Source organism: Tenrec ecaudatus, chromosome 8, assembly GCF_050624435.1.
Source record: "Tenrec ecaudatus isolate mTenEca1 chromosome 8, mTenEca1.hap1, whole genome shotgun sequence".
Taxonomy (NCBI): domain Eukaryota; kingdom Metazoa; phylum Chordata; class Mammalia; order Afrosoricida; family Tenrecidae; genus Tenrec; species Tenrec ecaudatus.
The window spans coordinates 79,254,489-79,325,913 of record NC_134537.1 but is presented as its reverse complement, the minus strand read 5'-3'; the positions used below and the strand labels follow the sequence as shown (position 1 = coordinate 79,325,913).

The 71,425-nt window shown below is 49.7% G+C and overlaps 1 protein-coding gene across 1 annotated transcript; it reads left to right on the top strand.

Moving 5' to 3' along the window:
- The first annotated feature begins 29,259 nt into the window (after window positions 1-29,259).
- Window positions 29,260-52,661, top strand: BLK (BLK proto-oncogene, Src family tyrosine kinase). The gene is made up of 12 exons (XM_075555694.1): window positions 29,260-29,364; window positions 32,653-32,704; window positions 34,225-34,318; window positions 35,669-35,767; window positions 36,752-36,855; window positions 41,508-41,654; window positions 42,066-42,218; window positions 44,901-45,080; window positions 46,411-46,487; window positions 49,771-49,921; window positions 51,218-51,349; window positions 52,456-52,661. Exons 1-12 carry the CDS (start codon window positions 29,260-29,262, stop codon window positions 52,659-52,661), a joined length of 1,500 nt encoding a protein of 499 aa, XP_075411809.1.
- Window positions 52,662-71,425: the final 18,764 nt, after the last annotated feature.

The following is a 71,425-nucleotide window of genomic DNA, read 5'->3' as shown; positions in this document are numbered from 1 at the left end:
TCTTCAATTTTCCTTATTCAATATCCACCATTACTATGAGAAGACAATCAGTATTAACAACACAGGGAGAATTCTCAACAATGTGCATATTCTCTCATAATAATCTTATAAAGAGAATATGTTTTCAAAAACATTGGGTGAGCAGATAATATACTTGACAAGAATGTTTACCACAGAGTTACTTGTAAGCATCAAAGGATGACATAACTGATTTAACTAATAATAATTAATTACCTTCATGTAAATCTACACAGTAATGACTGTGCACTTAATAATAATATTGGTTACATGGAGTGATACTGGACTAGTCACTGAAATAACCAAGTTATTACACATTATAAGCAGCTTGGCCTCATCTTTTTAAAGAGTATGCACGAATGCATATAAAAACTCTGGAAACGCATAAAGAGAAATCATCTGAGAGACTCACCATGTGTGCTTGGATTGGGAGTGATATGAATGTTCTGCTTTTCTACATGCCTATGGGTTAATGAAAAAATAGATTAAAAAGTAAAAGGAGACTCCTTATACACTTATTTCGAGAAGATGGAAATGCACACGAAGCTCTGTTAGAGAACAGAAGGGCAATCTGTGCAGACACAGCTGCACGGGGCAGTGGTGGACGGAGCCCTCCTCTTCTGCACAAGCACATGAGTCAGTTCTGGCACCAGCGTCACTCACCAGACAGTGGAGGCTCACCGTGTACCACGGTGCAAACTTTCACGACTAAGTCAGATGAGGAAGAAAGATCTGGTGATCTACTTCCAAACAATCAGCCAATGAAAATCTGATGGCTCAAAATGGTCCCCTCCACGGCCCAGCCATGGGATTTCACCGGACAAGGCAGGGTTACATTCAGTGGTGCCTGAGGTCACCACCACGAGTCAGGGATGTCTTGATGGCAGCTGGCCACAGCAAACCGCTGTGTGGGATTTCTGGGAACACATATCAGAAGCCTTAAAAACGTTAGGCTCTTCGTAGCGCACCGAGGAAATTCTCTACATCCTGCTTTGGTGAGTCTTAAAAACCTGTGAGTGGCCATCTCAGGGGCAGCTGTTATCATGATAGAAGGTCCTAGATTGAGAGGGAGGGAAAAATGGATCAAATCTCAAAAAGGTAGACCGTGGAATCCCAGAAACGATGGCTCTTTCTCATCCTTCAGGTCTGGGATTGAATCCCTTCCCTGACTCGACTCTCAGCCAAGCAGGAGACCGGCCTGGAAGGTGAGCAATAACCTAAGAAAAAGTGCGCACTTCTCGGAACAATTGAGTTAGGGACCGGAAGGCCCCCTGCCGCCCTAGGACAAAGTTCAGAGGCAGAAAGGGTTAGGAGAGAATTAGCAATGGAACAGGAAACAGGGAGGGATCAGGAAGAATGTGACAACACTCGGATTGCAATGAATGACGTGAAACAAATGCCATGTGGACTGTTGGCTAGAACATGGATCTGTTCTGCAAACGCTCATCCACTTCCCAATAAAAGGTTCTTTGTTAGAGATTTATTAGAGGGCAGTTCTACTCTGGGTGGAAAAAAGCATGTTCTTCTTATTCAACCTCAACAAAAATTAATGGGAGGTATCGCCTTAAATGAACAACAAGCATCTTTGGGATATTTTTGTTTAATGTTATTTTTAAAGACTAGAAATAACTTTGAAGTGTAAAAAAATAAATAGGCAAACTAAGTATGATACAATCTTAGGATTGGAGGCTCTGCAGTTTTAACCATACTGCTGCAGACAAAAGGAGCAATGAAAGAAAAACACAAGCATGGTACACGATTTTAAAAACAGATCACAAACAGGATGTAGATAATGATCCCATTTTTGCTTTAAAAAATATAGTAGTGGAAAGATACATACCAGAATGTTAACAGTAGTTATCTCTGGATCATGGTGATGTAGATAACTTTTCTCTTCCTCTCCATTTTCTAAATTTCCCAATAAAATCAAATTGTGTATGCTTAAAGGAAAATCTATTTAATGCATTTGGAAGGGGAGGCTCAACCCTGAGCCTCTACTGAGTCTTCCTGGGTTAGGGTCCTGGCACCAAGTCCATCCTGTACGTCGGCCTGTCTTTAAAGTTGCTGGAGACAGATAGCCATGATTTTTTTTTTTAGCTCATTGCTTAGTTTTCTTTTTTTTTCAACTTCACATTTTTAAAAGGTATTCAAGTAATATAAACTTCATGTTTTTGCTTCAGTCAAACGCAACGGAAGTAGGTAATGCAAAAATGTGAAGTCCCCCAAATCCTTTGCTTTGCTTTCCTCTCCAGAAGGCTGGTGCTGTTTGGATCTGATTTCCATCAGAGGCTTCTAGACATTTTCCTTTCACATGCAAATATACCGTCCCCCCATTTACATAATCAGGATCACATGATTAAAAGCTTTGTGCGTTTTCTGTTTCACTTTACAATACTGTGTCATGGAAATAAGTTCATTAATTTGCTTGGTTAGATTGCCTGATTACAAAAAGTAGCCGCGAATATTGTTTTTTAGGACTGAACAGTCCAGAGGGCGTGCACTGAAAACTTACAGCCTGGCTCTCCACCCCTGAGAAGCAACGGGGCATCGTGCTTTTCGGTTTTGGGTTTTCGTTTGTAAAATCTCCGTTTGGTTACCTTTACAACTTCAATCAGTACCTATCGCACTTTAAATACGTGTCTTTTGGCTAATGATCTTGTTTTCCACTGCAAATACACTACATACACTGCACTAAGCTACCTCCCAGAACCACTTACACGTGTGTTCATAGTCACTTTATTCATGGTAGCCTGAAACTAAAACAAGCAAAATGTCCACGCGCTGATGAACAAGTGAACAAATCATGGTCGGTAGCAGAATTCCTCCAATCGCATGGATCTCAAAAAGCATTAAGCTAAGGAAAGACGCGTATATGCTTTTGATTACATTTAGCTTTCCTCCCCCGTCTTCTCCTCTTACTAGAGGTTTTTACCCTTCTTAGGATTGCATCCATGACATAAAATAGTAGATTTTTTAATCTTTATGTCTTGACTTACCCGCGTTAGATTGTGTCTGTTGACACGCACTCCCTCCGCTCTCATGGCTGCCGGTTAGGCCTGCTACAGCATTGGTGTCTGTGACCTACACAAACCCGCCTGTGCTCTGGCAGTAGGTTCATCTCAAATGTTTAATCATTAAAAAGCAAGCATTTGGTAATATGATGTCATCCCCCCAGTGGAATACAGAGAATAGAAAATACAGATTGTGTCATTGAGGTTTGCCTTTTGGGGAGAATTTCACAGGCATCAAGGCGAAAGCCTTTCAGCGCCCTAACTTAATTGGGGTGACTTTCAATCAGCACTTTTTCTTATCCTACAGGCTATCATCTTTGGGAGATGCTTTATTTTCATTTTCCCCCGCTGTGTGTTTTTCTTGGACATGTAGCAAAGAGGAGTTTCATTGGCGTTAAGGTTTAGTTTACGATATCCAGACAGAAATTCATCTTTCAGCCACATCACAAACCTCAACTTCCTCAACAATATGCGAACTCCAATCGCCTTCACTGATTCCCAACCACTCTTTTATTTTTAAATCAGCTTTAGTGAGGGATAAATAATATTCAGTAAAATTCACACACGCTAAGCACCGTTGTGAGGTTTCACAAAGGTACATGTACCTGCAACTCATTTGTTAAGGAAGCCCTTGTGCATGTTTAGTCCCGAGAGATGGATGTTTTCTTGGAATGTGTTTCTGATTGTGGTGGTCAGGGTGGTGTTGGACTTACAAAATGATGGGAAGTGTTCCCATTGGTTTTCAGTGAGGATAGAATTGGTGTTATTTCTCCTCAATGAGGTAATAGATTTCACCAGGGCACCCATCTGGGCCTCAACTCATCTTTGTGGGAAGATTTTAAACTATGAATTCAGCTTCCTTCTTAGAAACAGGACTCCCGGGTTATTTATTTCTTCCTTAGAGCTCTTTGCTAGTCTTTATTTTTCAAGGAAGTTTTCCTTTTAATCTGTTGCCATCAAACTATAGTATTTCCTCGTGGTTGTTTCAGTGTTTCAGTGTCTTCCTCGGGTTCATTGCCCCTGAGGGTCATCTGTGTTCACTCTCATCATTTCAGCGGGCGATTTTCCAATTCTACAGATGCTTTCCGGAGCCCTGGTAGCGTAGTTGTTTCTGCATTGACTGCTAACCGCAAGGTCAGCAGTTTGAACCCACCAGCCGTTCTGCAGGAAAAAGATGAGAATGTCCACATCCCCCCCCTAGTCACCGTCTCAGAAATCCTAGGGGGCAGCTCTACTCTGTCCTGTGGGGTTGCTATGAGTCAGAAGGGACCCAAGGGCAGTGGACTGGGGGAGATCTTTTTCACCAAAGGCCTCTGTGGCCCTTTTATTCACATCACATCACATCACATCACAATGGCAGCTTGAGCATCCTTAAGGGGCTTAGATGGTGCTCTTTTGGAATGTTCTTTGCATTTGAGGAGCAAAAACAAACTTGAAAAGGCAAAATTCTGGATGGTAGTGTGGATGCAGTAAGGAGCCACCCCCCCCAAACCCCATACACCAGTCCCTGACACCCTCAGAGACAGGCGATCATTCTCTCATGTCGTGATGTCGGAAAAAATTCTCTGGAGCCACTTTCCTGGCCTGATCCTCATCAGTGCAGTGTGCGATTTCCATAGAGTGACTTCACAATGAGCCCCCCTGCCGGCCCTGTGTCTTTCCAGAAAGTCTATCCTCAAACCACTCCCTTAACCTGACCTGACCTCTGTGCCTTGAATGTAATTGTCCCAGAAGATTCCCTGGGAAAGCACTGTTTTGACTTGACTTTTTTTTTAAGTATCTTCATGAAACTAATGTGAGTGTGTTTGTGAGGGAACTCGCCTGCAGTCACCCCGTGAGTGCACAGACATGTTTAAACCAGTTTGTTTGGATTAAACCTGTGCATCTATGAACAGGATCAACGATAGCAATACTTTTTAACTTACGTTCATGTGAGGTGCGTTTCATGTAGACACGGTCTTAGCCAATTGTATAATCTCTGCCTTTAATTGCAGCATTTAGCATAAATGCTAATGTTCAACAGATACAGATTCCCGTGAAGGAAACTCTTTTTTATATTTTAATCATTTTATTGGGGGCTCATACAACTCTTACCAAAATCCATGCATACATCCATTGTGTCAAGCACATTTGTACATTTGTTGTCATCATCATTCTCAAAACTTTTGCTTTCGGAAACTCATTTTTCTATTAAGAAACTAAAAGGATTTTCTATTTAGTCTTGGACTTACATCAAGTGTGTCTTTTAAAAAATCTCTTCTGCTATCAGAGAACATTTTAAAATGTTATGACCTATTTTTAATTCTTACAAATTTCTTTTATTATTTGTGTTCTTAGTTCCTTTTATCTATGTTTTTTGTTTGTTTGTTTTCTGAACTTTTTATAGAATTGATTATAGAATTACAAGGATACTTTCCCTGTTTCTTAATTTCGCTTATATGCGCTACTCAAAGATTCACCTTCTTACACCATTTATCAGATTTAAAAAAATGTATAATCCAGATCACAAAACTTCAGCCCTATCCATCTTATTATTTCTCAGCCAAACTTATAATTCACTCAAATTCCATTTTTTCTGATTATTTCTTTTTTACACAATCGTACTCCCAATATCTTCTACATCATCTCTGCAGAAACTGATTTGAGGTTTTTGAAAAGTTATTTTCTGCACACTCTCAGATATAAGGAGCCCTGGTGGCATCGTGGTTTTGCATTGGGCTACAATCAGCAAGGTCAGCGGTTCAAAACCACAAGCCAGTTCTGTGGGAGAAAGACATGCCTTTCGAATCCTATCATGCATCACCGTCTTGGAAACTCACAGGGGTGGTTCTGCCCTGTCCGGTCAGATTGCTATGAGTCGAAGTTGACTCCGTGGCAGTGAGTTGGTTTGGGGGGTTCTATTTTTAATCTCTCAGAGATAGAGTGTAGAAAATTACCTTCTGTTCTAAATGATAGACATGGTCTAGCTTCTCCTTCGCTCATGCTGGCCCAGCAATTTCCTGTCCATTTTCTTCTACTCTCTTGGCGCCGCTGGGCTGCACACTTCTGGGGCCAGGGTGCTTTCTTTGCACTGTGTTTGATGTAGGTTTCCTGTCGGACTCTTTCCCCATAGGGCTCGTCCCTGAATGGACATTTGGTGTAAGATTCGTGGGCTCTTTGGCAGGTGTGAGAACAGGTCGGACTTTGAGAAGAACATGAGACACAGTAGGTCATACTGAGTAGTGCCCGGCATCAGTAATCACATGTGCTTCTATGACTGTCGCTAACAGCATCATGATACATGAAGTTCCCAAAGACCTCTTTCAGCTGGGACCAGCAGTGATCCATGATCAGGGGGAGCAGCAGTAAGAAATCAAATGCTGTATTGTGCTGAGCATATCTGTTGTAAAAGATCTCTTTAAGTTAAAAAAAAAAAAGGTAGTAATGTCACTTGGATGCGGCAGTGGAAAGCCATGGTGATTTCAAACGCTTCCTGCCCACGTGAGAGCAGGAGTGTGAAAAACGAAGACAAAGGGGGACTGACGCGTTCACGCTCTTGGTCAAGAAAATTCAATATACCATGGACTTGCAGGATTCGGACTCACAGTGAGCCTCGAGGGCAGAGGGAACCTGTCCCGGAGAGCTCCAAGGCTGTCAATCTGTGAGGAAGCCGACTACCAGCATCTCTGCCCCACAGAATGCTTGATAGATTGAGCCACCAACTTTTTGGTTAGCAGTCAAGTGCTGAACCTCTGCACACCTCCACAATTCTCTCCCTGCCGCCAAGCCGATGCCTCCGGATAGCAGCCCTTTAAGACAGGGCAGCACTGCCCTGTGGGTTTCTGAGATGACAGTAAGAAGCCGCATCTTTTTCTCGCAGACAGGCGGTGGCTTCAAACTGCTGACCTTGTATCAAACGTGTCTTTTGAAAAGTCTTTCCTGTTATCAGAGAACATTTAAAAATGTTATGACTTATTTTTAATTCTTACAAATTTCTTTTATTGTGTAATTTTCCTTTATCTAGTGTTTTATCTATCTATCTATCTATCTATCTATCTATCTATCTATCTATCTATCTATCATCCATCTATCTGTCTATCTATCTATGTAACCACTATGCCACCAGGGCCGTTCAAACCCAGACCAAACTTACTGCCATCAAGTCGATGGTAACTCACAGTGACCCCATAGGACAAGGTCGAACTCTCCCTGTGGGTTTCAGAGACTGAAACTCTTTACTCTTTCTCTCAACAGGGCCACTAAGGCTCCTAAATGAGTCTTAGAAGAAATAAAACCAAAATGCCCCTTAGGGGCATGGGTGGAGAGACTTCGCCTTGTTTACTCTGAACACATTTTTAGGAACGACCAGTCTCTTGACTGGTGACTATCATGTCAGGGGAGACCAAGGCTTGTGAGAGCAAGAAAACCCGTCAATGAAATGGATTGACACAACGGACTCAAACATATGAGATGGTCCAGACCCAGGAAACCTCTTGTTCTGTTACACAGTGAGCCAAGTCAGCAACAGACAACGACAGAGTTGTGCTCAGAACAGTGGCTCCCAGAATGGTGCACTATGACCTCTCTGCACGCCTGAGAAATTTTCAGACTTGCAACCAAAAAAAAAAAAAAAATCAAACCAAACTCATTACCGTTGAGTTGATTCCTATTCGTAGGACAGGGAAGAACTTCCCCCTGTGAGTTTCCAGGATGGTAGCTCCTTAAGGGAGTAGGAAGCCCAGTCTGTCTCCCTCAGACTTGCAAAGCACCCCCCATCTGACAATACCATGCAGAGCTTCCTCCTTAGAGCAGTTATGCAAAGTAGGCATCCTGGTGCCAAGAAATCACAGCTTGGAGTGAATACCCCACATGAGCCTTGCCAAACAGCTATCAAGAGGCAAAGCAAGGATTCTCGTCAGTTCCATGAGATTCGGGAAGGAAGGCCTGCTCTCTCCACTGCGGCCACTGTGCTGTCCTCCAGAGACTGCTCTTGTGTCCAGCCTCTCTCCAGTGCGCCTCCCTGGTTGAGTTTTGGGTCTAAATCGCATGCTTTTCCACCCTTAATTTAACTCATCTTCCTAGTTTCAAGCAAGACTTCCAAGTTGAGGAATATTTTAAAATTCTGGCTCTGTGAGATTTTTCCTCCCACTTAATATCTTCTTAAAAATTAATGCGCAAGATTTTTATGCCTGTATACAAATTGCTGTTGAAGAATGGCCAAGAAAGGCTAAAGACAGCAGAAGAGCACAGACCTGCCTCCAGGTAAAATCAATCTGTCATTCAATACCCTTCTGCAAGGCTGCTCACTCGGATAAGGTTGCCAGCCAGGACCATTGAGACTGGTCCTCAACAAGAGGATGGCAGCCCCAATACATACCTGCCTCCCTGGAGAGACCCCAAGACCCGTATCCTGTTAGAAAACCCTGCTAGTCTGACGTCCTCTTAAAACGTCGATGTAATTGTCACCGAGCAATCCGTTGCTGATGGAAAAAAGAAAAGGAGAAAAACCCAGCTGGTTGAAAGCCACCAGCTGCCCCACAGGAGGAAGACGGGGCTGTCTGCTCTCACGAAGGTTTGGCTTTGGAACCCCTAAGCAGCAGTTCTGTTCTGTCTTATATATCATGCCTGTGCATTGGAATTGACTCGGTGGCAGTGGCTTTAGGTAATCTGGGAGTTATTCTTGGCAGATGTTAACACACGTGCTGTTTTCATCACCTCACGTATTTGGGGAGAGACTCCCAGGCAGACTTCAGACTCCCAGGCAGACTTCAGACTCCCAGGCAGACTTCAGGGCTGGTTGAGTGGATTTTTTAGGCCATCAACTCTGTGACTGACTGTGTGGCCCCAAGCAAGTGAACACAGGGCCTCACCTTGAGTAGGAAGGAGTGCCAGGCCCTCCGATGAATGGATCCTACAGGAAAGAGTTGTGTGAGTCGATTCTAAACCTCTGTGTCCTTCTGGCTATGCCCCTGTAGATCCATCCAGGACTCTCAGCTAATCTAGACATGCCACAGATGGAGGATCTTTTTTGTTTGTTTCCTTTGAAGCCACCAGCCGCTCCATAGGACAAAGATGATGCTGTCTACTCCTCTAAAGATTCACAGTCTTAGACACCCACAGGGACCGCTCCACTCTGTCCTGCAGGGTGGCGATGGGTCCAATGGACTCGATGGCAGTGAGGTTTAGAGCCTTTGGGGGTTCGTTTTCTCTCTTCAGCCTTCTCAAATCCCGTGTGAACAAAAGCATAAAGTAGAGCCAGCTTTTTCTTTTTTTTATATATCGTTTTAATAGGGGCTCATACAACTCTTATCACAATCCATACATACATCAATTGTGCAAAGCACTTTTGTACATTGATTGCCCTCATTATTCTCAAAATATTTGCCCTCCACTTAAACCCCTGACATCAGGTCCTCATTTTTCCCCTCTCTCCCCCTCCTCCCTCCCTCATGAACCCTTGATAATTTATAAATTATTATTTTATCATATCTTGCCCTGTCCAACGTCTCCCTTCACCCATTTTTCTGTTGTCCATCCCCCAGGGAGGAGGTCACATGTAGATCCTTGTAATCGGGTCCCCCTTTCCATCCCACCCTCCCAGTATCGCCACTCACACTACTGGTCCTGAAGGGATCATCTGCCCTGGATTCCCTGTGTTTCTGGTTCCTATCTGTACCAGTGTCCATCCTCTGGTCTAGCCAGACTTGCAAGGTAGAATTGGGATCATGATAGTGGGGGTGCGGGGTGGGAGGAAGCATTTAGGAACCAGAGGAAAGTTGTATTTTTCATTGTTGCTACATCGCATCCTGTGAGCCGGCTTTTTCAACCCAAACGTTCTCCCAGGTCCTCTAAACCTGGTAAGGCTGCTGCTTTGCACACGCCTCCATATGGCTTTTTTTCCCCTCTCCTGTCTGGTTTGTATGTGTAATTAGCATTGGGAGAGGCAGCTCAGAAAGATTGAAGATGGATAAATGCTAACCAAATTCACTGCCATTGAGTCAATTCCAACTCATAGCCACGCTATCGGACAAGGTAGAACTGCCCCTGGGGCTTTCTGAGGCGGTAGCGCTTTCCTGGAGTAGAAAGCCCTGTCTTTCTCCCAAGAGTCACTGGTGGTTTTGGATGACTGATCTTAGGGTCAATAGCTCCACTCATAATCCACGACACCGCCAGGCAGGGACCCCCTGTACCTTTTTAAAGAGATCCATGTCATGAAAACGAATAGTTGTATATCTGGGCTAGGATAACTGGAGAGCCTCGGGGAAAAGGGAAAAGGCTTTAACATCAGAGATGTGACTGCAATACTAGCTCCACGCTTCTAAATCTCCTCACTTCTTTCTTTGGTCCCTTCTGTGATGATGGTGGTGATAATGATGATAGTGATGATGATGATTATGATGATGATGATGATGGTGGTGGTGGTGGTGGTGGTGATGATGATGATAGTGGTGATGGTGATGGTGGTGGTGATAGTGGTGATGGTGATGATGGTGATGCTAGTGGTGATGATGATGATGATGGTGGTGATGGTGATGGTGGTGGTGATAGTGGTGATGGTGATGATGGTGATGATGATAGTGGTGGTGATGATGATGGTGGTGGTGATGATGGTGGTGGTGGTGGTGACAATGATTCTGTGCACCTCACAGGGTTGATTTGAGGCTCTGGAGAAATCATGTGTGAACATGCTGTGTGAAAAGGCCAGTACTGTAGAGTTAGTTGCCAGTTGCCACTCAAGAACACTAAGGTATTTTCTTGAATGAGAAAGCTACGGATGCATCATGCATCATTCCGTAAGGAATGTTTGTATCGAGGGCAAGAGCAAATTCACTTCATTTCGAGACAGGAGGGCCTTTGGCAGGAAAAGCTACCAGCCTTCTTTGTGAGGGGCTCACAGGAAGAAAGGTTCTCTGTCTCCTCAGGACTAGCTTCTGGTCCTTTTTCATGAACCACACCCCAGGAATGCTAGCACACAGAAGAAAGGGGCTTGGAGAAGTGGGCTCATGACTGCCTGCAGCAGCATCACCGGGACATTTGTTCAAAATTGCCGATTCCGGAGCCCCATCCTGGACCATCCTGGAGTAACTGGGGATGGGCCTCAGGTGGCCGTAACCCCTTGGCTAGAACTGGTGACAGAGTGGGGCAAGCGAAGGGTTGCTGACCGTGAGGTCAGCATTCCAAACCCACCAGCTGCAGTTCCTTGGGAGTGAGCAAAGACTGTCTGCTCCCATGGAGAGTTCATCTTGGAAACCCAACGGAATCGTTGGAAGCATTTCTTCCCTGCCCTAGGGCCACCACGAGACAGAATTGGCTCATGGCTGTCAGTCGGTTGGTTCATTAGGGTTTGAGACGGCGTCCCTGGGTGGTAAACAGGAAGTTTGGCTAGAGGTTTGAGTTCTTCCAGAAGTGTCTCTGAAGAAAAGTCTAGAAATCTGCTTCTGAAAAACCAGCTGCCTCTGAAAAAAACGAGCACAACTCTATGGTGGTACGCTTGTGCTCAGTGTGCGTCAGCACAGGCTCACTGGCAACTGTTCACAGAGTGAGAACTAGAGTGCTTAGGGACCCCAGAAGCTCCCCTGGGAAGCAGTGAATGGGAAAGGTTACTCTTTCCATGGAACTATTAAAAATGAAAACAATACCCAAAATTCAAAAATATAAAATTAGATTAAGGGCCGCCATTGTCTCATCAAGCAAAAATACTTTAGTTATCACTACTCTGAGGGTTTTAAATATGTGTGTGTGTGTGTGTGTGTACATTTATGAGGTTTCTTGGAGGAAAAAAGAGTATGCTTAATCTCAAGCTAGTGATTCTCAAAGAATTTAACTTAGAACATCCTGTCACCTGTCTCCATTATTATCTCACCAACATCAAGCTTATCTCTGCCAGCACCATCCAGTGCAGGTGACTCGGCAAACTCAGACCTGGGTTTAACTTAACAAACTTCGCAAGAACGACATTTTCCTTCCTGAGATTTCACCCAGCACACTTGAACATTTTACCACCTGAAAGTCTTTTTCTCCCTCTCTCTGTTAACATAGGGGTAAATTTCCATTTACTTGCACAAAGTCAAATAGCCATATGTGTGTCTGTACCTGAGTTAGCAGCCACATCAAGCCAGGACCTCCAAAAATCACAAAGGTCTCTAGCAGCTCACCCCAGAACAGAGCCCACCCAATGCTCAGTGCATTCAGTCAGGGGCTGAGTAGCAGCAACACATAGCAGGCTCCTTGCCAGCTTCTGGGCCAACACTCTCCCAGCACTTAAAATGATTGTACAAGGAATTGAAGGCGGCTTGTTGAAGCTATCAGAAACTCTGCAATCCAGTCAATGAATGAAACTACTCTTGGTTTCCTAAGCGTGATTCCTATCTCTGTCTTTGGGAGAGAGTACCTATTTCTCTGTATCCAAACCTTACCCAAACCTGGGTGGGTGGATAATTGTGTATGGCTTTTTTTCCCCCTGATGTTTGCTCTCCCTCATCCTTTACTCTGTAAGCCTCCCAACTAAGGAATGATGATTTGAGACTCTCAGTTTTATTGTGAAACCCTTAATGCATCTGGGTGGTCAAAATGATGAACACACTCCGCTGCTAGCTGAAAAGTTCATGGCCGGAGGGAGGCCACTCAGAGGTGCCTCAGAAGAAGGGCCTCGGGAAAACCAGTCACCAGAGGGAGGATCTGTGGTGCACAGCTCCCCTCAGACACACCGCAGCCACCGGTCATTGGAACGAGCTCCATAGCAACTGTTTGTTTTCTTCATAAAGCCATCTGCTGAAAGGATAGCAAGGGACTTTGCAATGGAGGAGTCAGACTGGCACCACCTGGACCCCGATCTGTTTTAGGATCACGCAAATGGTGCAGCCAGGCAATGGTGCTGAAGAAATGCAAGCTCAAAATAAATAAATAAATAAATAAATAAAAATTAAAAAAAAGAAATGCAAGCTCCACTCACGGCATCAGCCCAAAACAAGGCTCCGGCGATGGGTGCAATACCCACTGATATGCTTCAACAAGCTGAGGAAGCACCGGAAGCGCCCACTAGTCTGTGCCAGGAAATTCGGAGGACAGCTGCTTAGCCAACTGAGTGGAAGAGATCCACATGTGTGCCCATTCCAAAGAAAAGTGACCCAACAGGGTGCTCATACTATAGAACATTATCCTTGATATCGCACCCAAGTAAAATTTTGCTGAAGATCATCCAACAACGGTTGCAGCAGTATATTACACAGGCCTGCCAGAGCTTCAGGATGCCAAGGATGTGGAACCAGGGATCCCGTTGCTGATGTCAGATGGATCTTGTCTCAAAGCAAAGAATCCCAGGAAGTTGTTTCCCAGTCTTTTATTGACTATGCAAAGGCAGAGACTGTGCAGACCTTCATAAACTATGGATAACTTTGAGAAGAATGGGAATTCCAGAACCCGTCATTGTGCTCCCTTGGAACTTGTACTTGCAAAAGCAAGACAAGAAAATACCACATGGCTTAAAGTCAGGAAAGGTGTACGTCAGGTTATGTCCTCTCACCCTACTTGCTCAGTCTGCCTGCCAATCAGAGAAGTTAGATGATCTGCAGGAGAACGTGGCATCCGGATTGGAGGGAGGCTTGTTAACCACCCACCTTATGCGGGTGACGCAACCTTGCCTGCTGGAAGTGAGGAGGACTTGAAGCCCTTGCTAATAAATATCAAAGATTACCTTCACTATGAATTATGACTCAATGTAAAGAAGACAAAAATCCTTTCTATTGGACCAATAGGTAACATCATGATAAATGGAGAAAAGATTGAAGTTGTCAAGGACTTTGTCTTGCTTGGATCCACAATCAATAATCACGGAAGCAGCAGTCAAGAGATCAAAAGACACATTGCATTGGGTAAATCTGCCGCACAATACCTCTTAGAGCAGCGGTTCTCAACCTGTGGGTCGAGACCCCTTTGAGGGTCAAACGACCTTTTCACAGGGGTCGTCCAATTCCTAAGAGTAGCAAAATTACAGTTATGAAGTAGCAACAAAAATGATTTTGTGGTTTGGGGGGGGGTCACCACAACATAAGGAACTGTATGAAAGTCACAGCATTAGGAAGGTTGAGAACCACTGTCTTAGAGTATTGTAAAGCAAGGATGCTGCTTTGAGGACTAAGGTGTGCCTGACCCAAGTCATGGTATTGTCCATTGCCTCATATGCATGTGGAAATTTGGACATTGAATAAGAATCGATGCATTTGAATTGTGGTGCTAGAGATGAATATTGAAAGTACCTCGGACTGCTAAAAGACCAACTGATCTGTCTTGGAAGATGTGCGTCCAGAATGCTCCTTAGAGGCAAGGACGGTGAGACTTCATCCTACATACTTTGGACACGTTGTCAGGAGAGACCAGTCCTTTGAGAAGGACAGCATGCTGGGTAAAGTGGACGAGGGCCCTCAATTGTGGATTGACTCCATGGCTGCAACGATGGCCTTAGGCATAGCCTCAGTTGTGCGGCTGGTGCAACACGGGGCCGGGGTTCATTCCGGTGCACACAGGGTTGGGTCACTGTGAGCTGGAACAGATTCAATGGCACCTAGCAACAACCATTACAAGACCTTATAAACGACAATAGGAGGCAGCGTAGAGTGCACCTCACCTGTTCCCAAGCACACCTGCCAAAACATACCTGAAAAGGTAAGGCAGCTTCAGCCAAATTAATAACAATCACAAAGAAATATGAGTTTTCATTCAAGTTCTTGGCTTCTTCTTTGCTTCAGTCATAGACCAATCCCTACATTGTTCACATCTAAGAAGAAAGTATAGCATGAATGCCAGGCTCATGGCAATACCCTCCACACGTCATTCCATTGGTGGGAAGCTGGCACTAAGGTGCCTCTGATGAGCTTGGAAGATAGGCTCACCTTCTCTATTCGGCTCTGAGATATGTCATTAGGCCAAATTTGTCTATACCCTTGTGTCTGGCAGGTCGAGCCAGAAAGGTAAACACTTCAGCTAGTAATATGGCAGCGTCTCCCAGTCACAGGCATGGGCATCAGACAGAACACGATTTGAGGCCAGCTCTCTAGTTTACTAGCTACATGACCTCGGGCCAATGGCTTAATCTCTTCCAGCCCTGCGAAACTGGAGGAAGGAGGGGGTGGTGATGCCTGTCTCATTGAGGCACTGAAGGCATGCATGTGCATGATATACTATTAAAGTGTTTGGATGAGTGGAACAATAGTAAACTATTAAACACCCTAAGCCAGACACTGTTCTAACATATACTATTAGCATGTAAGAGCATATAATAAAAAAATTATTGCCTTCCAGTCAACTCCAATTCTCAGCAGCTCTGTGAGACAGAGCAGGATAGCCCATCTCCCCCGCCTGGGGTCAGCTGGGGGGTTCAAACTGCTGAGCTTTCGATGAACAGTAGAGCAGTCTAACCACAGTCCCCTCAAGGCTCCAGCGAGGCTGTTGTAGCTAACTCAGTCTTAACAGTGCTCTAAGGCAGGGCAGTTATCCCTGGACTCAGAGTTCAGTAAGGTGCCCGAAGGTAGAAACCAGCAAAGCCAAGATTCAAGGCACTCCTGTCCTCTGGGCTCCCTGGAAACCAGACAGTCTGTAGGGCATCTAGTTAGGTCCACACACAGGAAATAGTTAACACATGACTTTAAAAACCAATTCTTAATTCTTACTTAAGAGTACCCCTAGAGGTCAGAGTGGACTGCTCCCTGGGATTTCTGAGCTTGTGAATCTTGGTAGGAGCAGAAAGTCTCGTCTTTGTCCTCAAGAGCAGCAGGTGAGTTTGAACGTTTGACGTTGCAGTGAGCAGCCCAACACTGCTAACTATACCCCACCGACCGCAGGAAAAAAAGAGAGAAAGGAAAGCATACTCACTGCCACTGAGTTCATGCCAACTCAGGGCAGGGTAGAGCGCCCCCTGTGAGTTGGCAATGTAACTCTTTAGGGAGTCGAAAGACTTACCCACAAAGAGGTACATTCTCAGAACCCACAGGGGTAGTTCTGCCCTGTCCAATAGGGTGGCTAACAGTTGGAATCCACTCTATGGCAGGGAGTGTTTGTTTGTTTGTTGACTCCCAGTTAGCAGCCCAGAGGCTGCCCGAGCTCCAACCTGCTGCTGTGAAAAAGGAAACAGTAACACTGATCTTTCTGTCATGAAGCCATATGACTCCAGGGTTGGTTTCATGTATGAGACATTTTTCCAACTGAAGAATGGCCTTGCCTCCATAAAGCCATGCCTCCATAATGGCCTTGCCTCCATAAAGCCATGGTTTCTGGAGTCACAGTGCAGCTGGTGAGACTCAGAAAGTGAGACAGCCCTCCGGCTCATCCGAGAACATCCCAGGCTGGTGTTTACCCCCACCCTCAGTCTCACCGCCACACACACACATACACACACACACACACACACACACACACACACACACACTCCAACTACCAGGTTCTCAGCCCCAGGGAGATCCCAAGGGATCCCAGGACCACCCTCGGGCATCAGGAAGCTCTGGGGAGGCAAAGGTCCAGCCCCGGTTCCACCCCCATCCTTTGTCAAGCTCACTGCCATCGAATCAATGCTGGCTCACCGAACCCTATAGAGCAGTGTGGAACTCCCCTGTGGTTCTGAGACGGTAACTCTTTAGAGGAGTAGAAACCCCCATCTTTCCCCCACAGAGCAGCTGGCGGTTTTGAACTGTTGACCTTGCTGTGAACAACCCAATGGGTAAACACTAAGCCACCAGGGCTCCTCGTGCTATTCTTTAGGAGATACTGATTTGGCGCCTTCTATTTTTATTCATCTTTATCACTCTCATCTTGTTTAATTTATATTCATTGATTTTTATGAAAGCTAGATATTTAAACAAAGTCCCTGGTGTTACGAGCAGCTCAGTGCTTGATTACTAATCAAAAAGCTGATGCATAGAGACAATAACTGAAGTAATCAGTTTATCGTGGATTCTGGGGAGGTTGAGGGGACATGGAGAGCAATAATGAATATGGGAGGGGGCTGGGTACATAAGAACTGATTGTGATGATGTATCTACAACTCTTTTTAAAGGCGACAACTGTGGAAGCGTATGTCAATTTCAGATCCATAAAACTATTGGGGAGAGAAACGTTGGCAATTCAAGTCCACCCTGCAGTCACTCAGAAGAAAGACCTGGAAATCTGCTTCTGAGAGTACAGCCATTACAAAGCCAACTGAATACCACTCTAGCCTCGGTGGTGTGGTGGTGACACCTGGGCCTGAAAACCACGTTAGCTGTTTGGAACCCCCAGCTGCTCCGGGAGAGAAAGGCCAGGCTGTTGACCCCCATAAAGACTTACAGTCTCAGAAACCCACTCGGACAGTTGTACCTTGTCCTGTGGGGTCACTGAGTCAGCCTCCCCTCAAAGGCAGTGAGCTTGGTTTGGGTTGATGAGTCAGAATTGCCTTGACAGCAACTGGCTTTGTTTTGAATCTGTCTGTACATTACATGTCAGCATCCCCAAACAGTCTCCATCTGCTTCAGCACAATCAGCTGGCAAATCACATTCCCAGTCATTCCGGGGTGAAGCCGCACGTCTGCCGGCAGCTCTGTCCTGAAAGCCGGCACAGCCGTGTTTACACAATTGTTTGAATAGTTTCATTCACTTACCCTTTATTTTCTGCAAATAGGCAGATAGTCATGGGAATTTAGCCCATGGTAATGAGAAAATGCATGATTAAAATACATCTGTGAAAGGCTGAAAATATATTGTGAGGAGTTGCCAGAGAGGCAAGGTGCGATTGAAGATGGGTGACTTGCCTGGTTCTGCAGCAGCAGAGCCCTCGTCCTGTCAACCCCACGCACATGGGTCTGTCGTTTGACTTTTGACCTTTACCCTTGAGTATGCTTTGTCAGAAATGCTTTATGTGTGCCCTGAGCTTACAGACAAGGAGCTGGAAATTCAGAGGGGTTCCGTGTATTGCCCAAGATTGCTTCAGGAATTGACTTTGAACTCAGATCCAGGAACCTCCCACTGCACCCACTGGAAGAAGCTTGCTAAGTCCCAGGACCACAGTAGCTTCCAGATCTCCCAGCCGGCCTCCAGATGCAAGGACTACCGGGGCGGGTACGAGGCGTGGAGCAGGACCCTGCCCCAGCCCCAGGAAGAGAGGGCCTCAAGCTGAACCTGACCTGTGAGCTGAGGAGTATGCCCCTGCCTGGAGCAGATTGGTGGCCCACAGCCCCTTCTGCTCCAATTATAGACAACCATGCCTCTGGCTTCAGGATTCTTGAGTTCTCGCAGGCTCTGTCACGGAGCCCTGATGGGGTCCAGGGTTAAGGACTGAGCTGCTACCTGCCAGCCAGCAGTTCAAAGCAGCGCTCTGCAAGTGAGAGATGAGGCCGTCTACTCCCAGGACCTTTACAGTCCCAGTAAAGTGCTACGGAGCGCTTCGACTTTGCGCTAAAGGGTCACTGTGTGTTGTGCTAGACTCTGTGACAGTGGACTTAGAAGGCTCTGCCACCTCCAGGGTGGCCTCAGCAAGCCACCTAATGTCCTGTTCTTCAGTGGGGAATTAGGATCGTTGTACGCAGCCTGCAGATGTTATCCTGACTGCCAACGGGATCGTGCATGCCATGTTCCCTTCCACTTGTGAAGGCTAGACAGCTTCAATAAAGGGATTCAAGTTTCTCTATCTGTAAATGCTGTCTCCACCCCCACCCCCCGAGTTTTAGGCTTTGAACATGTGTCCCCCGGCCAAACATCGACCTACCTGTCTCAGGTAAAGGTCAGCGTAGGGGTTTGAACCCACTTCCAACAAACGAAGAGAGCGCCCTCCCCGCCTGCCTGCCATGCTGAAGGAGCACCGCCATTGAAGGGGTCCTGAAGGCACAACTGTGAAGCACCCCACTGCCAACCACAGGGCAGTGCCTCGGGGATCTGGCGACCTGATCCTGTGAGGATGCCAACCTAGGAAACCCCCTGGGGAAGTTCTCCTCTGTCACACGAGGTTGTTATGAGTCAACATCGACTCAGCAGCACCTAACAGCAAGAGCTCCCCTACCACACACACACACACACACACACAAAATCACATACACACAATCTCATGCACACATGCATGAGCGTACACACGCGTTCTCTCTCACATGTACACAAACACGCTTATGCTCGTTCTTTCGCCACAGGGCAGGAGGCCAAGTCAGCTCAGCATGGCCGGCGAGGGGGAGTCGCCCCGGCCTGGCCCCAGTCGAACATGCTTTCACATGGCCTTCTGTACTTTCCGACTCCACCCACCCTGAACCTGCTGAAAGATCACAGAGGGGTGGCAGGCGGAGCCCCAGTGACAGCCGGCTTCAGCTGTCACACAGCCCCCTCAGTACCTCTGGTCTCCAGACAGAACCACTAGGAAGAGGGATCCTTAGAGATTAAGTACTGCTGCCACCCACGGAAGTCGTCCGAGTAATACACTGTGAAGAGTCCAAGGGCAAGGAGTGTAAGCGGTGGGGCATGTCAATTCAGAGATTTTGCTTTCCGTAAAGAGACTTAAATGATGATGTTTTTCAAGTGGGCATGAGGATTTGGGCAGGAAGTTTCAAAATGGAGGCAATGTGGCTGACCAGATTGAGGAAGGTGAGAGGGCTGGCCATCCAGACGGGAGCAGGGACGGAAAGCCCTACAGCTGACCCACAGACCCTTCCTGGAGCCAGGGAAGCTGGGAGAGGCCTGCAGAGCCTGTGCTGGCCCTCTCTGGCCGGCATCCTCCCGTGCCGGGCCAGGGGCCTGGTTTCACGCCTAATGGCCCCTGGGCTGCAGGGCAAGGCCCTCCTGTCCTGTCTTATTTTGCTCATTGTACCAGCAATGGTACGCTTACTATTGGAAACGTCAAGAGATAGACAAAAATGCAAGGAAGGAAGTTGAAGTCACCTGGTAAGACAGCCTTTCACCCACAGGATAAATAATAGGAACATGGCAGGAGTTTACCTATTCTGAGCATTGCTTTGCAAACACACAGAACTCCGTTCTTTCTGCTTGCTTTTTGTCTTTGCTGGCCATGCCCACTACCTCGCGCCCTCTTCCCTGCCTCTTCTGCCCCAACCAATAACCCACGTCAACAACTCCTCTCAGCCTCACTGCTAACGATCCAGCGTATTCTTTTTGATAGTTGTATAATATTTTAGACATTTACAGTGTCCATTTGGTCAACCATTTATTCGATTGGTGGGCATTTACACGGTTTTCTGGGATTGTTATTATTATTTTTTTTAATTTTAACAATTTATTGGGGCTCATACAATTCTTATCACAGTTCATACATATACATACATCAATTGTATAAAGCACATCTGTACGGTCTTTGCCCTAATCATTTTTTTCTCCTCTTTTCTTCTTTTACATTTTATTAGGGACTCATACAACTCTTATCACCCTCCATACATATACATACATCAATTGTATAAAGCACATCCATACATTCCCTGCCCCAATCATTCTCAAGGCATTTGCTCTCCACTTAAGCCCTTTGCATCAGGTCCTCTTTTTTTTTTCCCCCTCCCTCCCCTTTCCCCCCTCCCTCATGTGCCCTTGGTAATTTATACCTCGTTATTTTGTCATATCTTGCCCTGTCCAGAGTCTCCCTTCCCCCCTTCTCTGCTGTCCCTCTCCCAGGGAAGAGGTCACATGTGGATCCTTGTAATCAGTTCCCCCTTTCCAACCCACTCACCCTTCACTCTCCCAGCATCGTCCCTCACACCCTTGGGGATTGTTATTATTATCGCTACTACAAAAAATTACTGTCAGCAACATGCTTATATTTCACATTTGCTCTTAAAGCAGTGGTTCTCAACCTGTGGGTCGCGACCCCTTTGGTGGTCGAACAACCCTTTCACAGGGGTGGCCCTATTCATAACAGTAGCGAAATGACAGTGATGAAGTAGCCACGAAAATAATTTCATGGTTGGGGGGGCGGTCACCACAACATGAGGAACTATATTAAAGGGTCGTGGCATTAAGAAGGTTGAGAACCACTATCTTAGAGTTTTCAGAAGTGAGATTGTAAATTAAAGGATACCTTTACTTTTTAATATATTTTTTACTTTTTAATGCAATTTCAAATTCCAAACTTTCCAAGAGCACTGTAGTATTTCACATTTTTCTTTATCTAATAAATATGTCTTTAAAACTTACTCTGTTCCAGGCACTAGTTTAGGAATTGGGATCCAATTATGGAAAAAGAAAGAAAGAAAAAAGTTCACGGTGATTACAGAGGTTACAGTCTAGACGTAGAAAAAAAATAACAGTAAATACAATTTTCTATGAGAAATGTGGGAAAGTACGCTGTTCTTTCGCTTTACCGTCAGCAACTGGGATCATCATTCTTTCTTATTCTCCTCACTCACACACTGGTGTATTCATGACCCTGTAGGACAGGGTTTTCAAGGCTGTAAATCCTGACAGAGCTGACTGCCACAGCTTTCTTCCTTGCAGCAGGATACTTGAAACACTCACTCTCACATCCACGGACTCGATTCCAACGCACAGAAACCTGAAGAACAGGGTGGGACGGCCCCGTGCGTTTCTGAGACGGTAACTCCTAACGGGAGCAGACAGCTTTGTTTCTCTCCTGCAGAGAGGCTGGTGTTTTGGAATTGTTGACCAACGTATGGCTTTGAGTGTATCCCAGGTGGATTTAGAGACCATCTCAAGAACAGGTTTGACACAGTGAAAATTAATGACTGTGGATCAGGCCGGTTGGGCGCCGGCATCCAGGATTACATGTGTGAAGAAAGAAACCATTCTGCTATAAATCAGAGGCATGTTGTTGTTGTTTTTTAATCGGAATCATTTTTCTGCGTATATACCTTTCAAGTATTTCTAGTTTAAAAAAATCCAGTGATAGGCTTTTTAAAAAAATAAGTCATTTTATTGGGGGATCTTACAGCTCTTATAACAAACCATACATCAATTGTATCAAACGCATTTGTACATTTGTTGCCATCGTCGTTTTCAAAACATGTTCTTTCTGCTTGAGCCCTTGGTATCAACTCCTCTTCCCCCACCCAACCCCCCACCTTGTGAACCCTTGGTAAATTATAAATTATTACTATTTTCATATCTCACATCATCTGCTGTCTCCCTTCACTCACATTTCTGTTATTCATCCCCCTTGGGGAGTGGGTTAATATGTCAATCCTTGCAATCGGTTCCCACTTTCTACCCCTTCTCCCCCCACCTTCCCTGTACCTTCATAGTAGCTCTACTCCCAGTATTGTTCCTAAGAGCCTATCTGTCCTGGATTCCATGTGTTGAGAGTGCTCCTCTGCACCAGTGTACATGCTCCAGTCTCACCAGATGTGTAAGGTAGAACTGAGGTCATAATAATGGGAGTGGGCTGGGGGGGCATTGAAGAAACTAGAGGAATGTTGTGTTTCATCAGTGCTCTCACACTGGTCCCTTCCAATGGGATGTCCGTTTGTCTACAGATGGGCTTTGGGTTTCCACTCTGACCCCCCTCTTTCGCATCACAATGGTTGTTTGTTTTGGGTCTTCTGATGCCTCTGATAACTGATCCCATGGACATCTCCTGATCGCACAGGTGGGTGTGCTTCTTCCACGTGTGCTTTGTTGTTTCCCTACTAGATGGTCACTTGTTTAACTTCAAGCTTTTAAGACCCCAGATGCAATATTTTGTAATAGCCAGGCACCATCAACTTTCTTCACCACATTTGTTTATGCACCTGTTTTGTCTGCAGTGATCATGTCAGGAAGGTGAGCATCACAGAATGCTAGGTTACTAAAACAAAGTTTTCTTGCATTGAGGGAGGACGTGAGAAGAACATCTGCTACCTTTAATACTTAACATAAATATATGTACATAGACTTATATCCCAATCATTACATTTTACATATTCACATGCTTATATTTATACCTCTATAAATTTCTTTTGCCTCTTAATTCTTTCCTTTATTTCCTTTTATTTTTCTCCTGTCCCACTATCATGTTCAACCTTCTTTCAGATTTCAGTAATTCCTCTCAGCTACATTGTAGTTGATCAACCCCCACCAGGTATTCTATGCCCGCCTCGCCATCGATTTTGGATCTCTTATTGTTCCCTTATCCCTGGATTTTTTAGCTTTCTTCTCCGTTTCCCCCAACCTCCTCCTCTCCCATGTCCCCCTGAAACCATTGGTCCTGCTGTTTTCTCCTCGAGATTATAAACAATCCTGCCTATCTTATATAGATAGATGGAGGGGCGGGGGTGGGGGGACCTTTAAATAGCTCCAGGTCTCTCTGCTGACCATTATGAATGTTTTCTGATCTGGTCTGATGAGATGCCAAGCCCTGCTTCCTGAGTCGGAAGTCTATTTTCAGAATTCCTTGAGGACTTCATTGCTTTGCTCCCCTTGCTATGTGTTTCACCCTGGTGGTGGGGGTGGGGTGGGAGGCTCAGACCAGGCATAATTCCCACACTCTCTCCAGTGTTGTCCCCCATAGCACTGTGGGTCCGTGAGGGAACGTCATGTCTCATGGCGAGACTGGCCCTATGGTCCTCTCTGTACATTGGCTACTCTGAGCAGGACAATGAGAGCCTCTTAAAACCAAAGAACAAGATCCAGCTAATAAAAATAAGAGAATAAGAATGTAAATTGGAAACTTTTATTGACAGATATCATGCTACTTGATTACTATGTGTGACAACAATAGTTTGTGTAGCTCCCTTCTCTCAGATATATTTCTCTCTAATGTATTTTAACTACCTTATATGAAAGTTTTAAAAACCACACTAACTTTTACAGAATAAATTTATTCCTTTACCAAAATCATATTGCCTTCAGTAAAGTAACAATATAAGAAGGGATGTCATTTTATGAAGGCATTTCTTATATATTTGATTAGTATTATACACATTTGGGCAAACAATGTTTTAATGGAATAGCAAATGATCTTGTATATATTACTAGTTAGTGTTCTTCAGGTTATCGATGCATTAAAAATAATTAAACCGTAGAGCTAATAAATGTTAAAATTAAAAGGCCAAAAGGAAAAAAGATCAAAGTGGATGTAGAAGAGACTTGGACACTTAACTTTTGTGCATAGAGTAAAGCAAATGAAGGAAATGCTGAAGGAACTGAACAGAAAATTCCCAAGGGCCCTTTGAGAAGACAACGTCAAACTTAGAATGAAATGCACCAAGACCTGGAGTTAGAAACCCAAAGGAAAGAGCAAGCTCAGCATCTCTCCAGCTGAAAGAACGGAGGGGAGAAAGGAAGCCTGGAGTTGCCATCCTGGAGGATTCTGCCCTGGTGGCAGAGTGGGTTTCCTGCTGGGCTGTGAGCCACAGGGGGAGCAGTTTGCACCCGACAACAGCTTCCCAGGGGAAAGGTGAGGCTGGCTCCTCCCATAAGACTTGCAGCCTTGAAATTCTGTCCTATAGGGTCGCTGTGAGTCAGAACGGCCTCAATGGCATGGAAATAGAAGAACACACAGAGCCCCTGTACCAAAAGACCCGGTCCACGTTCAGCCATTTACGGAGGAGGCATGGAATCAAGCACTGATGGTATTAAAGGAAGAGATCCAGCTGCACTGAAGACACTGATTCCAAACAAGGTTCCAGAGATTCCTATTGAAATGTTTCAGCAAGCAAATGCCACATGGGAGCACTCATTCATGTATGCCAAGAAACTTGGAAGATAGCTACGTGGCAAACGGACTGGAAAAGATCCATATCCGTGCCCATTTTTAAGAAAGATGATTCAATATAATGTGTGAATCAAGATCACGCAAGTAAGGTTTTGCTGAAGATAATTCAAAAATCATTGGAGCAATACGTCAACCGGTAACTGCCAAAAGCTCAAGTGGGATTCAAAGAGCACTTGGAATGAGGGCTGTCACTGCGGTCATCGGCTAGATCCTGGGGAAAGGAGAGAAACAGAACAGGTATTACCTGTGCTGGGTTGACAAGGCAAAGGCATTCATCTGTGTGGGTCACAACAAACTATGGGCAACACTGTGAAGAATGGGAATTCCAATACACTCCATTGTGTTCACATGGGACTTGTATACGGATCGAGGCATGTATGGACATAGGGGATACTTCATGGTTTAAAATCAAGAAATGTTTGAGTCAGGGTTGGGTCCTCTCACCATCTTTATTCAATCTGCATGCTGAGCAAATCATCAGAGAAGTGGATTCTATGAAGAGGAAAGTGGTATCAGGATTGGTGGAAGGCTTATTAAGAACCTATGATACGCAGGTGGCACAACTTGCTTACTCAACACGAGAACTCAGAGCTCTTGCAAATCAAAGATGGAAGCCGTCAGTATAGAGTGCAATTCAATGCAAAAAAAAATCTTTATGACTGCACCAATTGGCAACATCATGATAAACAGAGATTTGAAGTTGTCAAGAATTTCACTTTGCTTGGATCCTTAATTAATGCCTGGAAGTAGCAGACAAGAAATCAAATTATGGGGAGAGCTACTGCAAAAGGCCTCTTTAAAGTATTCAAAAACATAGCTAGCACTTTGAGGACCAAGGTGCGCCTGACCCGCGCAATGGTGCTTTCAATCACATCCTCTGCATGTGAAAGCTGGGCCACGAATACAGAAGACTGAAGAATGTGTAACTCTGCATTATTATGCTGGAAGAAGATGGACGCTACCATGACCGGCCAGAGGAGGTCCCGCCAAAGTGGAAACAAGGATGGTGAGACTTCATCTCATGTACCTTGGATGTGTTCTCAAGGAGGACCAAGTCGCTGGAGCAGGCCATGTGGCTTGATAAAGCAGAAGGTCCATGAAGAGAGGAAGGCAAGGAGGTGGGTTGCTATTGTAGCTGCCACAGGCTTGAGCACAACATGCAATCAGGCAGTGTGTCCTTCTCTTGGGCACAGGGTTGCTATGATAGGAATTGACTCAATGGGACTTAATAGCATCTAGGGTCCTAAAGGCTTGAAGGTAAACAAGCGGCCATCTAGCTCAGAAGCAACAAAGCCCACATAGAAGAAGCACACCAGCCTGTGTGATCACGAGGTATTGAAGGGATCGGGCATCAGACATCAAAGAACAAAAAATCAAATCATTTTGAATGAGGGGGAGTGTTGAGTGGGGACCCAAAGCCCATCTGTAGGCAACTGGACATCCCCTTACAGAAGGATCACAGAGAGGAGACGAGCCAGTCAGCATTCAGTGTAGAAGCGATGAAACATACAACTTTCCTCTAGATCTTTAATGCTTCCGCCTCCCCCTGCCCCCACTATCATGATCCCAATTCTACCTTACAAATCTGGCTAGACTAGAGGATGTACACTGGTGCAGATAGGAACTGGAAGCACAGGGAATCCAGGACAGATGATCCCTTTAGGACCAGTGCTGAGAGTGGGGATACCAGGAGGGAGGGGTGGAAAGGGGGAACCAATTACAAGGGTCTACATATAACCTCCTCCCTGGGGGATGGACAACAGAAAAGTGGGTGAAGGGAGATAACAATAATTTATAAATTATCAAGGTTTCATGAGGGAGGGGGACGGGGAGAGGGAAAATGAGGAGCTGATACCAAGGGCTCAAGCAGAAAGAAAACGTCTTGAGAATGATGATGGCAACAAATGTACAAATGTGGTTGATACAATAGGTAGATGTATGGATTGTGATAAGAGTTGTATGAGCTCCCAATGAAATGATTTTTAAAATACTAATTTTAATCTAATTGAAATTTTTATATGCGATACAGTGTGTAAAGTACTCTACAAAGGGTAAGCATTTCCGAAAGCGTAGCTCTAAGAATGCTGATGGCTTTGGTAGTCATGGTGACGGTGGTCCCAAGGGCCTGTCCCACACCTGCTGTCAAAGATTCCACACCCACGAGGACGAGGCGCCTCCAAACTGCTGACGGGAAACCCACTCTCCTCTTCCTTATGGGGTTTCTTCACTTTCAGCAGTTTTATTGACAAATAATTTGCATACTACACAATTCAGTACTTGGAGTCAATCAGAATTGAGCACAATCATCATCACAATCAGGTTTAGAACATTGTCTTTATTCTTTTGCTTTTTTAAAATCATTTTATTAGGGGCCTGTACAACTCTTATCACAATCCATACATACATTCATTGTGTCAAGCACATTTGTACATTTGTTGCCATCATCATTCTCAGAACATTTTCTTTGTATTTGAGCCCTTGGTATCAGTTCCTCATTTTTCCCCTCCTCCCCCTCCCCCCTCCCTCATGAACCCTTGGTAATATATAAATTATGATTATTTTGTCATGTCTTACAGTGTCTGACATCTCCCTTAACCTACTTTTCTGTTGTCTGTCCCCCAGGGAGGGGGTTATATGTAGATCCTTGTGATCTGTTCCTCCCTTTCTCCCCCACCTTCCCCTTACCTTCCTGGTATTGCTACTCTCGTGATTGGTCCTGACGGGTTTATCTGTCCTGGATTCCCTGTGTTTCCAGTTCCTATCTGTACCAGTGTACATCCTCTGGTCTAGCCAGATTTGTAAGGTGGAACTGGAATAATGATAGTTGGGGTGGGGGGGAGGAGTTGGGAGAGGAAGCATTAAAGAACTAGAGGAAAGTTGTATGTTTCGTCTTTGCTACACTGCACCCTGACTGGCTCGTCTCTTCCCCGCGACCCTTCTGTAAGGGATGGCCAGTTGCCTACAGATGGGCTTTGGGTCTCCACTCCACATTCCCCTCATTCACAATGATACGATTCTTTATTTTGGGTCTTTGATGCCTGGTATCTGATCCTATCAACACCTTGTGATCACACAGGCTGTTGTGCTTCTTCCGTGTGGCCTTTGTTGCTTCCCAGCCAGATGGCTGCTTGTTTATTTTCAAGCCTTGAAGATTTCAGATACTATCTCTTTTGATAGCCGGGAACCATCAGCTTTCTTCACCACATTTGCTTATGCACCCACTTTGTCTTCAGCAATCATGTTGGGAAGGTGAGCACCGTGGAATACCAGGTTAATAGAACAAAGTGTTCTTGCATTGAGGGAGTACTTGAGTAGAGGCGTAATGTCTACCTGCTACCTTAATACTAAACCTATAAATATATGCACATAGATCTATTTCCCCATCATATATAAATATAGTTACATATGCACATGCCTGTATTTAGACCTCTATACATGTCCTTTGCCTCCTAGTTCTTTCCTCTATTTCCTTTTACTTTCCTCTTGTCCCACTATCATGTTCAGCCTTCATTTGGGTTTAAGATATTCTTCTCGGGTTAGTTTGCCCTTGATCAAGCCCAACCAGCCTCCTACACCCTCCTCGCCATTGATTTTGGATCCCTTGCTGTTCCCTTGTCCCTGGATTTGTTAGCATCCACTTCCTCCACCCCCTCATGCCCCAGCCTACCCACCCCACCCCCACCAACCATCAGTCCCTTATTTATCCCACCTAGCTTATCTAGATAGACCTGTGGAGATAATAATATACACACACAAAAACAAGACAGAACAAAACAAAGCAACAAAGAAAAGCCTGTAAATAGTTCAAGGTCTGTTTGTTGACCTTTAGGAGTGTTTTCGGGTCAAGTCTGGTGGGGTGCCAAGCCCTGGCCCCAAAGTCTACTTTGGGTGTCCCCTGGGGACTTGGTTGCTCTGTCGTCATTCTTTGTCTGAGGACCACCTGCTCGCCGAGGGTGCTACCGGAACTCTCGCCCTTCTCTTTGAGCGCCGCTTTCCTACAAACTTTTTCAAGCCCCCTCGTGCTGCTCTCCCCTCTAAAGAAGAGTTTATGATGTTACTGAGAAGCCACAAGGCCTCTGATGCCTGTGTTGGTCTAGCCTGAATTTACAGCCTCTGACTTGAACATTCTGGAAAGAACTTGAGATGCCTTGCCTTTTAGGAAGAAGCGCACATGGGCCCAAAGAGGAAGTGTGACTCTGGGGACACTGCCACCAGAAAAATTATGACTAAAATCCAAATCACCAGATACACTCTCGGTTCTTTCAGGAACACCGCATGACCCTCCTGCTCAGGCTTCTGTCCCCAGAGGGCCCGGGCTCTGCCAGCCATTTTGAGCAGTTGCCTTGGGTCAAATGTTCTCGGTGTCCCAAACCCTGGCCTGTCTCCTCACCGGGGTACTTCACTCCACTCTGGGAGGAAGAGATGCAAAGCTGGATCAGCCAGCCACTTTTATATCCATGCTTTGACTTTGACGCCCTCGGACGCCCACCCCTCCTAATTGCCGCCCCTGAAGAGGGATGGGGGAATGCTTCACTACAGCAATGTGGAAGGGCTATTTGTCTCGTTTCATTGACCTGCTATGAACTTTTGCACAGGATGGGAGTGGTGAGCAGCAAAAGGCAGGTCAAGGAGAAGCCTGGGAGCCGATGGAGCCCCGTGAAGCTCCTCCCGAGCAAGGACCCTCCACCGCTGCCCCCCGTGGTAAGTGATCTGTCCGCTCCCTGCCCAAGAGGAGAAGGAAGGAGAGCCCGAACACGTTGTTCCTGGGGGGCTGCTGCAGGTCCCCACCCTCCCCTAGGGCTCTCTCTAGATAGTTCTGATAAATCAGCCCCTCCTGGTCCCATCCCGCCCCTCTCCTGAGACAGAAGGTTCAGCAGCATGAGCTCTGGAGCCAGAGGGGCTGACTTCTCACCTCTTAGCTGTGTGGTTTGAAGTACGTCACTTAACTTCCTTTGCCTCTGTTTCGGCATAAAGTGGGCATGATAAAAATGCCTCCCTGATAGGAATGTTTCCTGCATGCGATGAGACGGTATGTTGCTTTCGGCACAGAACCAGGCACACGGTTAAAACCGAAACTTACTGCCCTTCATGGTGTTGTTATATCCCGTCAAGTCAGCCGCGAATCATAGCAACCCTGAGTGCAAGAGAAGGAAACCCCACGCAGTGCTGCGCCATCCTTACAGCTGCTGGTACAGTTGAGCCCATTTGTGCAGCCATTGTGTCACCCCATCTTGTCGGGGGTCTTCCTTGATTATACTGCCCCTCGACTTTACTGAGCATGGTGTCCTTGTCCAGAGAAGGGTCTCTCTTTATTCCACGGCCAAAGTACATGAAACAAAGGTTCTCAGGAGCATGCCGGCTGTACTTCTCCCAAGATAGATTTGTTTGTTCTTTTGGCAGCCTATGGTACTTTCCATTTAGACTTCAAAAGCATTCGTGCTTCCTTGGTCTTCCTAGTCCACAGCCAGCTCTGGCATGCATTTGAAGCAGCTGAAAGCCCCATGGCCTGGGTCAGGTGCACCTGAGTCCTCAAAGAAGCAGTCTTGCTTTTCAACTCTGTAAAAAGATCTTGAGCAACACCTTTAACCCAAGGCAAAGTGTCCTTTGATCTCTTGACTGCGGCTTCCATGAGCATTGGTTATGGATCCAAGCAAAATGAAATCCTTGACAACTTCAATCTTTACTCTGTTTATCATGTTGCCTATTGCTAAATATCAGTAATGCATTTGTAGCAACAACACAGAGTTTATGAGACTATAAATCTTAAAGGGAGTAGACAGCCTCATCTTTCTCATGCAAAGCAACTGATGGGTTTGAACTGACTACCTTGAAATTCCCCACAGCATGACCAGGACTCCTTAGTCACATGGCTAGCCCTCAATCATTCTTCCTCGTTTTCATTTCTTAAAAGAGACCTTGATGGGGGTGGGGGTGGGAGCAGAATCAAAATGGTCCATTGAGAAGGTGTTGTGGAGAAAGGTCTGGACATTCAGCAACATTTTTGGCCACCCCATCCCCCACCCAGAACCTCCAGGATACCACTGTCCCCTGAGTGGCTTCCTCTCTGGAGGGGGAAGCATCTGGATTAGAAGGTGTTTCTCTTCGCCCTCGTGCCCAGAGCCCTCCCTCGGGCTTTCTGGAGCCCACAGTGATTTTCAAGGCAGGAAACTTTTCAGAGAAAGAAAAAAAGTGAAATTTCAAATTAAAAAAATAAAGTTTTATCATTAGAGGATCCATTTTTTCTCCTATGTACAAATCAGTGAGCGCCTGTGCTGACTGCTAAGGTTCTTTCCAAAGATGTGCTTTCAGATGATGGGTCGTGTCCTCCACAGGCCCTACTACCACCGACCCACTTGCCTTTGGCTTTGGAGGAGTTGTGTCACGCCTGGCTCCCCACTCCTGCTCACTCCACCTCCGAGTGGACACCCCAAGCCATCACTTTATCCCCACAGCGGGTGGTGCTGGTGCTGGTTCGCTTATGTCACGCGTGAGCCCAGGCCCCTCGTCCACCTCCTTCCGAAGTTAGCGCCGGGTTTGGCACGCAACACTGCATGTTCTTTGAGGCCATGAGGCCACTCCAAGTGACGGCAGCCCCGTGGCTGCAAAGCAGGGCTCTCGAGGCTGGGTGGCCTTCCAGAAGCAGCTCGTCAGGCCTGACTTCAGAGCCACCTCCACGTGGGTTTGAACTGCCAGCCTTTTGGCCCACCCAGGGATTCCTGTGTAACAACTTAATGTAGGCTGTTGACGGAATGGTCAACGGAGCAAACTCAGACTCGCACAGATTAATTCCCCCAAAGTCACAAACGGAAGTAAGATAGCCTGGATTTTTTTTCAACATAGAAAACGGACCACACCTATAAGAATTAAGGAAAACTTAAGTTAAAAATTAAGGAAAAATTACTCATTATCCCCCTCCTTAGAGATCACCACGTGATCAGTACTTCAGATTTCCTGCCTCCCGGCCCCTTCTCCGGGCATCATTCAGATGATGTGTTTGTGTGTTGAATGGAATCAGACCGAAGATACCATGTTGCAAAACGCAACTTTAAAATTCTGTTCCATGCAACCTGGGTGGAAGAACACAAACATCTGTCATCAAGCTGAACTTGTGGGAAGGAGAGGGGTTCGTTCTTCAAAAGGTGCCTTTCTCTGCCCGCCACCCACTTCACCCCCAGGCCCCACCCGCAGCACAAATGTGTTTATCATTCCTTAGCTTGGCTTTCTAAATGTTTATTGTGTGCGTGCATATTCCTAAACAGCATTTCGTATAATTTTGCAGGATGTCCACTTTATATGCTCAAGCGGCATGTGTTCTTCTGGGGCTCACTCTGGCTCACCGTTGCATTTCTGAGCTTCGCTCGGTGGTGCCTGTTTCATGGTGTGCCTCTGCCCCTTTGTCCTCTGTCCTGGCGCTGTTCATAAGGATCATTGCCGTGTTTTTGTCTTTTGTGTGTTATTAGAATGAAAGCGCTCTTATAGTCTTGTATAATAGCCCCTGTTGCATATATGCAGCTGTCTCTACAGGCTCTGTACCTAGGAAGAGGTTGGTTGGTTTTCGATGAAAAAAAAAATTGGTTTTTTCTTCAAAGATTTTTCCATGCCCACAGACCCCCTTTTGCAAAGTTCATTTTGGCGGTAGCTCCACGTTTTCACATGTGGGCTCGGGCTTTTCTCCCCAGCCATGGCTGTCTTTATGAAGCCGTGTCAGGGCACGCTAACAAGCTGCACGTGTTATCCCCCAATCACGCCTAGGATCCGGTTGGAGGTGGTGGGAGGTCCAGGAAGGGACCCTGGGACCCTGAGGAGTTGCGGAAGTCCATGTGGACTGTCCCTGTGCAGTCTCTAAACCTGCCTGCCCTTGTTGGACAGAGCAGATTCCTAGAGCTAACGGGGATTCTAGCCGGCATGCACCAGGTTCATCTTGTCCTTGCTCAGTATGTAGCGTGTTTGAACTCACAAAGTGTGTGTGTGTGCGTGTTTCTATTCCAGGTCGTCTTTAATCATCTTTCTTCCCCACCTCTGGATGAGGACCCGGATCAAGGTAGGAAATTGGCAAGCTCAGGCTCCCTGTGCCTTCTCCCCGGGCAGCCCTTTGGGGAGTCCCAACAAGGGGGCTTTGGGAGCAGTCTGCCCTGACTAACAAGGCATGGGTGGGAGAAGGCTGGGAGAGTAAACAGCTAGACACATGGCTCAGCTCTGTTTCTGAAGCCACTTGCCCCGTGGGGTCCTCCTGCAACCAGACACAATATCTTTTATTGTGACTGGGCTTTGACAGGATTTTTCTTAAAGACCTGTCTACTTTAAAAGAGAGGGAAAAGGGGGAAAGCTATAGGAAATATAAACATCATCATCAAACCCAAGCTTTAAAGGCTTCTAACTCCCTACCTCAAGGGGCTAGGTCTCCTTAGCGCCCAGCCTCAGATTTGCTCCATGTGGAAGATGCCATCTTGCTTCCACACCCTGTCCCAGCCCGCCTTCAAATGGTCACCTGCCAACCTTCTAACCACCTGCCCTAGCCTTGCATCTGCCCATCTCCCCATGCCTGTCAACTCAATGAATGACCTTGCTTTTTCTGAGGCCAAATGAGACCCAGACCACTCAGAGGCCACTCCCATCCCATTCTCGGAGCTTTGTCCAGCATTGTTCACCATTGTTCAGCATTGACTTTCTGAAAGGCAGAATTCCATCCATTGACTCCCCCAGCGTCCTAATAGCCTCACTTACACACAGCAACAGGAAGGCTCTGTCTCAGAGGGCCAGACAGGGTCAGGGGTGTTGTCAGCCACAGGCACTCAGAGGGGCGCTCTGGGTACCATCTGTAAGAGAAGGGTTGGGCTGATGCTGGCGGAGCACAAGATGATGCCCCTTCGGGATGGAGGTAGATGGGGGCCAATAAAACTCCAACTGCTCTGCCATAGGGTCAGTTCTGACTCACCATTCCCCGATGAGGCAAAACAGAACTGCCTCTTTGGGTTTCCAAGGTTACAGATACATCTTTACAGCAGCAGAAAGCCTCCTCTTTCTCCTGCCGAGTGACTGATGGGCTTGAGTTTCTGACCTTGTGGTTAGCAGCTCAACGCATAATCCACGAGGCCCCAGGGCACTCTCCTGGGACCTCCAGGCCCCACTTGCACCGGGAGGTTAGGACTAAAGCTGCCTGGTTACCAGGACACTGCCCCTTCGAAAATGGGGCAGAAGAAGAGAGGCTCACTGGCCCCAGAGGCAGGGTGAAGGGAAAGGACCAGACACTGTGTCCTTCCCTGGAGTCTGTAGCCATCGGAGGCTTAGCCACGCCGGAGGGGTGCAGCTAGTCCACAGATCTTCTGGCTCTCTGTCCGGCCCAGGGCTCAGGGGTTCTAAGTGGGACTCAGAGCACCGTCAGAGTGGGCTCTGAAGAGCAGATGTCAGCCGGCCTCTTGAGCACCTGTGGCTGCCACTCTGTTCCTGCTCATCCCCAACTCTCCCGGGAGCCCAAAGGGGTCTCGCGACATGAACTTAGCCCTCTCCTTGCCCTCGTGCCAGCCGGCCCCAGAGGTAGCCACCTTTCCCTTGTGCCTCTAGAGAACCATTTTGTGGTGGCTCTGTATGATTACGACGGGGTGAACGACCGGGACCTGCAGATGCGGAAGGGAGAGAAGCTGCAGATCCTGAAGGAGTAAGTTCCAGAACATTACCCTTGGTCAGTCCTCACGGCCGCCAGTCACAGCAGGACTCCCACCTGGCCATCCTTATACCACCGACTCCATCCCATCCCACCCCTCCCCGGCTGACTCCAGGACTTCCTTGTTCTGCTCCTCAGCCCGGTCAGCCAGCACTTTCTTAAACATGACCTAGCTGTCTTCCTTCCAAACTCTTCTGGTGAGGTGATTTGCACCCACTACCTCCCACTCTGCTGTTCACCTACCATTCCTTCTCCAAAACCCCCTTGGGTTGTCACTGCCTCCACGCAGACCTCCGGGCTACCTCAGCAGAGCCTTGTTGGTGTTGGGTGCCACTGGTCTGGTTCCACCTCTGAGCAGAATGAAACACTGTCCAATGCCGTGCCCATCCTCACAACCGTATTTATGTCCCAGCCTCCTGTGGCAGCCACTGTGTCCATCCCTCTGGTGGAGCGCCTTCCTCTTGTTCAGGGACCCTCTACTTCACCGAGCAGGATGCCCTTTCCGGGGACTGGTCCCTCCTCATAAATGTCCGAAGTATGGAGACGCAGTCTGGCCATCCCTGCTTTCTGAGGAGCATTGGTGGCTGCACTTTCATCCCAAGACAGATTTGTTTGGTCTTCAGGCAGTCCGTGATTAAAAAGCCTCCATTCTTCTCCCAGGCAGTGGGAGCTTCTCCCACATCGGTTCGCATGGCACAACTGGGTCCCCGCGTGTGTCGCTTTCACAGGGCAGAACTATCACAAAGGATCCTGCGGGTGTGATTAGCTTATTCCCAGTGTTCTTTCTCAGGAGCTCCACTGGCGTCTGATCGAGTTCAGACTTTGTTGGTCTTGTCCTTGGCACGTGGAGGCGCAATTTTACTTTGAAGCCCTGCAGTAGCCTGGAGCCAAACGCATGAAAAAACCTGCCCTTTGACCATACTGCCCGGGTCCTCCTGACTTTGTCCTTCCCAAGCCAGTCCCAATACACTCCCTGAATTCTAAATAGTATGTCCAAATCTCATCCCATTTATCAAGAGGAGGCTTGCACACTAGAAGACGGGGGGTGGGGGGGTGGGGGTGGTCTTGGGTTTGTCAGACTGTGGATAAGCTCTTCCCTCAGAAGATGGCATCATCCCCTCCTGACCCAGACTAGGGGTGCCTTCAGCCCAGGGATGCTCAGTAACGTGGAAGGAGCCCAGAGGGTCAGCTGCTGCACCGAGAGCAGCTTGCACAAGGCGACTTTGCCGCCGCCAGACCTTTTCATGACTGCACCCCAGAGATGAGCTCCCACGGTGAAGGGCCATGAGCGACACCAGGAAAGGCCCTTCATCTTGTTCCTGTGTCCTGTTTCCTCCCCTTTAGAAGTGGAGATTGGTGGTTGGCCAGATCACTCATCACTGGAAGAGAAGGCTATGTGCCCAGCAACTTCGTTGTCCGCGTCGAGACCCTGGAGGTGGAAAAGTAGGTGGATAAGCTTGAGGCTCCCTCGAAGCAGAGACCGCTGCCTCCACAGTGGCTCTTGCTCTGGGGTAGCTCCTAGGGGTGGGATCCAAAGTGGGCCCCAAAGTCAACCTCGTGAGCCCCGTGGGGAGGGAGCAGCGAAGAGGCAGAGGAGAAACTGCTGGGAAAGACATGGGTTAGAATCACTTGGCAACAGGACAGAGTCTCTTCCTGCGCTCCACCTCCCTCTTCCCCTCTGTCACTGGAGAGCCCTGCTGGTCCCCGTGTAACCGGCTACTGTTGAACTGAGTCTGACTCACGGTGACCCCACGTGTGCTCCACGGTTTCCAATGGCAGAGCCATCAGAAGTAGATCACCAGGACTTTATTTGGAGGTGCTTCTGGGTGGACATAAACCTACAACCTTCCAGTTGACGTGCAGGGACTCTTCCCAGGCACTTTGGAAAGTCGATCGTCGATGGTGGGCAGTGCGATCAGCAAACGCTGTTCCAGGCCCCCAGCAATGGCTACTGTGGGAGGGGTCCTTGTCCACTGGCTCCCAGCCCAGGTCCCAGCCCTTCCCCCAGGCGGCATGTGGGACAGCTGGCACTGCCACCCTGAGGAGTCTCCTGCCACCTGGGTGCCCTGCACGAGCACTGGTCCCTGCTCTGACGGTCTCTCTGGCAGTTCCATCCATTTCAGTGGCTCAACCCCCAGGAGGGAACCCTGAGTGCTTTGTGGGGAAGATGGCCGGGGGCCCTGTTCTGGAGCAAGGGTCTCCTTTTCTTTAAAGCAAGCAGTAGATCCACTGACACCGGCAGGGGAGGGAAGAGGGTAGTGGGACCAGGCATGCACCTATCTTACTTAGATGTGGGGCGTCATCGCTCAGAAACAAGAGCGTTGTCTTGCTCGGGGCAGAGGTGCCGCTCAGGAGCGAGGTCTGGCCAAGAACGCTTCAGGGAGCACGGCTGCTAATGGAGGCCTGTCTGCCTTTCCCCTTTGCTAGGTGGTTCTTCAGATCAATCATCAGGAAAGATGCTGAGAGGCAGCTTCTGGCGCCAATCAATAAGGCCGGCTCCTTCCTTATAAGAGAGAGTGAAACAGATACGGGTAAGTGTGCGTGGCCTGTCTCCTTCCGCTGTGTCCCCAGGAAGCCTGGTTTTGGGGTTGGGAGGGAAGGCCAGTCCAGGGAAGCTGGCCGATTCTGGCCCTGTCTCCTTGACAACGGAGGCCTGACCAGACAGCCCGGTGACGCCCTCTAGTGGACTTGGTTTTTCCAGGAACATGGTTCTCCCAGTCATCCAGCCAAGGCATTTCACTGGGCAGGGGACGTGGTGACCTCACCGCTTCCACGTGGGGCCAGACTAAATGCCCACACCCACACCCCTCCGTATGGCAGTGGCAGGCGTGGTCACTGATACCCAGTGACCCTCAGTCACCAGCCTCATTTTCAAGTCAGAAGATTTCAGGACTGAAAGAATCCTTACAAGTTATCACAGCCAGAGCCTGCGGCCTCAGAGGCTTGAGGGAGCCTTAGAGTAGACATCAGTTTGGGGCAGGCCCTGCCTTTGGGTTTGTTTTGTTTGTTTTTTTTTAAGTGGAAGGTGGCCCTTGTGGAGACCAGACATTCTCTGGGAGAACGAGGGGGCAGCGTGCCTCTGGCAGTCCTATGGGGCAGTTCTGTGTCCTATCAGGCCCTTCCCACACAGAATCAGCACCACAGCCATGGGCTGAGCTGAGCAGTTGTGGAGAGTGGGCGATTTATACACCCAGGCTCAGAGCGCACATCAATTCAAATCCACTGACTTAGCAAACCTACATGTTTGTATTTCCAACCCACATGTTTTTATTTTCTCTCTCTCGATTCCTTTCTTTCTAAATGTCCTTTTGGCTGCGAGTTATAGAAATGATAGAAAGTAGAAGTGAGTGCCTCGCTTCAAGGGGAAGTATAAAGGAGTGAGAAGCGAGCCCCGTGCCGCCGCAGCCGGTCAGAGCGCTGGATCGCGCCCGCCCTCCTCGCCCTTTTCCGACTCCACTGGTCCCTCTTGTTTTCTTGCTGCTCTTTGGGCCTTAGGCAGCTGGAGTCGAACTCCCCTTGTTCTGTGTGTGTATCTCGGCCGCGCGCACTGAGTATGTTGCCAGCCCGTCTACATCCCTTGCTATGTAGAATCCACACAGGAAGGTCCCACCAGTTGCTGCGTCCATGCTGCTGGTGACGGGCTTTGGAAGACGCCCCTGGCAGAGCAAGTCAAGGAGGCCGTGCCACACCGTATGACATACGCCTCCCGGTGCACATTTGCCCCTCGGCATAGACCTCGGAGGTGCTAGGTCGGCATCCCCAAGTGAAAGATGAGGAATCGGAGACCCACAAAGAGGAATGGGTCACCCAAAGCCCACCGTGAGCTAGCATCCGAGTCCCACGTGTCAGTGGGACACTCATCCAGCAGGCCCAGAATCCTCACCAGCTCTAAATAGAGCAAGCCTGCCCATCCTGGGACAGCTTAGGAGAAGCTCTTGAGCAGGATGGGGAAGCTTATCATCCTTAGGGAGCCCCACAGTGGGTCCTGCTACATCCTCATCCGTGGCCCATGTTGAACTTGAAAGGAGTAAGGAATGGGTGGCCATGACATTGGAGGAGTCGGGGAGCTAGATCGTGAGTTGGGGGCAATTTGGACGAGTTGGGGTTTAGTGTACAAGGAACCACCCACCAGTGGGCCCCTGGGCTTCATTTGTGGCTGAACACCTTCAATGAATGGGAAATACCAGGCTAACAAGTGGGATGGAGAGAAATACTTACAACATCCTGAGACACTTTTGGAAATTGCTCAGGCCCATGGACCTCAAAAGACCAGGGCCAGGTTGGAGAGGAAGCTAAGGTGCTTTATGTTTGCAGACTCCTCTAAAAGGCACCGATGGATGCATTAAAACATAAACACTGATACAACCAAATCAAACCCACTGCCTTTGAGTCAATTCCAACTCATAGCCCAGAGTAGAGCTGCTCCTTAGAATGTTCTAAGCTGTAGTCTTTACAGGAGCAGATGGGCTCTTCTTTCTCCCTCCGAGTTGGCTGGTGGATTTGAACTCCTGGCCTTGTGGTTAGAAGCCCAATCCTTAGCTCGCCACACCACCAGGACTTAATAATAGAAAGATAGTATTTGTTTAAGTAGCACAGTGATAAGAAGTACTCAGCTGCCGGCTGCCAACCCAATTGTCAGCAGTTCAAACCCTCCTGCCCCCCAGTGGGAGTTTGCTTCCATATAAAGGTACAGCTTTGGACACTGGTAGGGCTGTTTGCTCCATTGTCCTGTAGGACAGCTGTGACTCACTGACCATGGGTTTGGTCTAATGGATTGACAGATCATTCTGGAGGCCCTGCCAATAATTGTTCCACGTAAGATGCTGGTTTGGACGTGCTCTGGCAAACTTCAAGAGTTACAGTGGGCCTGCAAGGGTACAGTTTGACATTGAAGAAATTCTATCCTTCAGCCGTACCTGTTCTAGATGCTGGGCTGGTACCACCACTCCGTCACGATGGCAGAGCATCTCTGTCCAAGAAGCAACATCAGAATCACTGCCGACAGCACGTCAAACATATAAAGAAGTAGAGAGAGCAGTACCACCGGGCCCTTTGTGCCTCCACTGAACTGCAGCCCTGAGCACCTTAGTCGATTAGATTCGTCTGTCATCCCCACCGCCCTCATCCTCTCCCGTGATGTGAAAGTAATGCCAGTGGGCCCAGCCTTCCTCCCTGGGGACGGTGTTGTAATCTCGGCCGAATGCTAAGGCGCTCTCTGCTGGGAAAGAGCCCTCCAAGCGCCATACGGACAAGGAAGGGGCCCTCTAACAACTGCCATTGAGTCAGTTCTGACTCAGTGATCCTATAGGAGAGCAGCACTGTTCTTGTGGGTTTCTGACACTGTGAATCTTTCCGAGAGTAGAGAGCTTCATCGTTCTCTCTCAGAGTGACTGGTAGTTTTGAACAGCTGACCTTGCAATTTAGCATCCCGACATATAACCCACTATGCCGCCGAGGCTCCTGAGGTAGGCCAAACTGCAAGGCTGTCCAAGTCTCATACTCTACACACACACACACACACACACACACACACACACACACACCTCCAAAACAAGACCTCTCGGTGGGCAGGGCAGAGGCACAGGGAGTGGCTATGAGAGGGGCCAGGAAGTGCCCCCTCGAGGGAACAAGTAGTACTGCAAAGGCGGGGAAGCACTTTCTAGTCCTGTGTGGCCTCGCTGGCAGTCCGTTCGCCTTGGCTTATGTACATCTGAAGAAAGCTAACAAGCCTTGAAAAGACGAGAAGGAAAAACGCAACAGGGTCGTGGGAGCAAAGGCTTTCGCACAACAGCAGGGCAGCCAGGCTCGTTCGTTCCTTGGAGCCAGGAGGGCACAGTTGCCTGGAGCTGGGGTGGAGATATCGGGGTGAGAGGAGTGTGCCGTATCCCACGCGGCTCAGCAAACAGCTTCTCACGTGGACCAGGAGACACAGGAGAGGACGTGGGCTTGAAAAAGAGACGCTCGTTTTGACCGGAGGAAAGATGCCTTCAAACCTATCAGACAAAATGGACCAGACCCAGCCCAGGAAAGAGGTGTCCTTGGCTGGCCCCTGGTGGGCAAGTGTGGAAGTACTGGTCATGGGAATCTAGTCCTCCCCTCTCTCCCAAACTGCTGCTACCTAGCAGAGTGATCTTGGGGAGCAACCGCATCCTTCTGAGCCTCAGCTACCTCACCTCTCCCGTTAGAGATCGGCGTGGAGCGGCGGTACCCAGCGAGCTGCACAGAGGCGTTCAGTAAAAGCATCAGTTGACAGAGAGCAGTTTCCCAACATGACATGTCTGCCTCCTAGCTCTGAACCCCGGGCGTTTGCTCGCACGGGTCTTCGGGCCAACATTTGCCCAGATGACAAAGTCAATGGGCCAGCAGCAAATGCCTCCGAACAGACGTGATGGAAAGCAGTGCAAGACTCTTTCTTCCAGGGACACAGGTGCTTGAGGTGATGATGTGCTTTGTGTGAGAGAGTAGTGTGCCTCTGGGGAAAACAGATAAACAAGTAAAGCTCCTAGGCCCTACAATGGCCTACCTCTCGCCGTGGTTCATGGCAAAGGGGCTCAGAGGGGCCGGGTGCCCAGTGGGGGCAGGAGGGGTGGTTGCTCGGAGACTGTCCTGCCTGCAACACAGTTCTCTGACTCCCTGGCTGAGCTGCGGAGGCTTGGGGGAGAATGTCAGAGCAGAGTTAGGTGGCTCGTGTGGGGAAGACTACCTGGAGGGCTGAGATCTGAGGGGGGACCTTTCGGCATTTGGCCAATAGAGCAGGATTCGAGGAACTTCTTTTGTCAGTGAAGTCTCCGACTCAGTCCTATGTGAAGAACAGTGCAAACCAGGACTCGCTGCCTTCGAGTGGATCCGCCCGCCTCGTGGCCTACAGCGCAACACCTCACTCGCTGCCTGTGGGTTTCAGAGGAGAGCCTCATCTCTCCTTCCCCAGCGCCTTGCTTCTAGTGTGCATCTGATTTCCTTTTCTTGTCTTTTTCCCCCCAATAGTTTTATTGCCAAGTAATTTACATATCATATAATTCAACAGTCATTCAATCCTATAGAGGAGAATTACCCAATCGTCCCTCATCGACTTTAGGGCATTTACACACACACACACACACACACACACACACACACACACACACACACACTGTAATCCCCTTGAAGATGAGTTAGTAATGGGTCTGATTTCTTAACCTGCTAGGTTCTTTCGCCCTGTCTGTGAAGGATGTAACCCCTCAGGGGGAGGTGATCAAGCACTATAAAATCCGCACGCTGGATCAAGGAGGCTATTACATCTCCCCCAGGATCACCTTTCCCTCGCTCCAAGACCTGGTGCAGCACTATTCTAGTAAGAGCGGGACCATAAGGGTGTGCGGGTGGGGGCGTGGGTCAGGGGGGCCTTGTGTGTCTCTTTCCCTAAGACCACAAGATTGTGTGAATCGTGTGCGTCACCTGAGGAGAGGGGAGTCATCCCAGGACTGGACCTGAGAGGCCCAACTCTCCTCATAGTGATTCAGCAACCATGGCCCTGACCCCCTCTACCAGCTCAGCCTGCAGCCATGGAAGTCATGACATTTTAAATCTATGTGTCATGGATGCTGTATGCAGTAGTGTGTGTGTATATGTGTGTGTGTGTGTGTGTGTCTGTGTGTGTGTGTGTGTGTGTGTCCGTGGTTGGGGGAGCTGACAGTGGGTGAGATGTGACCGGTAGCTGCCCTGGTAACTAACCCCAGCCCCATCTCTCTCTTCCCCAATGCAGAGAAGGGGGATGGCTTGTGCCAGAGACTTACCCTGCCATGTGTCAGCCTGGCTCCTCAGGACCCCTGGGCCCATGACGAGTGGGAAATTCCCCGGCAGTCTCTCAAACTGGTCCGGAAACTTGGGTCTGGGCAGTTTGGTGAAGTCTGGATGGGTGAGTAAGTGGCAAACCCTAGCCGCTCTCCCTGCACCGCCTCCTGCATGCAGGCAGGGACACTGGGGGTGAAAGGCCTGCGTGTGCAGAGTGCTCACCTCAGAAAGACCCGTGAGTGTGGCGGGGTCGGGGTGTAGACGGATAGAGGCTCATTACATTTGCGGGGCCTTCCAAGCAGAGGACACTGAAATGGCTTGTCCCAGGTTGCTGCTGTCACGGATCAAGAGCGCGGTAGTGGAGCAGGACAGGAATCCAGCTCCCCTGTCCCCTGGTCAGTCCCCTCCTCTGTGCTGTTCTGCCTAGTGCTGGCTTTACCAGTAACGTCTGTGTGTGAACTTGGACGGGTTGCAGGGCGCTTCACACAGAAGAACATGGACCTGGAGTTTCAGGAGTCTGGTCAAGGCTTTATGACATTGGCCTAGTCGCTTACTTGCCAGGTCCCTATGGCTGTGTTTTAAATTGCATGTGGCCACTGCTCCCCTGCTGCCCATTGACCCAATCAGAACATAAGTCACACGGCTTTAGCCCCGGGGATACTGATGTGCCTCCCTCCAGACTACCCCCCCGCCACCCCCGTGTGAGGTGCCTCCAGTGGAGACATTAAAGTGCAGTCCCCTGAGATGGGGCAGTCCAGGGGCGCTCACTTTCCCAGCCTGCCTGAGCCTGGGAGGGTGTGAATAGGGGCGCTTGGTGAGGGAAGTGTGGAGACAGCAGGGAGCTGAAGAGCAGAAAGGAATATCTTGCAGAGGCAGAGAAAGGAGTTTAATGAGACACTTCCCTTGTGATGCTCCTCCCCCCCCCCCGCCACACACACACACACACACACACATGCCACCTCTGTCTCCTTCATCACATCACCATGATGCAACGCTTGGTCAGTGATTGACATGACTAGAAGAGACTCACTGTATAGAGATAGAGGGCAGGCTACTCGAAGGGCTGGATTAGAGAGCCCAGGCCTGGGTTACCACCCTCCCTGGCTGGGTCAGTGCCTGTACTTCCTACGGCCCAGAGAACCTAAGACAGCTCCAGCAGATTACACAGCATGGACCTGGTCCCTTCCTTGCCTTCAGAACTTGCACATTCAACCCAGGACTCACTCCATCCATTGGTGGGGGGGAGTGGGGGTGGGGGGAGCACCTCTGGCTTCAGTCTCCCCACCTCCAGAACAGGGACAGCCCCTGGAAGGTTGTGACCAGGGTCCCCTCCAAGCAGCCTGTCAGTTTGCATGGTTGTTGTAGGTGTAATTGAATTGGCTCCGACTCATAGCAAGGCTGTTTATGCCAGAATGGAACCACAGAGTGAAACGCTGTGTAGTCCTGCTCCCTCCTCACCGGTGGTGCATTGGTGACCATTGTTGCAGCCCCTGCGTCACTCCATCTCCTTGAGAGACGTCCTCCCTCCCATTGGCCCAGTGCTCTACCAAGCACCGGGTCCTTTGCCAGGGCCTGGTCACTCCTGACAATGGGGCATGCTGGCTAGTACATCCTCTGAGATGGATTTGTTCTTCTGACAGTCCGTGGTACTGTCAATCTTCTTCACTGCCGCCCTCATCCATATGTGTCCACTGTTCTTCGGTCTTCCGTATCCATTGTCCACCTTCACATGCATATGGGGCAATTGAAAATAACGTGTCTAGGGTCACGTGCACCTTAGTCCTCCAAGACCTCTTTAAGGAGGTCTTGTGCAGCAGATTGGCCTGATGCAATATGCCATTTGACTTCTTGGCTGCTGCTTTCATGAGCATCGACTGTGACAACGTCGGTCTGTTTCCTGGTTATCATAATGTTACCTATTGGTCCCGCTGTAAGGATTTTGGTTTTCTTAACATTGGGTGGTGATCCACACCGAAGGCTGCACGTTTTCTTTTTCATCAGCAAGCGCTTCAAACCCTCCTGGTTTTCAGCAAGCAGGGTTCCCACCTGCAGATCACAGGTTCATAAGTTTCCCTCCAATCCTGTGGCCACGCTCTTCCTCATAGGGCCCAGCTTCGCAGCTACTTGCTCAGCATACAGACCGAATAAGGGTGGAGAAAGCATGCCTCCCTAACCCACACCTTTCCCAAAGTAAAACATACAGTGTCAGTTTGAACGACTGCCTCTGGGTCTATGATCTGGAATTCCCATCCTGCACAATGTCATCCACAGTCTGTTGTGATCCACACAATCGAAAGCCTTTGCATGGTCAATACAGCCCAAGTGAGCATCTTCCTGGGACCCTCTGCTTCCAGCTGAGATCCATCTGATGTCAGGAATGACATTCCTCCTGCCAGGTTTCTTCTGAATCTCTCTCAAACTTCTGGCAGCTGCCTGTTGATGCCCTGCTCTCCCCGTATGTGAATAGTCTCAGCACAACTTCACTCGTGTGTAATAGGAATGATATTGTTCTAGAAAGCCCACATTCAGGAGGATCACCTTTCTTTGGAGTGGCCACAAGTATGGAGGGGGTCTCCCACTTGGTTGGTCAGGCGCCAGCCTCCACATGTTCTTGGCATGGTCTAGCGAGCACTGCCCGTGCTGCCCCACGCTCGCGGGTCCAGTCGTTCCAGTTGGTAGGCAGTCAAGCCCTAGAGACTCGGTTTGGTGTTGCCGTCAGTGGCAACATGGGCTTCCTCCTGCAATACCATTGGCTCATTCCGTCTTCTGACTGGCTCTTACATTCTCTTTCCTGCCTGGAATTCAGGTTATTACAAAAACAACGTGAAAGTGGCCATCAAGACATTGAAGGAGGGAAGTATGTCTCCAGAGGCCTTCCTGGGTGAGGCCAACATGATGAAAACCCTCCAGCACGAGAGGCTGGTTCGTCTCTACGCCGTGGTCACCAAGGACCCCATCTACATCGTCACCGAGTACATGGCCAGAGGTGGCGCACTCCCTGGGCCTTCATTCCTTCACTGGAGTTGGGAGGTGTTGGAGGGTGGGGGGCACGCGCGGTCCAGGCTTGAGGGAGATTGAAGTCTGAGGTTGATCCATCTGCTGGCCAGGGGCTTTCCAAGGGCACTGCTGAGCCACGAGGGTTGTGTGTCAGAATGAGGGGAGGAATACAGGGGTAACTTCGTAGAGGGTGCCCTTCTTAGTTCAGAAACAGTTCGCCCAACATTGTAGGCGCACATCTTCTGCGCGCAGCCCTGCTTCATGTACACTGGAGAGGACAGGGCACTTCAAAATGCAATAAGACTGGACACGTGGAGGCGGGGCTTTAGTCCCAGCCCTACTACTCACCATACCCGGTCCCTTGACAACTATGGGGACATTTTACAACACATATGAGAAGAGGACTTGGGCCAGATGGTCTGAGGCTCACAGTGTGGCTAGGGGTTCATGGGAGGAGTGAACCTGGAATTGGGCCTGGGTCTTTGATGGAAATTGGGGGATGGGAGAATAAACTCAACTCCTAACTAGGGAGGGGGTCTCAGCCTTTGATCTCCTGGTGGCATGGTGGCTTACGAGTTGCGCTGCTAATCACAAAGTCAGCAGTTCGAAACCACAGGCGCCCCATGGGACAAAGATGAGGCTTTCTACTCCTATAAAGAGTTACCTTCTTGGAAACCCACAAGGGCTGTTCTGCCCTGTCCAGAGGAGTCACTTTGACTTGGAAAACACTCATTGACCATGAGTCTGGTTGGGTTCACCTCTCTCGTGGCCCTGACTCCACACCGCCTCCTTATGGCCACAGCCATGTTAGCATATTTCATTTACATTTTCTCAAAAGGAAGCCTCCTTGGGCCCTCTCGATCACTTCTTCACAACACTGCAGGGAACCTTCCTTTAAGGGTCTTTGACACCATAGAGGGGCTGCATTTGTCACTTGTACCAAATCCCAAGTGGCGGGGCTTTTTTTTCTCCTTTTTTTCCATCCTGTGTATTTTTCTACTAAGTAAAGTAGCTCTATCAACGAAGGAGATGAGGGGACAAGGAAGACTCCAACCTGCGAAAGCCATGTCAGGAGACAGCCCTCGCTGAGAGTCAGAAGAGCCACTCCCCTGCCTCTGAGCCTCAGATGCTGAGACCTAACCCCCTCTGGGCAGCTGGACACAGATTAGCTGCCTCCTGGGATACTGTGAGGATTGAGATCGGGGTTCCCAAAGAGTCTAAGACCCTCTGCAGCTGTGGAGGGGTCCCCCTGGCCAAGAGGCCACACAGCATGAGTGGGTCAATATGCAGAAGTAGACTTGCAACATCTCTTTCCTTAGGATGCCTTCTGGATTTCTTGAAGACGGACGAAGGCAGCAAATTGTCCTTCCCAAGACTGATTGACATGTCTGCCCAGGTTTGTGAACTGCCAGGTGGTGGGCATTGGAAAGGAATGGCTTCATCCTGGCTCAGCCCGCAGGCCTGTTTCTTGGTGTCCTGTGGCTGGGCAAAGCAATCTGTTATTTAGAACTGTTTGGTTCCGTTTGACTTCAAAAGACAGAAAACCCAAAATAAGAATTTCTTAAGTATGTGAACATCTAGAGGTGGGCAGTCGCAGGCAGGTAGGGGACTCTGCCCCCACAAAGGCACTAGTGAGCTAGGTTTCTTCAAGGTTGCTACATTTCTTGATATGCCATCTGACTGCCCAAGATGACTACTCACACGTGACTATCACAGCCTCTTGGCAGCCGGCAGAAAGAAATGAGAGAAAGAAAGCCCACCTTGATCCTTTGAGAGGCATGTCCCTGCAGTTGTACTTGCTCTTTGTACTTGCTCTTACATCCCACTGACCATTGCATCATATTGCTATACCTAGCTGCATGGGTGCCTGGGAAATGTAGTCTTCACCTAGCTGCATGCGAGCCTGGGAAATGTAGTCTTCATTCTGGGAAGCCATAACAGAAAGAAGCATGAATAAGGCAATGGAGAAGGGCTATTGTGAGACATCCACAGAAAGGTAGCAAAGGGCCCCACTTAACATAAGAGGAAAGTGTGTTTTGTCATGACCTCGTCTTGTTCTAACGTGGTATCCACAAATGCCTTCTGCAAGTGCTCATCCTGGAAGCACTGGTCTGTCCCAAGAGCCCTAAGTCCTGCTACAGGCATGGGACTTGACCCTTGGCTGATGGACAGACATGACCAAGCACAAGTACTAGAGGCAGCGTCTCCTCTCTGGACCCTACAGAAACCTTCCAACACCACAACAGTGCAAGCACCAGACCCTCTCCCTTCAAGGTGTTCCTCGCATTCAGGTGCAGACCCCTCCAGAGTGTGGCTTTCAGGATGGAGAACAGGAGCCCAGCCTCCCTCCCCGGGCCTGGTAGCTGAGGGCTGTAACTGGCTAGAACACACACCTGGTGACCCTGAGCTTGTGTCTGCTAAAACTGGGAGTGTCAGCGGAACAGCTCTGGTCTGTGGTCAGCCGGAGAGACGCATCAGCACACACACACATCCGGCTCTGGAGAGGAAGCCTGCCCAGCCCCTCCTCCTGCTCCCACCCACCAGGCTTTATCTGCTATTAGCATCAGCGCAGGAACTGGTGTCACCGCCGCACCATTTTTTCCACTGGGGTGGGCAGGAGGCTGGGGACCGTTTCGGAAAGTTAAGCCTGGTGACCGGTGTCAGACCGCGTGGCGGTGACGAGCCTGCCTGCTTGGTTGGTTTGCTTCTCCTACTGCTGTTGTCGTCGGTCTCTTTTTTAATGCCCACCAACAAGCCCTGGGAAATTCTGGGTCACACAGCATGAAGACACGGACAGGCCTCTGCGTTCAGGGCCTAGATGTGCCCCAGCGTCTGGGGGTGAGGAAGCCAGAGAAACAGACCCTCCCCAGCGAGTGGCTTAGAAGCTGTTCTGCTTGCGCCTCACCACCTGCCCCTCTGTGGCCGGCGCCAGGGCATTGCCCCCGTGTGTCAGGGGTCAGCCGGGCTCCATACAGCTGTCAAGGGGAGGTGTTTGAGTAGTGAGGGGGCTTCAGAAAGTTTGTGGTAAAATCCCACTATCTTACAATTCCATTTTTTCCATGAGTTTTTGGATGTCCCCTCAGAGTTCAGCTCTCTGAGTGCACTTTCCTCCCAAACGCAGTCCTTCTGGGCTCCCCTGGCCCCACTCTGTAGCAGGGCACGCAAAGCCTTGCACGCCCCTTCTCCAAGGCCACTCTGGCTATCCACAGGGTTCTGCCAACCACCGATCCACGCGCTCTACTTTGCAGTTCCACCGGATCACCCCTGCTCCCTGATGCCCTGGCACTGGCTTTCCCTGAGCCTCTGCCTCAAACTGCCCTCTGTCCAGACACCTAGCTGTGTTCTCCATCAGGTAGAATCCTACGCACCCCTCAGCATGTGTTCTCACCGGCCTTGTGTACACAACTCTCTTGTTGAAAGCACATCTGGACCCTGCTCGTTTTTTCCTTTTGGATTTCCAGCAGTGGGCAATACAGGTCTGATAGCAGAGTGGGCACTACTCGCGACTGGCTAGTCCCAAAAGACTTAGAACTTTATATTCCCCGTAGCACTGGCCGAAGGACTGTCCATTGGCTGTGTGAGCTGGAGCAGAGATAAATGAAATAACAAGGCCATGACTGGTTGATGAATACGGTAAAATGGGAGCATAAATAGAAGCAGGATCAACTCTGGGCAGGCTTCTCCCAGGTCTGTGGCAGTAAATTGACGACGCACTGTTCTCTCACCGATCAACTGGGAAGGCCGTAGGTACTATCTTAATGAAGTCCCCGCCAAAGTGACACTTCTCGACCCAGCGCTGGTGGTCCAAGGGACAGCTGGGAGCCTGCTCTTCTTTGACTTTGTTTGGACTCTGCCAGACCCACTGAGGTCTTGTCCCGGGGCAGGTACTGGGGCAGGTGCCATCTCATCCAGCTCTCCCTCCACTCTGTAGACTATGTGGACCATGTCCCTCTTCAGTTCGGCATCAGGACAGTGGCCCCTCCAGGAGGTCAAGCGATGTGCTTGAGGTCAAAGCTTCAAATCCTGCCCCGAGAAGAAGGCAGTCAGCTCTCCACAGTGCTCCTACATTCCCTCTTGTCTTTCTCTTCGCCCCGCATCTGCTCCTTCCTTCTTCCTCCCAACGCACCTTCCTTTCCCCTTTCTCAGGCCTCACAGTGCTAGCCACTCCCCCACGTACCAGGAAAAGCAGCAGCGCCGGAGGAAGGCCAGGAGAGGTGGGGGAGGGACCAAAGAGAGGTGCTGCGCCTCTCATGAGGAGAGTGGCTTCTTCCTGTTCTGCCTTCGAGCGCACTGCGGCACAGGCTGTGGAGGAACCACTGAAGGCCCGTTTCTACTCCACCAAAGAATGTGCTTCTTCTTCTTCAGCTGCAGCACATCCTCCCCCCTAAACACACACACACACACACACACCAACACACACACACCAACACACACACCAACACACACACCAACACATACACACACACACCAACACACACAAACACACACACTCCTAAGCCTTCCTCTCCCACCCTTGTAAGAGGGAGAAGGCTGGTTCGACAGACAGGCTGGTGGGTCTGGACCACAGCAGGGTGTGCCGTTTCTCTCCCCTGTAGAGACTGGGCACAGGATGGGGGGTGGGTTCGTGCCTTGCACGGAGGTTACCACACTGTTCTGCTCTCTGTGACGTGCTTCCTCAGATTGCAGAAGGAATGGCCTACATCGAGAGGAGAAATTCAATCCACCGTGACTTGCGGGCAGCCAACATCCTGGTGTCTGAGACCTTGTGCTGCAAAATCGCTGACTTCGGGCTGGCCCGCATCATTGACAGTGAATACACCGCCCAAGAGGGTGAGCAGAGGCCCCAACACAAGCCGCACCCTGCACCTCACCTCCACCGGCCCAACCCCACAAGCTCCTAGTGGCTTGTTCTTCACAGAGCCCCGTGGGCAGAGTGCTGTGCAGTTTCTATGATTTGGCCATGAGTCCACGTGGCAGGGGCCTTTCCCGATGCACACGCCGCTCTCTAGAACAGAGCACCTGGCGGGATGGAGAGCCCCGCAGCAAAGAAGCAGTCACCCTTTGTTTCACTGGGCGACTCCCAAAAGGATCTGAGCTCCAAAGACCGTTTTGCCGCTCAACCCTGACTGCTATCCCTGAGAGGGCCGAAGAGTCCAGCCCCACCTTGCAGGGGCCTTGTTTACTCACCAGTGGCTCATGACTTGGGCCAGTCATGAGCCCATTTTAACTTGCCTGTGCCTCGGTTCGGAGACTGGGTGGCACAGTGGTGGAGCACTTGACCGCTAACTTTCGATGGCTCAAACCCATGAGCCAGTAAAGTTTCCAGCCTTAGAAACCCACAAGGGCATGGGGTTGCTATGAGTCAAAATCCACCTGATGGAAGTGGGGTGGGTTTGTGTCTATACCTCAATTATTCATTTCCCGCCTAATGGAAATAATATAGAGGACCCACCTGGCTCCTCGAATCACTCTGAAGAGGAAATGAACATCCTGTTAGCCAGAGGGAGACCTGCTGAGGGTGCTAGGCTCTGGGACCTTGACTTTTACAGAGCCATGTCAATGTCCCATGTAGACCACGTCACTTAGCCCTGGATGCCTCCGCTTTGCCTGGCTTTCTTGAGCTAGCCAGCCACCCTGAAGTTCCTTGAAGCCATGCTGAATCTGCTCCTGAATCCACATCTGAATATGCAGCTAACATGAGTTTATCAATGGATACATTTATTTCACCACTTCCAATGTCTTGTGAGGAGATGTTTCCTCTCAATAAAGGGAAGCAGAAATGCCCATGAAAACCCTCCTGGGCCTATAGGACATTCCTGCCCAAGCTTTAGAACAACACGTCTTCCCCGAAGCTCTCCTTTGGGAGAGTAGTCGAGTTTGGGTAGCAAAACAGTCGTGGAAGCCAGATGCATTTGGGAGTCCCCAATGAAACAATGGCCACTGCTTCTTTGCTGCTGGGAGCTACCTCCCGGGGCTCATCTCTGCCAAGTCCTGCAACCCTGCAAGGCTGTGGCGGTGGGGACAGGATGGAAGGGCTTGCAGGGGCTGATAGGTGAGGGTGGGGGGAGGGCAGGGACCACTGAGCACACTCCCCATCTCACAAGGTTGCTCCTGGCTTTTCCATAGGTGCCAAGTTCCCCATCAAGTGGACGGCCCCCGAGGCTATCCATTACGGGGTGTTCACAATCAAAGCAGACGTGTGGTCGTTTGGAATCCTCTTGATGGAAATCATCACTTATGGCCGCGTGCCCTACCCAGGTGGGCAGCTGCATCCTGCATGGTCTCGCCACGCCCCCTGCTGCTGGGAGACAATGCTGCTGGCGCAGTCCCACCTGCTGGTGCCTGTGGCTGCTCACCCCAGAACTGAGCTGACTGTGTGTACAGAGACCCAACCATGCCATTTGAGGGGAGAGTCCCCCCCTTCTTCAACAGGGCCCTTTCCCTCAGCAGTGGTTAATTATACCCCAAATTAGAATTATGCTAAAGGTCAGGATTTGAATTCAAGTTTACTCCCATGCATTTGTTGCAGTTAAAGACAGGCTGTTCAACCTTGGCCATCCAAGGGGCACCCCAAAAGCCCCATTCTGAGCTGGCACATGGTCAAATCCAGACCACCCAGCCCCCCAGCCCCTACCAGAAAGGCTTAGCAGTCTTTAGTTCTCTCTCCATCACCCAAGTAAGGCGTGTTCTGGGGCACCTGCCCAGTGAATGACGGACTTTGGCTGGGCCCCGAAGAATTACTGATCGTGGACACACTCCCATGCGCCGTATACTTAGGAGTAAACCTAGTGTCTTTTCCCCAGTTGTTCCCCCAGGTTGACTAAAATTGTTTGACTGGGAAAAAAATGTGTTTGACTGGATAGATCCCCTGGATGAAACTGTGTAGACCAGCGGTTCTCAACCTGTGGGTCCCGACCCCTTTGGGGGTTGAATGACCCTTTCATAGGGGTTGCCAAATTCATAACAGTAGCAAACTTACAGTTATGAAAGAGCAACAAAAATAATTTGATGGTTGGGAGGTCCCCACAACAGCAGAAACTATATTAAAGGGTCAAAGCATTAGGAAGGTTGAGAACCACTGGTGTAGACAAATGATGGATGGATGGATGGATGGATGGATGGATGGATGGATGGATGGATGGATGGGATGGGAAGGTAGGTAGATGGTTGAACGGATGGACGGATAGATGTTTTAAAAGACAAAGCCAGCTGAGCAGAGAGGCCACTTGCAATGGTGACCCAGTGGTTTGTGCCTTTTTGACCGGGCCTGCCCCTCCCTCTTCCCTTGGTCTCAGCGCCACGCCACGACAAGGCCATTCTGACTCCTGCTAACGGGCAATCCCCTCTCTCTCCCTCCTGCCCAGGCATGAGCAACCCCGAGGTCATCCACAGCCTGGGCCGCGGCTACCGCATGCCGCGCCCGGACACGTGCCCGCCGGAGCTGTACAACAGCGTCATCGCCGAGTGCTGGCGCGGCCGGCCGGAGGAGCGGCCCACCTTCGAGTTCCTGCAGTCGGTGCTCGAGGACTTCGACATGGCCACGGAGCAGCAGTACGAGCTCCAGCCCTAGGCCGAGGCCCTCCCACGAGGCTGGCCGAGCAGACGCCGCAGGGCCCGCGCGAGCTCCCAGTGGACAGCAGGCGTTGTCACCCTTGGGCAGACCCGGAGACTTGAGCAGGCCTGGCCGCACGGAGCCCCGCGGGCCCGGAAAACCAGGGCGGGATCTGGATCCCCCTTGCCAGAGGGGGAAACCAGCATTTGCTCGGACACAGGCCGGCCAGGACCTGCATCTCAGCGCCAGCCTTCCCTGCCGGCTCCTGGGCCAGGCGCGTCCCTTGCCTCTCGGTGCCCGCGGCCTCTCTACAAACAGCAGACGGGCAGAGCGCCTACCTCATACCCGACAAGAGGATGGACTGCCCTAACCCAGAAGAGTGCCTGGCGCCTGCGACTCACCATCCAGTGATTGTCGTCAAGCGGTGGCACTGACTGAGAAGTTGGCCCACAAGTGACCGGGGGCCTTTGTTCCTCTGGCCTTCGGGGATCTCCTCTCTCAGCGGGCTCCCTTTCTGCTGGCCCCAGAAGGGGTCCCTACGGAGTCCTCCAGATGGCGGGTGGGCGAAGCGCCCAGAGCATCAGGTTCTAGAAGGGCAAACAGGCCGGCCCCAGGCTATTTTTTTGTAATAAAGCCATGAGTCTGAGATTGCCAGTGTCTTTACGGGTCACGATGCTGCATGCCTCACCCGGGACGTACAGGAGGTGCGCGATGGCGCTGCCTGCGAGTCCAGGTGGCACGGAGTGTTCGGTGGAGGAAACCGCAGCGCAGACGCACCTGTGAGTGATGCGCCAGGAGGTGGCGCGCTCGGCTCAGAAATCCTGGGCTCAGGTCTGGGTCGCCGCCCTGCAAGGGCAGGTGGAGGCGGTGGCGGTACTCGGGAACCTTCCACCGTCTTCCACCGTCCAAAGGCTTGTCAGGTTCTGACTAATGTTTAGACACTCGCTATGAATCGGAATGCCTGGAAGATTGTGTTTGTTTATTTGGGTTGATTTTGTGAAGGAATTCCTTTTTAAAATTCTTTCCACTTTTTTCTAGGAGGCCAAGAAATGGGATTGACGGCCAGGGACACAGCCTGAGAGAGGGGAACACACAGGGCCGCAAACTAAACCCCAGGAACCAGCAAGGGCCCTTTGGGCCAGAGACCCTGCATCCTGGGGTCCTCACCGGCTCCCCCAGCAGACACACAAGTCTGGGCATCCAGGGGAGGGCTAGTGGCTCTGGGGTCACAGAGGAGAAGGGCGAGGCTTCGTGAGGAGTGACAGGTATGGACGTCAAATGGAAGGAGGGTCCAGGACTGCCTAAGACCACCGCCTCCTCTCAAAGCCAACACCAGGAGGAGGACTGAGCTTGTCATCTGTACTACCACCATGTTGCCATTGGCAACAGGAGGCACAGTGGCTGTGGGGGGAGTCCCTCTTTCTCTTCCACACTCTCCTTAAGTCGCTCCACCTTTGGGGGGGGTGTGATCAGAATCATTTTCGAACTTCTTTCCAGTTATCATCTTCACTTTAATTAGCATCTTCTTTCCAGTTTGGGGCGCAGCCCTCGGATCCGCTGCTGTTGCTACCGCTGTGATGTGATTTCTGCTGCGCTCCCAGGCACTCTGCCCCAGGAACATCTAAAGAACTTTCTCGGTGGTGCCAACAGTCTCCACTCTGAACTGCTAACCCAAAGAGTAAAGGTCAAGTTCACCATGAATGGGCTGGCAATCTACTCCCCCCCAAAAATTGTCCCTTGAAAACACTGTGGAGTATCATCCTACTCTGACACAAGTTGGAGTCAACTTCATGGCAACTGAACGTTTTTCCCCCTTTCTCTTCCATAAGACTCAGACACCTTCTTGCACACAGCCCCCCCACTGAGGATCAAAACATCTGATAAAAACAAAGAGGAAGAAGTTAGAAGTGATGGACTGCACGGTGCAAGGTGTGAGGCAGAGTTCCCTGTGGCTGAGTTTGTTTAGTTTCTGTTTGTTTTTTAATCATGTTATTGGGGCTCAGACAGCTCTTATCACAATCCATACATCCATGACTGTGTCAAGCACATTTGTACATATGTTCCCATCATTTCCAAAACATTTCTTTCCACTTGAGCCCTTGATATCAGCTCCTCATTTTTTCCCCTTCCTCCCTCAGGAACCCTTGATAATTTATTTTTAAAATGTTCATGTCTTACACTGACTGATGTCTCCCTTCATCCACTTTTTTGTTGTCCATCCCCCTGGGAGGGAACTTGTTTTGTTTTTATGTGTGTGGTAACCAAAAAAAGATCAAATGTTAGCAAAAAAATAAAATACCTCTAAGAACATAAATATTTTTTTAAGCCTTAAACTAGGCCAATTTACAATGACATACATACAAGTTCATTGGTTTGTTTCTTTGTTTTTAGTGGAAAATGTCGCAGGATTATCAAGAGAGAAAAAATGAAATTCATGGCTTGAGATTGGCAAGATAAATATTTGGGGACAATTCTTGCCCTAGAAGACAATCTAGTGACATCTGGCTCTACAAAAAAAGCAGGGTGACACCTCTCCTGGCCCGCTCCACAGGAGGCTTTGGCACAACTTCAGTAGAATCCTATCTGCTTGGAGTCACAGCTGTATCTCAGATTACAGGTTGCTTTTTGAAAGAGGAAAATCTAGGGTAAAACCAACCCTCCCAAATGCCGTAAATTCTGACAACACATATTGACAATAATGTCCTGTAAAAACATGCGTGTTAGCCGCACCGATCATTAAAACACTAAGTGGAAACTGATTCTTGTCCTTGAGCTGCAACTGCTATCAAAACGAACGTGATAAGGTTGATGATTCGTAGAGCTAAACCTGAGAATGGCCTGACTGGGCTTAAGATATGAAACTCAAAGTGCTCTGGATTTAAATAACAATCTAGTAAATTGCATATCTATTTAGTTTCTCAAAAGCAGCCATCCTCTGTCAGAGAAGCAGATAATGTAGCTTCCTTTTAAGAGGCTTGGATTGAATGTTCTCTCCTTAGCCTAGAGCATTAAATGTTAATAAAATCACAGAATTGTAGTGAGGAAAATGCTTTAGGCTCACAAAGAGAAAAGGAGTTGCCCAGGTCACAATGGTGGGGGCTGGACCCAGTGATCTTGATCCCTTTGGTAGTATATGATTGCTAAACTATCTTCCCATGCTGTTCTGCTTTTATTTGGTCCCACTGATTAAATAACTGTGTGAGAGGGGGCTGGGATGAGAGAACCCCACAATTGTTGTGGTGGTTTCATATGCTTTCTACAAACAAGAAAGACCAGGCTGGGCAAAGTGCTCTCCGCTGCCATCTTCGAGGCCCAGGATTTGACAACCTACAGAAATGAAAATATGCCCCATAAGACCTTTCTTCTGAGGCACATTCTCAGGCAAGACAGGAGTGTATCCTTCTCTACCTCCCACCCCTCACTAGTTCCTGAAGCCAAATCTTGAAGGACGAGGGAGCATTTTCCCCACAAGGAGGCATGCTTGCCTCAGTGGTTCCCAGAACTGGTCGTTCCCTGGTGTTTTGGGCAAAGAAGTGTGTTTTGAAAGGACAAAGAATCTCTCGTGCCCAGTCAGAAAGTGTGAACATGGTGGGTAGGGACAGGGCAAGGGAGAAGAGGACGAGGAGGGAGGGGGCAGGGGAGAAAAAGGAAAGACGGACAGAAGAGCCTCCAGGTCTCTGGGAGATAGACAAGCGGCAACACTTCTTGCTGTAAGAATGTATCTTCTGAGCTGGAGGAGAGATTGATTTCTCCTGGCTTGGACATTGTGTTCTCTCAACCAGAAATCAGCACGCCTGAGACTAGAGGACAGGGGCCAGGGAATGGAGCGGCAAGGTCCCCAGAGAATGCTGAAGGTGGACTTTGGGGCCAGGGCGTGGTGCCCCAACAGACTGGACTGGAAAATACTCCTAAAGGTCAACAAATGATCCTTGAACTAACTACAAGCTTTTCTTTCTTGTTGTGTTTTGTTTTGTTCTTTGTCAGTGGTTTGTTGTTGTTTTGTTGTATATTGTTGCTTGGTTTTGCTCTGTCTTGTTTTTGTGCATGTTTATTATCTCCACAGGTCTGTCTAAATAAGATAGGCTGGATGAACAAGCTGGAGGAAAAACAATGGGACCAACAGTTCCGGGGGGGAATGGGATAGGGTGAGGTGGGGGGTAAGGAAGTGGTGTTAACAAACCCAGGGACAAGGGAACAACAAGGAATCCAAATTGGTGGTGAGGTGGGTGTGGCAGGCCTGGTAGGGCATGATCAAGGGTAATGTAAAGAAGAGGTATTGCTGAAACCTAGGTGGGGACGGAGCATGATAGTGGGACAGGAGGAAAGTTAAGGGAAACAGAGGAAAGAGCTGGGAGGCAAAGGGCATTTATAGAGGTCTAGACAAAGAAATGTACATATGCAAATATATATGAGGATGGGAAATAGATCTATGTGCCTATATTTATAGGTTTTAGTATTAAGGTGGCGGAAGGACCTTGGGTCTCTACTCAAGCACTCCCTCAATGTATGAATAATTTCTTCTATTAAATTGGCATTCTATGATGCTCACCCTCCCGACACAACCGCTGAAACCAAAGCAGGTGAAGAAAACAAATGTGGTGAAGAAAGCTGTTGGTGCCCGGCTATCCAAAGATATAGCATCTGGTATCTTAAAGGCTTGAAGGTAAACAAGCGGCCCTCTAGCTCAGAAGCAACAAAGCCCACATGGAAGAACAGACCAGCCTGTGTGATCACGAGGTTCCGAAGGAACCAGTTATCAGGCATCAAAGAACAAAAATCATATAATTGGGTGCACACCTCCATGATACGATCGCCGAAGACAAACAGGTGCATAAGCAAATGTGGCAAAGGAAGCTAATGGTGCCTGGCTATCAAAAGAGAGTGTCTGGGGTCTTAAAGGCTTGAAGGTAAACAAGTGGCCATCTAGCTCAGAAGCAACAAAGCCCACATGGAAGAAGCACACCAGCCTGCGCAATCACGGGGTATTGAAGGGATCAGATATAAGGCATCATCAGAACAACACAATCTTACCATAGTGAATGAAGGGAGAAGTGCAGAGTGGAGACCCAAAACACTTTTGTCGGCCACTGGAGATCCCCCTTGCAGAGGGGTCTAGGAGAGGAGATGAGTCAGTCAGGGTGCGATGTAGCTCCGATGAAGAATACAACTTTCCTCTAGTTCCTAAATGCTTCCTCCTCCCCACCCCACCCCCCACTATCATGATCTGAATTCTACCTTGCAAGTCTGGATAGAGCAGAGGATGTACCCTGGTGCAGATAGGAGCTGGAGGCACAGGGAATCCAGGGCGGATGATACCTTCAGGACCAGGGGTGTGAGTGGCGATACAGGAGGGTAGAGGGAGAGTGGGTTGGAAAGAGGGAACTGATTACAAGGATCTACATGTGACCTCCTCCCTAGGGGATGGACAACAGAAAAGGGGGTGAAGGGAGACGCCGGACAGGACAAGATATGACAAAATAGTGCATGACGAAGGGGGGAACAGGGAGGGAGGGGGAGCGGGGAGGGAGGGGGGAGTGGGGAGGGAGGGGAAAAAAGAGGTCTTGATGCCAAGGGCTTAAGTGGAGAGCAAAACTTTGAAAAAGATGAGGGCAATGAATGTACAGATGTGCTTTATACAATTGATGTATGTATGGACTGTGATAAGCGTTGTATGAGCCCCTAATAAAACATTTTTTAAAAAGAAAGAAAGAGAACACACACACACACAAAGTTCGGCCATGAAGTAGCTTCGGACTCATAGCAGCTTCCAGAACAGAGGGGAAATCCCCTTTGAGTTTCTGAGATGAGACGTCTTTACTTGTCCCTTGCAAATGGACTGGTGGGTTCAAACTGCTGACCATGCCGGTGGCAGTCCAATGCACAGCCAACAACACCACATATGCATTCCTTTAGGGACATGTCCCCCTTCAACCATATGTAAAACTGTGTATTCCTTTAGAAATATGTAAAAGTCAAACTCAAGTTCCTCCCAGGTCTTGGGGTATCATTGAAAAGTGGATTTCTTCAACTCTGGTCCCCACTTAACCTTAGTCCTCTTTAAACACCTGTCAGTTTTGTGACATCTGCGCTGTGTCTTGTAAATACAAAACACACCTCTGAAGGAGTCCTGGCATTGCAGTGAGTTGACTGTTGCGCTGCTAGCAACAAGGTTGGCCGTTCAAACACACTAGCTGACTCAGAGAAGAAAGACAAGGTTGTGTGCGCTCATAAAGGTCCCCAGGCTCAGAAACAGGGTGGAGAGATTCTACTCCATCCTATCCCGTCACTATGAGTCAGAATTGACTCTGCGACAATAGGTTTCATAGGGCTGGGTTCAGGCCCGAGGCCTGAGTTCGGCCTCTTCCTGTGTCGGGGCAGAACCCTGGAGCAGTCACAGCTGTGTGGCGGCCCTGGGAAAGACGGACTCCCCCCTTTGGGTTATAGTCTTTTGAGGTCGAACCCTGTTTGGGAACTGTCTTGTCACTCTTCTCCCTGGGAGAGTCGACCCCAGCACTGCCTCCAAGCTGCAGGCAGCATGGATTCTCAGCACACATCCTCGAGGGAAGGGGTCTGCATAGATGGGCGCCGTGAAATGTTCACACAGAATGCCAGGGACACAGTATGGCATCAAAAGAGGCATGGAAGAACGTCGTGTGGTTCTGGGCACTCCAGCTCCCGAAGGAGGAGAGAGAGCCCATACCTGGGCCTGTGACATGAGGCTTCTCAGCACAGCCCATGACAGTGTGGCGCTGCCGGAGTCTCCTGGATCATTACACAGCGTGAACCTTGCCACCAAGCTTCGGCTCTTAGAGAGCTGGAGGGGACCTGAAGCACAGCCACCACGTATTGAGCACAAAGCGCCAAGGGTGGGTGGCATCAAAGCACACAGCCCTAGCATCCTCATCGGACACATCAGGAGCAGAATCGTTGAGCAGCCCGTCCCAGCCTACGTAGCCGGTCAATGGCGGAGTGAGGCCTCAGCGCTCGTACCCACTGCACTAGGACGAATAGGGCCTGCCTCACACGGCGCCTCCCAGGGCCACGGCAGGCCATGGTGGGGCCTTGAGTGCAGGGTGCCCACAGTGGGAAGGGAGTGGGGGAACTAGCAGGTGCCCTTTACGCCACACCCCACCCATTTCAGAAACTGCTATTCTCAAATGTTTTACACCATCTGCTGAATGGCATTATTTTGTTTTAATTGGTTATGCAGTCCATGATTCCTCTCCATTCCACAGATGAGAAACTGAGGCACAGAAAGGGAACACGTCAGCCCATAGGAAGGGGGCCTGGCTCCAGGGACTCAGCCCCTACCGCCCCCGGCCAGACTCACCCTGATTCCCTGCTGGGCGAGGTCCATTTCTCTCGGCCGTTTCTGAGACAAGCACTGGGTGAGTGGGGCTTCAACACGCACATGGAGAGGTTTGAATCAGAGTGGGATTTCCCCCAGACTGCCTTGGAGCGCCCTCTCCAAAATGTGTGAACTCTGCAAGCCGAATGAGCTGGTGCCCTGAGAGCCAACCCGGTTCATTGGACGTGCCAGGACTGCTGTCTGCTTTGCGGAATAAGAGTTTCTCGCAAACCTAGGGCCGCCGCAGGACAGCCTTGGCAGTGGATGAAGGAGCTCAGCAGGTGCTGCCTCAGGGGCTCCTCACAACAGCCCCTCGTCTCTTCCGCCCGCTCCCTGTAGCTTCCTTCTGGCAAGACAGGTGATCGCTCACTTTCTCGCTCACATCCGAGAAAGTGAAGGACCAGAACTGAAGCCCGGGGCTCCCCCTTTGCCTACCAATCGGGTGACCCAGCACAGGCCCTGAGTTGGCAAGTTTGCTGAAGACCGAAACAGAGCAGACGTGGCCCACACGGGCCTCCTGGGCAGCCCTCACGGGACAATCCTAACAAGGTTAAGCAGAGAGGATGACAGGAAGGTGGTGTGAGGGCCTGGTGGGAAAGAAATGAAAAAGAGAGACCCCTGGCCCCTGGCATTGACAGGGGTCACCAGGCATCATGGATGCCCATACTTCAGACCATCCCAGGGGTCTGTGGGGAGGGACGTGACCACAAAGTCTGTGCGCAGGAGTGCAGGCCTTCTGTGGATGGTTCGTGGAGTCATAACTCTGCCTGGCAGCAGTGGGTGACCTGAAAATAGCCACCTGGGAGTGGGGGGACCCTTAGCATGTGGAGGCTGAATCACACAGCATTAGGGACCGAGCTGGAGCTCAACCCCAGCCCCCTGGGGGCTGCTTGGCGCACAAACCTCTTTAGCCTCGTCTCTCTTTGCAGTTAAAAAATAAAAGAAAGACTGGTTTGAGGGACTCAGGAAAAGACTTTGGAAACCATGGTAAGGTTTTTAACCTCTCTGGGCCTCAGTGTCATCATCTGTAAACTGGGCACAACTGTACCCCTGCAAAGGGATGTTGGCAATAAACAGAGATGATGTACTGGTGCAATAAACTTCATGTCTGCAGTAGGGGGTCTATACATGTAAGGACCCCTCCCCCGAAGCACACCAGAAACTGGGCCTGATAGTACCTTCCCTGGGGCCTCCTGGGAATTGTTGGAAAGAGTGACCTGCCAGAATGCCTGTGTCCCTTCCCACCCCCACTCCACCCTCCTCTATTTCCAACCAGCAGCTTGGCTCCCTGGGCTACCAGGTCCCTGTGGGCAGCAGAGGCTGACAGGAGCTGATGGGAGCCAGTCCCAGCAGTCCCCAGGCAGATTGTTAAGGACTGATGAGGTGAAAGGGATTGCTGCCCTGAGCTGACAGCATCACCTGGGAGGGAGTGGAGGGCACCATCTAGGGGCAGCTGCTGGAGCCCTCCAGGGTTGTGCCAAGGTCACTCAGCAGCCGGCTCGTGTTTAAAATTAGCCTCCTGCTCATTGCTCTGGACTGTGAAGGGCCTTTGCCATGAACCCCCAGGACCTGGCATTCCACAGACAGGGGCTGGGCTGGGCTGGGCATCCTCTGCTCTCCAGAGAGCTATAGGATGCATGTCCAATCTTCTGGAAGCTAGGGGAGTGTGCACACATATGCATGGATGGGTGTGCCCGCATGTCAAACTCGCTGAACCCAGGCATTTGGGGTGGAGGTGTAACCAGGGAACTGGACCAATGCTCACTGTTGGCATCGGTCCTTGATTGTGTGGTTTCTTCCTCCCTTCCCCATGAAATCTGATGACATGTTACCCTGGTCTCTGCTATAAAACAGGACCGCCGCACCCCCATCTCTGAGATGAAGGAAAACATCCGGTGCCTCCTGAGTCCCGGTGGAGCCAGGGATGTTTGCTGCCTGAGGAGCAAGCAAACGATAAAGCAGAGCGGGGCACGGCTGAGCCAGAACGCACACAGCCCAGCTGGGCGCTGTCCATTTCCCGCCGTGCCTCTGACCCTGAGTGCGGGGCCTGGAACAGAGAAGGAGCCCAGTAGGCATTTGTTGAATGTCTGAATGAAACGGAGATACCCCACTCTCTCACCACAGATAGTAACATATTAAACCGCAGGCTCAGTCAGGGCCTGGTGAGAATGGTTGGAGCCCTGTCAGAAAAGCAAGCTGTGATTGAGAGGGTGAGGCGCCCAGTGCTCACTGCTCTGGTGCCAGGCCAGTTAGGCTCAAGTGACATCGTGCATGTTGGCCAGCTCCCTGAGCCTGCGTCCCTCCTCCTCGGAGACATGGACTAACCGGGAGCCTTGCCTGTAACCGATGAAATGCTGCCACTCTGTCCTTTGAAGCAGGCCCAGTCCGAACTCAGTGCCACCAACTAATTTCTGATTCATCTGACCCAAGAGGACAGGGCAGAACTGCCCCCGGTGGGTTTCCAATACAGGAGTAGCAAACCTCATCTCCCTCGGGCTGCTAGTGGTTTCAAACTCCTGGCCTTGTGGTTAGCAGTCCACTACACCACCAGGGCTCCGCCACCAACACGAGGCAACTATTGTTTTTCAAGCCTCTGGGTGGCGCAAACCGTTAAGCATTTTCAACTGTTAGCTGAAAGGTTAGACGTTCAAATCCACTCAGAGGCATCTCAGAGAAAGGCTTGACAATGTACTTCCAAAGGGCCGCCGCCTGGAAGCCCCTGTGTCCGCGCAGTTCCGTTCTCACAGACCTGGGCTCCGGTGAGCTGGAAGCAACTTGACAGCGACGGGTCGGGGTGGGGAATTATCCTTTCTGCTGCACTTTGGCGGGATGAATGTGAGTTAAACCTCTGAAGCACATGTCTCCTAGCGTAGGAGAAGGAGGCCATGCTCGGCAAAGTGGAGGGGCAGCCAGAGGCAGATCCCTGACAAGTGGCCGCAGCAGTGAGCTCCAAAGAAAGAGTAAGCGTGAGGATGGCCCGGGGCTGGTGGGGGGGGCTCTGGGGTACAGGAGGCCGCTATGAGTCCGAACTGATTCCGAGGCTCCTACAACAGCGAGGACATCATAGGACAGCACCAACCCAGCAGGAGGGGCCCTGTGACCAAAGCTAAGGGTGCAGCACCCTGGAAGTCCAGACCCCAAACCAAACTCACCCAGAGCCATGTTGAATCACTTCTGGCTCACAGCCACCCTCGAGGGCAGGGTCGGACGGCCCCTGTCAGTTTCCCAGACAGGAGTAGGAAACCTCATCTTTCTCCAAGGAGGGGGTGTTGGCTCCCAACTGTCGAGCTCACAGCTAGCAGCCCAGTGCTTCACCACTAGGCTACCACGAGGACTCCTACATACGGGACTCTGAGGATACCTAAGTTCCTCCTGCACGCAGGCAACACAAAGGCAAAGGGACCAATGATAAGAACAGGCACGGTGACACGGAATGAACATTACAAACAGCCCATAACAACTGCACCAATCATCAGAAAAGTGGAAATTAAATTGTAAGGCCGACGATTTCTGCCCATCGGCAGGGTATCGCAGCAATACTGTTCCTATCGCATATTGGTGAAGATGTGGGAACACAAATATTCTGTATTGGGGACGGGATGAGAAAATGAGCTGCCAGCCAACAGATAATGAAATTGTAATTCAGTAAGGCCTTTTGAGGAGCACCGTTTCTTTTTGGAGGACTCTTAAAATTTTTGATGAATATATTTACTCAGAGAGCTATCGCATTTCTAGAAAGGAGCCTACAGTAAAACATGACCCAGTCCCCAGTAATCTTCAGGGCAACAAACAGGAGCAGCATAAAGGGACCAGGAGAAGGAAGACTTCAATAAATGATGGCGCGTGGATCTTATGGGCTATATTCAGCTGTTGAGCTCCCTGGGTGGTGGACAGGGATCATTCAATTGCCAGCTGAAGAGCTGGAGGGTCCCACCCACCTAGCGACTTGGCAGTCTGCTTCCAGTCACCTTAAAACCGCCACAGAGCAGTTCTATTCTGCAACACAGGGGTCAGAGGTCCCTCTTCAACCCACTCACCACCAGCCATGAAGCGGATCCTGACTCATAGCAACCCTATGGGGCAGGGAACTGTCCCCATGGGTTTCTAAGACTGTAAATCTTTATAGGCTCCTCCTTCTCCCTGTGGACAACCAGTGTATTTGAACTGCGGGCCTTGTGGTTAGTAGCTCAATGCATAGTCCACTGTGCCACCAGGGTTCCCTGTCTTGAAGACAAGTGGGACACTTGTCTAAGTAGTGATGCCAAAACATGTCTAAGATATAGTAATTGTGTGGGGTGGAGGATGCAGAGAGATTCATCTGGCATGATCTCACACACACCCACAATTCATATTTGCTGTGCACCCACACATTTGTAGATCCAGAAATGTGAAGACAGGGGACTGAGTGACATCCACCAGGGAGGGGAGCGGGTGGGGTAAGGGGCAGAGGTGGATAAGGAAGGGTCCTGTCCTTTGCCCATCCTTCAATGCCATGTGAGCCTTTCAGAATGAGAATACATTAGTGCACTTGGCGAAGGAAATGGCTGGCGGCAGTGATGGATTATTGGCTGTGATCGTGCCTGGTGGCAGAGAATGCATGACGTGACCTCCCGGGGTTGGGTCCTGCCCTGGGGCTTCAACTGGCCTCCTGACGCTGGGCCTCATTTACCACCCCCACCCTAATTCTAGTCCACCTCCTCCCCCCATAGAGCCCTTCCCCAGGTAGGGCTCCATTGCCTTAGTCCCTGGCTGTTATCAGCGTCCTCCATGGCGGGCCAGGCCCTGACCAGCACCTTTTATCTGCCCGAGATGGCCACTCTGGGACAGGGCATCACCTTGCTTATCACCACTGTATACAAGCGCCTGAAGCCGTAAATGCCTGGGGGGAAGGTGGGTGTGGGAGGTCCTCGGATCACTCACTAAGATGGGAGCCCCAGGCTTACATAGGGATTTGCACTTGTCCCTGATGACCCAAGCTCCTCTCTTCAGCCCAGCCCAGGACCCTAACTTCTGTCTTCGCGTGGCTGGCTGCACAGCTCTGCTACCCCAGCAAAAAGATGGTCTTCGGATCGCCCTCTTCCCATAGCAGGAGTAACAGCTGCCATTTGTTAAATCCCTGCTACAGGGCAATCATCGTGATAGGCAGTGCGCATGCTCTGGGATATGGCAGCTGGTCTACAAGTTTGCGTCTACAAAGCAGGAGGTCCTAGTGGACCTGTGCCAGGTCCAACCTGAGATTTCCACCCAACTGGCCCTCTCTGCAGCAGTGACCGATTCTGCTCCTTAGCCTTGGCAGTGGTGAGGGACCCTCTCCTTTGGTCCTTCACAGAAATGGCAATAACTTGAGCCCCGTTATGAGAAGCTATGTCTCCCGGATGTTTAAGGCAGGTGAATCACAGGGGGAGAGTGCTGCATGGAATCAGAGACCCAGCAGAGTGCCAATGGGTAGCCTCCCTTTCTCCCCTATCAGGATAGGACGTGGGGGCAAAGGAGACATCTGACTCCTGTCAAGGCCTTGGGTGTCGAGCACCTAGAACCCTACTTTGTGTTAGGTGGCTAGCTTAGGGACAAGGGGATGGCCCTCGCATGCCTGCAAAGGCCCCCATAGAGGAGGCTGGAAAGAAATCAGGCAACCATTAGACACCTATGAAAACCCCAAACAGAGCATGCTCCTACTCAAGCCCCCGAGCCAGGTGGGAGGTACACCTGGGAGGGCCAAAGTAAGCCCAGGCTCATGACATCACCCAGGTGGGCCTAACTCAGCCAATGGGGTCAATCAACAGCATCAACCACGCCTTCCCCCAGCCAGAGGGTGGACTGGAATAAAGGCAGGAGCCTGCTCTGGAGCACTCTCTTAGCCTGCTCCTGGTCAGAGGCAGGTAGAGGGCATGGTCTCCCTCTCCCACGCAGGAGCACATGCTCCTGATCCAGGCCTACTGGGGCCCACGGCCTCCTGGCCCACATGCTCGCAGCCTCTAGGGTTCTTGGGCTTCTGGCCTCCCAGGATCCAACCCGTAACCCACCCCTTTGCCCCCCAAGATCCGCACACGTGGGTGCTTGTTTCCACGTGGTTGTTCAGGCCCAGTTGTGAACCCATTGAGACTGTAAACCCTGAAACTTGTCCTGTCCTTCCTAAAAACCCACTTGGATGACAAAGCAGGCTTCCGCGGGAATTTTTTCATCATTCTAAGCCAAGAGCCGAGGTATGACCCATTCCAGAAACGTCACGTCAGCACGCTGGCGCGAGCACTCAGGAACTATAGTACTGTGAGGGTTATTCAGGATATGGTCGTTGGTGCCAGTGGGTGAGCCTCCGTTCCCTCGGTAGTAAAATTAAGAGGAAAGACTAGATCATCTTTCAGGGCTCCTCCAACTCTGACCTATCGTTCTAGCAAACCCAGGTGGCACCTTGCTTGATACTCTCCTTGAGGGAGTGGGGTGTGCCAAACCCTGTAAGTGAGACTGCAGGGGACCAGTTTTGCAAAGGCTTCCCAAGAAGCGCAGACACCTGCTTCTGAAGCAATCCCCTGAGGACACTCGGTTGGCCAATCTTAGTGACGTCGGGTCACTGAAAGTGAGAGGTCTAAGCGAACTTCATTTTCTCTTCCTCTGCCCAGGGCCCAGGCTCACTGGCTCCAAAGCTTTGGCAGGACTGGAATGGAGGAAGGCCTGGCTGGATGAGAGCCTGGGGTTTAGAAGCAGGCTGGAGGGTGTGTGAAATGTTTTTGGATTAAAATCCTTTGATGAACTTTAGAAGCAGGAACATCTGGTCTTTGTAAAAACCACTTGGGCTTTGGAATTGTTAGGTCTTGTGTCAACTTGGCTGGGCCAGGGTTCTCAGTGGTTTGGCTACATCAAGTTCTCTCTGTAGATAAACATATAATACAAGCACTTCTCAGACAGGCTTTCCAAGACATGTCTTTAGCTAGCGTTGCTTTGCCCTACCCATGGAAACAGCTCCTCTAGATCCTGAGGCCTTTTGAGTAGAAGGAACTTTTTAGGCTCCAGTGAACAAAAGCCAAACCCACTCCTGTTGAGTCCATTCAGATTCAAAGCAACCCTTCAGAATGGAGTAGAACCGGTCCACAGAGCTTCCAAGGGTGTAGTGTTTACTGAAGCAGGCCCTTCTCACCTGTCTCCCAGTGGTAAACAGAACTGGTAAGAGAGTGTGTGTGGGCAAGCTTAACTGTTGGATATTAAGGAGTCTATTAAGCCCAGGCTCCCGTGGAGGAAAGGAACCTTCACGTTCATGGGTTGGAGATGCGCTCCACTCACATTCTCCTACGTCCCCTCATAATAATGCCACATGTAAGGTGCTGTCTGCAAACACATGATCACTGACTCTACATTGGAGGTCAACTGCTTGAAGGTTATCTGCCTGAAGGTTGTCAGCCATCTAAAGCGATCAGACCCTATTGTCTGCCCCACCCTAAGAAGGGCCCACTCCCTTCTGATAAGGATCCTGGATTGTCCCCCTGGAGAAGAGCTCAAAGACACCAAAGGTCAATCCAACTCAGGAACAACCAAGATTAGGCTGCCAGCTTGACTCTGGAGCCCGCCCATCTTGTTATGTATGTGCCTTCCTGTCACATGTGTGCCCCTAGTGTCCCCCTTCCTATTGCTTTATACCCTTAACTTGTCCCCCTCCTGTTAAGAGTATATCTATTGTACAACCCCTTCCTGTTACGTGTGTGCTTACTGTGACCCGCATGGCCCAGATGATATAAACTCATGAGATGACATTTCTCTCTCTCTGCTCAGACCTGGCTCCTGAAGTCATGACTGAGAGCTGAGCCCTTGCATACTTTATCTTGTCTGATGGCTCTTTAATTTACTCCTTAATTACAGAACCCATTCAGTTGTGCGGAGACTGCTCCCCCACAGCTAGTGGGTTCAAACTTCCCACCTTTCAGTTAGCTTAATACATTGTACACCATGGCAACTATACTGTCAGATCCTAAACTGTCAGAGCCAGAGAGCTCAGAGTTTCCTAATCGCTTCTGCCCGAGATCAGAAGACTTCAGGCAAGTTACCTAAGTTCCCTGTGCCTGCACTTTCTCTTATGAAGTTATAATAATTCTAGAGCCATTGACAGAAAAGGATCTGTCGCTTAGGAGGCTCTCATCCAATGGACAGCAGTCCCTGCTTAGAACTGATTTAGGAAAACATCCTCAACTTCCTAGTTCTCAAAGGGGTGCTGCTCCACTCTGTCTCTGGTAGTTTCCAGGAAACACCCTGCCCCTCCAAAGTTCAGGAAAGAACAAAAGAAGGGTTGGGTAGATCATGGAAGAATGGGTGTGTCATGGGGTGGTGATCAGAGAGGGATGGGGTGTTATGGGCATAGCGGCATCACAGGACTGGGGAAGTGGGCTGTGAGGGAGCGCTGTAGAGAGGTGTATCATGAAATTGGGTAGATGTGCTATGGGAGGAGTCATGGGAGGTGGGTATGTTCCAGGGTAGGTCATGAAGAATATATATATGTATAATGTCATGGGAGGAGAGGGCATTGTGTGATGGCGGAGGAAGTGCGTCTGGTTGTGGTATGGGGGTGGGGGTGGGAAGGGATGTCAAAGAAGACTAAGTGAACAAGGTATGTTATAAGGGTGGGCTTGTCCTGGAGATTGAACTGGAGCCGAGTAGCAGCCCCCTATGCTCAGAGCCCCTCACTAACTAACTCAAACATGCTGGGAGGGCTTCAGTCAAACAAGACCCAGGAAGGCAGGTAGAAGAGATGGAGCAAAGGCAAGGTCTAGAGGGAGGCAATGTGGATGCAGGGTGATAGGCAGCAGTGGTTTAGGCACCTCCAGAGCATCGTCAAGCAATGGGGTGTGGTGGGGTGATTGGTGCTAAAGCAGTCAACTCTGGGGCCTGCATCTTTGGGGAGACTTTGATCTGAACACTGTTCTTGGCAATTCAGAATCAACCAGCCCCTTCTCGCTGAGCCGTGGACCAAGCACCTCAGGAGAAGCTGGATACTTTGCACACCATCATTTTGCTATCAAACCCTGTGAGGTGGTACAAATGAGGAAAACAACATTCAGAGAGGTTGGGTAATTGGCTCAAGGTCACACGACTCTAGATGGCGGAAGGTGTGCACCTGGGTGGGGGCCCAGAGCTCCCAGCACCGTGGGCTCTACAGAGTACGAGAACAAAGTCTGCTGGTGAAGAAGGACTCAGAGTGAAGAATGATTTAGGGCAGTGGTTCTCCACCTTCCTCAGGCCGTGACCCTTTCATGCAGTTCCTCATGTTGTGGTGACCCCAACCATAAAATTATTTTCATTGCTACTTCATAACTGTCATTTTGCTACTGTTATGAATCGTCATGTAAATATATCTGATATGCAGGATGTATTTTCATTCTTACCAGTTGAACATCATGAAAGCATAGTGATTCATTACAAAAACAATATACAATTATATATTGTGAAATATCTATTTCTAATGATAAATAAATGAAATTTTATCTTGAAGCATGATGTAGCATGGGTAACAGTCTTCACCCGGGGTACTCATATGTGGGTGTATCTGCGTGTGGGCAGACCCCCTGGAGACGGATAGAGGAGCAGGTCTCAGTTCCTAAGACCATCAGAAATCTTGTTTTGTGATGGTCTTAGGTGACCCCTATGAAAGGATCATTCAATCCCCAAAGGGGTCGTGACCCACAGGTTGAGAACCACTGATTTAAGGGATCAAATCAGGATATTTCCAGCCAACTCTGCTGTGTCCATGTGATTCTCTTAAGTACGATGTTGGACCCCATGCATCAGTTATTTTTTAGGTGAAAAAAGGAGTGATGGTCAACAATTTCATTTTGCTCAACCTAATAGTATTTAGATAGGAGATCTGGTGGTGTTGTGCCTATGTGCCAGGCTTCTATCGCCATGGTCAGCAGTTCAAAACTATGAGGAGCTCCTTGGGAGAAACACTGGGCTTTCTATTCCTGTAAACAGTCACTCTCTTGGAAACCCACAGAAGGGTCGCTGTAAGTCAGCATTGACGCAATGGCAGTGAGTTTGGTTTGGTTTTAATAGTATTTAGAAATGCATCTAAAACAAAACCAACAACAACAAACATGAGGTCCTTGAAGATCCTCAAAACCATCTTCCCTTGAAGTACATGACAGGAGAACAGCGGAATGGCCCGGTTTATGGGTAAATGCAGGGCGTTGGAGGGAAGGATCTATGACCACCCCAAGGATCCTCTAGTTTGTCTCTTGAGTTTAACCGCGACTGTGACTGGGTCAATGGTGAGGACCCGAGAGAGATTGCAGCCACCACCATCACCCTAGCCAGAGGAACTGACCCCCCGGTCTTGGCAGGTCAGCCAGGAGGCTGGGTGAGAATAATGTGTGGGGTCTGTGGCTGTGCCTGGCTAAGAAAACTGCGTCAAACAAGTGGGTCTGGGGTGGGACAGGCAGTTAGTGGTCAGTCCTCTTGGACCATCTTCTTCCTCATTTCTCCAAATTTCCTTGTGCAAATCAGGGATTCGTATTCGTGATCACCAGCTCTGACATAAGGCTCTAGACTAGAGGGAATCCACAGGGACTTTGGTCCAAGGCAGTGGAGTGGGGATGGGGGCTCTGGAGATGGATGCTTCTGGATGAAAACCCTGACTGTCACTGGCCAGGTAGGACGTTGTCGCTGGCAACGTCTTTGACCTGTCTCTGCTTGGTACACCCATTTTCCTGCAAGCTTGATGCTGTTATTTTCATGGGCAGCCATTCAAGCAGCAGAACTTCATTAAGCATCCTGGTGTGGCCAAGACTAGTTTGACAGCCTAGGGCTCCTGCCTTGAAGTTCCCTCCTTTCTTCCACCCAGCCGTCCCTCCTTCCCTTGGCTGCATCGTTGGTGGTCCCGGGCCCACCGCAGAACTGTCTCCTGTGATAACTCTGGGTTCGCAGGGGTCAGGCGAAGGGCAGTTGCTGGTCAAGCATCAAGAGCTCTCCCCGTGCTCCCCGCTGATGGGAGAGGTCGTGTATGCGGCTTAGAGCTCTCATCTCAGAGAAGATGGTGTAAACACCGGGGCGGACAGGACAGCGTCTGCAGGGAATCTGGAGGAGCCCCGGAAGCATCTCGCCCTCAGCTGGGAGGGGCAGGTTGTCTGGGGCCCCAGAAGCCACCAGCTTTAGGGGGAGTGAGTTCTAGCTATGAACGACAGCGTTCCAGCACGGATCCAAGGATCCAGTGCCCCAGTCTGAATCCCAACCGCTATCTTAGACACCTTTTGCATGTGATGAGTTAAGGAATGTTCTCTGAGGCCTCCTCTCCCAAAACAGTGCCCCATCTACTCACTCCTGCCACCTTCCCTTGGGTTCCAGCTCACAGAACTGCTGTGATCCGTGGTTTCCTCGTGAGCAAGTGGAGGACGATGTCTTCTCTTGACTGACTGTGGAATGGTGGTATTAGATCACAGTGCACAGCCCAGGGCTGGGG

Bases quoted from the DNA above. Each gene is read 5' to 3' on its own strand.
- BLK (XM_075555694.1), top strand. From the start codon at position 29,260: ATGGGAGTGGTGAGCAGCAAAAGGCAGGTCAAGGAGAAGCCTGGGAGC. The intron at 34,319-35,668 runs GTAAGTTCCAGA...CCTCCCCTTTAG, and splicing joins AAGCTGCAGATCCTGAAGGA to AAGTGGAGATTGGTGGTTGG. The intron at 45,081-46,410 runs GTGGCGCACTCC...CTCTTTCCTTAG, and splicing joins CACCGAGTACATGGCCAGAG to GATGCCTTCTGGATTTCTTG.